Below are 59,063 nucleotides of genomic sequence, written 5' to 3' on the forward strand. Positions count from 1 at the left end.
CACAAATCACCTAAGTGGTGTAGGAGGCGTCTTTAATGCTTTTGTTTCCTCAGCCAGGCCGAGGTTGGGTCCGTATTGGCTAACAACCAAGAAAGTCGTGAACCATTTTTATTTTTGCTAATAAAAGTTTGAGTCTTAAGCATAACTACAATAAGGGTAACAAGTTAAAGGTACTCACCTCCATTTGCAAGGCTCTTCTTATCTAAAGGTTTTAACCTCACCAGACAGCCACGTGATGACTGCATAGTACTTGAGACATATTTTATTGTGACAAGAAAGTTTGCAGTGTTTCATTATCAGAAAATCTTATTGCACTCCTAAGTAATGAGTGTACCGTGCTGTTGCACATTGATTGATGTCTCCCACCCTCCCGGCTGCATTGCTGTACAGGCGTAAGGAGGGCGCGAGTCATTTGGCACCCAAAAATATATTACCTTGCCCGATTCAAATATCGGGGCAAACATTTTTGATCTCTTTCAGTGGAAATATTTTTCTATGTTCGTTAGATTTCAAGTAACCATATAGACTTTATTTACATACAGGTCAATACCACATTTAATACTAAATCCATAAAACTTTGACATCAAAGCCTAAGCCCTGTTAACATTGCCTCATGCTGAACTGAATGACTCTATGGCTTTGGAATTGTTTCATCATCTCATATCAGAAACCACTAATTTCCTTAGCCAATTTAACCAAAGATAAAACATGTCTAGATCAAGTTGAAACTGAACGCACCATAGCTTATCTCATATTTTATGTTAATTGCGTTAAAGGGATTGAAGTTGGTTCAGATGGGTTATCAGAGAGCGATGATTCAAACATATTAGTGTGGGAGCCATTCCGCTATACATTCAGCCCTAATCACCAAACATACCATCTTGTGTTCATCTTATTATACCTTTTTGTTTACATTTTTATATCCCCCTATGTTCTTTTATCCATCTCATCAAAAATGTCATCCCATTGTTCCTTCTTCACAGTTTCTGTGTATGCATAACTAGCTTTACTTCTTGATCTGCTAAAGTAGGCTGTTCAAATAACATTTTACTACTCTTAGCATGACAATTTTTAGTCGTGACATGACAAAACATTTTCAAATGTAATTGTTCTCAAGGTTGTTTCACCTTGTAATAATTCCAGGACTCCCACGATAACTGGTTGGAAATATTCTGAGTTTGGGTTTTTGTTAACCGGGTTGCAATTTTCTTTTAAAAAATGTATGTCTGACCTATTAATAAAGGCATGGTGTTATGTATTTTTTAGATATTATGCCATTTGTGCTACGGAATGGTATTAAGTATGATGCCATTTCGTAGCAAATTGCCATAGCATTTAAGTTATCAAGTCCACCAGACCTCCTGCAGTTTGTGTGCTTATGCTGACATAGTGTATATGGGTATAATGTTGCGGAGAAGGGAAAACCAAGTAATGTGTGTCATAGCTTCAGCAAACTAGCATACTAAGTCAACATAGCAAAATTAAAGAGTGGAACTATAGTGAACTGTAAAAACAAATGTGCTAATAGAAGATGCTAGAAGACAGGAAACAGGAAACAGTACAAGAAGATTTCATATAATCTTCTACATTCTGAACAAATCACTGTCTACAAAAGTCTATATGCAAAAAAAAAAAAAAGAAACATTTTCCATCACTCTAAATTACAGATGTGACCGTTTATGTAGCTCTTAGACAGTGTGTTGGTTTTACAAAAATATCCACTAAAGGTCAAGGTGCCCACAAGCCGTAAAGACAGGCTTAGGAGGAGAAGGTGTTTAAACTCCACTCACGTTGCTCTGTAGCATTCAGGAAAAGGCTGCACACAATATGGTTGTCTCAGAAGATGATTTCCAATTTTCATCAGCCAAGTATTAAATCACTGCGCTGCCAATATTGCGTGCCAAGTTGGAGTGACAGTGAAACACTACAGCTAAATCTTCTGTTTGTAGTACATGAAATGAAACAGTCACCTTCCAGTATATCTTAATCACAGAGATTAATTTGGTAGTCGATACTGGAGAAGAGCGCAGTGTGGGGGAAAACAAGCATCAAAGTAAAAGGTCTTGAAAGAATTTTTATGCATGAGTTTTGCAGATCACGTTTCGTGAAAAGTAATGTAGAGAGTGTTGTGTCGTTTAAACTCAGCAGTGGAAAAGGGAAGTAAACAAAGGCCTTGAGTCCTTTTCGAATATTGTGAATGTAGATGAAAAGGAAGGAACTGTATGTGTATTTAGTCGAGGATTAAGATTTTATAAACAGATGCAGCGAAGTTGGAAAAAAAAAGTAATTAAACAGCTGAAATAACCTGCAGCACGACAGTTTATTATAGCAAGGACAGAAACAGCATGTACTGTACAACATTGTAGATGATAGGAGGGAGACAGAGGCAGGAGGATGGGAAGGGGAAAGGAGAGACTCTGTTAGCAACCTTCTGTTAAGATTTGGCAATGGACAATCCGCTTCATCCACTCCTGTCTCGTTACTGTGACACTCCAGCCCATTAAATAGAATAGATTATTGATTTTGCTCTCTTCGCCCGGTCTGAGATTTTCCGCCAGACTCTCTGTGCTGTAAGAGAAGTGCTGAAGAAAAGCACAAGTCATTATGTGTACTGCCACACAATGATACATCACTTAACCAAATGGGGAGGGCTCCATGAAAAAAAAAAAAAAACCTTGTCACTGCAGCTGCACTGTTCTCTGGAGGCTGTCGGTTGTCATGGTGCTAATGTAGAAATTAAGTTTAAACTTCTCATGAGGCATAATGATTGAAATGAGACTGTGGTCACTGCAAAATGCCCGGGCTGTTTTTGTATCGATCTCGTGTCGGGAAAGACAAGGTGAGCCTGTTTGATAATCAACAAAAGTGGTGCTGAGGAAAAACTCCCTGTTCATCATCAGACTTGGGTATTGACTGATGACATCACATCCCCAGGTGCCCATCACAGGACCATTCACCTGGCTCCGCTCTCCTCAAGAATTGATTTATTCTTCATATTCAGCTTCTTGTTCTTGTCACCTAATATTTTGTTGCAATCTCTCTTGTACCCTGGACCAATAAAGGTTCAACTGCTGCAATACCCGGTGGAATTGCCATTATATTGTGTTAATGTGCTAGATGTGTTATTTTCCAGTTAGGTTAAACTGCATTGACTGCAAGATCTTATTGAAGTATTTTAATCAAGTTACTTCACTCTTAACTACATTACTATGTAACATTTTCACTCAGTGTCCAACAAATTTGTGTACTTACTAAACAAAAGTTCTTTAGAAAGCTATAATGAGTTCACCTATTATACTACAGAGTTGCAAACAGAAAACAGTTGATTTTCTGCCCAGATGACCCTTACCTGTGAACATCTGGCCAGAAAAATCAGGCCCTCTTAACTCTGCTCCTAATATAACTAATTACTGATTGACCTTCACTGTTGCCAAACTCCTCAAGAGGAAAAGTATGTAATGGTTGTCTGAATAGTTACTAAACGTTGCTTAATGACATCATCTGATTAGCATAAATGGCCAGCTAAATTCCCATGCCCATAAATGTAATGAATGCTGTAGGAAAAAAGGAATAATGTTTTGAACCAGACAAAGGGTGAATAAGAAGTCTCTAGTCATAGGTTTGGAACAACGAGGGAACTGCTTTCTGCTCACTTCTTTAGGTTACCGTTCCAACCCTTGATTCAGGTTCGGACTTAGCAAAATGAACCCAGAAAAAATTATTTGTTAAGTCTCTCTAACTTAGTTTAGAAAGTCAGAGAGGAATCAGTGAGTGCTGGAGGTTTCACACACGTGAGGGTCATCTGCAGGTTGGAAGTAAAGGAGTGCGTATGTCCTTTAAGAGTAAGGTAACAGGTTCCTTTGGCCTAAATATGTTAGCTTGATGTTAAACCAGACTTGAGAATGACATCAGTCCCAGTCTTGAAGAACTTTCTAAATGGCATGTCAGTAGAGAATGAACAATTTTTTGACATATTAAGGACTTGTGCGTTATAATACAAAAACCAAATGTAAAAACCAGTGAATCGATACAGTCCTCTCAAGTCATTTTATCACAATTTCCTCTGACTTTTCTTCCATGCATTTGTTTCACGTTACGGCTGAACCTTTTTGACCTGATTTTTGTTCATTAGTTTTTTTTTCCTTTAGAATCCTTCAGCACCGTGTCGATGGACTCCTTTCCCTTCACTGACTTGTCTGATAGGATTTAGTCTCTTCTTTGGCGATGTAATCTTGGTTTCTCAGCAACTGTGATTCTGACTCGTCTCCTGATGATATAGCACATCCTTCTAATCTCAATGGTCATATGCCATCAAGGTGATTCTATTGCCTCTGTACAACGCATGCGCTGAATTAATGGGATTGAGGTGCTCAGTCAACTTTAAAAATTTGTTTTTGCCCTTCACTCTTCAGTGGCAAAAGATTCCCAATTTTGATCAATAAAAATGTGTAAATAATCTTCTGAGCAGCTTTGTTTAGTATCTTTTTTTTCACACTTGGTTTGTGCATGCATTAAGTTGGCAGCAGCAGAAGTAGAAAAAAATGAAGTAAGTGTGGAGAATACGACAGAAAAAGAGAACGTAGAGGGAGAATCATTATGCAAGCCACAATCTTTCTGACCACAAGCAATTTCCTCAGCACTGTATGGCATGCATTGCAAAGTGTAAGGTGATAGATTTTTTATGGCAGGATTTCACTTTTTCTCCTCTGTTCCACTGCCACTTCCTGGGGTTACAAACGAGCCTGACTCATTTTTTACGGTGCAAATCCCCAAAGGAAAGCCTGTGGTCTGCCTCTGGCTTATAGTGAAATGCCACCAGTAGTGAGTGCTACAGCCTCACATTCGGCTTCCAGGCATTACAGCTACAAAGCCCAACAAAGCATCCTGGAGGCTTGGGATTGAGAAAATAATGTTAGCTGCTCCCACACTCCACCACTCCCAGCAAAACCAGCAGGTCACATTTATCGGTACTATGGGAATGGTGTTTGCATATCAGCTCTAAATGTTCCCAAGGCGAAAAGATGCGGAAATAATGTGAGAAAATAAGCATCTTGGCATACTTTAAATAATAATAATTTAAAAAAATTAGCTAAAAATAAATATTGTAGAATCACCTTTTTCCTGATTTATCTTGACATTTCAGGAAAAGTGATCACTGGGTGTATTCATTTAAACAAAACTCATCAGGATGCTGTCTTTAGTTTTTCAGGCATTTACCCCTTTGGAAGCCAAAATGTGAGTTTTTCTTGTTGATTAAATGTCACAGTAGTAATGAAATACTATTATGTTCATTCATATTTGGGTAAAAAGTGAGAGAAACCATAATAAGCAATCCTGGATTCAGTTAAATGGTAATTGTGTTGAGATATACTCTAATTCAGTATTAATGCAATCAGCAACATTCAGAATGCCTGATGGCTTACTTAATGGAAGACCCAGTGCAATCATTCTTTTAATAGTGGATAAATAATTTCAGCATATATTTCATTGTTTTTGTTTTGAATGTGCATTTCAATGAACTATCTGCTTAATGTACTGAGAGTCCAAGAAAGCATGATTAAAGGATTAAACACAACATAAGATATAGTACAGCACCTTCAAAAAGTATTAATCAATCCATCCATTCCTATATTGTATCATTCACAAAAGTGGTGAATCTAAAACTAAAAAGTGTAGTGGTTCTTAACACTTAATCCTAATTGGGTTTAGTTTGCACTTTGAATAGACCAATATAACATATGAATATGCGTTAATCTAAACTAATGCATGATAGCATCAGATGAATGTTTGTGGTCTTAGTTCTGTGTTTATCTCTAATGACCTTCCCATCAACTCTGTGGAGATTCCCTGTCCCTATACTGAACAGAAGCATGATGCTCCCATCACCATATTTTGTGAGCTAGTCATTAAATCCTCTGCTATATATTTTCTGTATTGTTAACAATCCCAAATGGGATTTCTTGCAGTTCTCTTTTGACTAATATGTTGTTGCCCAACATATTCTCCAAACTATACGACATTTAAAAGCAGCTGCATTTATCTGTGTGGGAATAAATTACAGACTGTATTTATCAATTAGTTGACTTTTGAAAGTACTTTGCGACACTTTGCGACACAATTATTGTGGGAGTGTCAGAGAAAATGTACAGCACACTTTTCAGATTTGCATTTGTGAAAGATTTTTAAATTTGCCCTACGACTTTGCAACAACGGACAACTTTATGTTGGTCAATCACATGAAAGCCAAAATAAAGAAAATTAAAGCTGATGGTTTTAGAGAAAAAATATAAAAAATATCCAAAGGGTCTGAACACTTTTGGAAGGCACTGATAAAAACTCCCAACATGTCTGTTTTGACTTATTAATTAGATAGTTGCTCAAGCAGGTTTGTACCTTTTATAATATGCATATTGCAACAGTGTTTGCTGCCTCCTGACAAGTTGACAAATGCTGGGGAGACACACTGATCTAATGAAGTGTTTTCTACCTAATTATTGCTGAGAGTCGAGAATTACTTTAAAGGCTCCTCTTGATCATTTGTCATGCATTTGATGTCCTTTACAAGGCTCCACACATTGTAACAAGGATTTTATTAGTAAATGTCATGCAGGTTTGAGAAATTACTTTTTAAACATTAACTATTCATTCTGCATAAAATCAAGTCTTGATTTCTGCCCTGAAGAGTCGGGGAAGGTCTTCTAACAGCGGCATTGATCATTCATGAAGCTGTATTTTTTGATAAAAGGGCCCCTTTGAATAACCATATGAGAGTGTGTAATGGCCTGAAAGCAAAGTATGCTGTCTTTTTCATTTGCTTGCAGAGTGCCACTTCGGAGAGGTAGAGTGGAAATGAACAAGTGCGCGCTTTGGTCAGGTCAAATAGTTTGAGGTGATGAATGACTGCAACAGTTTAATTAATGAAGAATACAGAAACTGGAAGAGACCAGACGCAGATGTCACTTCTGACTGAAGACTCCCACATCTATGAAAGAAAAACAACAACATTTCAATGGGAAACCAGCTGCAATAATTTGCAAAAAGATTCCCTTTGGAATTAAAAAATCTGTTTATGTAAAAAAATTGCTTCCTTTTAGATAGAGTTTAATATAAAAGGAATACAACTGATGTACAGTGAGTTTATCACTATTGCTCATTTTCAACTCTTGTCTTTGATCACAGTGAAAACTTATGTGGTCATGGCAACAAAACCCACAGTTCAGAATAACTGTAGCTAAATCTATGACGTGACAAAAAAAAAGTGTTTTGCATATGGAAAACAAATCCACATGTGAATAGCATATGTTCACATACTTATATGTCTGGAAAAAAAAAAAAGGAAATCATTTCCACACTTTACCAAGTTATATCATGTTTAGCTAGAATTCTATCCCGACAAACATCTCAGGACAATAAAAGCATTCATATTATATACTTTTGACTGACCTGAAAATCTAATAGTAATTTAAGAAGTCTTAAACTTGTAAAGAAACAAAAATATAGAGAGAATTTCAAATAGCAATACTCCTATGAGTAACCATTCATTCCCATTCTACATACCTAATGTTTCGGCTAAATCCATTCCTGAAGAAAACCCCTCTTCCATGACCATTTTGAGGTCACTGTTGCCCATTTGGTGAATATGTCTGACCTTTGCCAGATGCCCAAATCACTCCAGTGGCATCGGGGAAACAAGTGTTTATTGCTTTCATTTAATAATGGCTCTAAGACAAGGCCCAGCTCATTTGTGGCAGTAAAAAAGGAGCTAATTACCGGCTTTTTGCAATAATAATATGACCGTTTACAGAATAATGACAAGCAAGAACTCAAGAGACAATCCTATGCAATTAAGAGAACCAATTTTACAAATTGGTTCAATTTTACAAATTTGTTCAAATTGGAACAAATCCTTAATGTCTCTTTCATTGTCTCTGCTCCCTGCAAGCCATATATCACCTCACTTAAATAAGAATAATTGGCTCAGGCAACAGGATATTTTTTTTTTCATTTATTTAACCAGGCCAGTAATTAGGAACAGCAATTTTAATAACAATAGTTGCCTGGAAAACAGTTGACTCCTAAATGAGGTAAGAGATTAAATATATACTTTTAAAACCTACAAGCTCAGGTTGAAACCAATTCAGCCCAAGAATTAAGGCATGACAGAAGGGTGTCCAATGTGTCTTTCATTAGGACTAGGTGATCCTCCCCGCTGAAAGGAAACAAAAATAATTGTTCTGTTATAAGGTCTTAAAACGTTCCTGAAATAGCAATACCTATATAGCAAAGTAGCAAAGTATTTTATAACCCTTTTTAAAACAGGGCAGTTGAAGATTTTCTACGACAACCACAACTATCATTCATTATGAACAACTGCCATAGGTTTAAGAGGGTAAACTTGACTTTTGCATTTACACTAGTTAAAGCTACCATGTTTATATTTAATTGCAACGCAACATATACAAACAGCTATCGGGTTTACCCATCTCTGCTGCAATGATTGAGAACTCGTGACTGAATGACATATTTTGTCAAATTCTAATGTATATTATTAAGCAACACTTCTTGCAAAGTAAATATTGTATAATTTAACCATTACTGTGAAAAAGACTAGAGGTTTGCCTGTCTGTGTATTAAAATCTGCTCTACACCATAATTAGCTGGGCCACCTGCTAATCACAAGTGACATCAGCCAATTAAAACCTCAATATTCTGAGACTTTCCATAGTGGCAGCACAGGAATGGAGCACATGGCAACTGACATTAGTTGTGCTTAAGTTGTTTAAGCTACTCAGTGAAGCTTTGTGTGTGCATGCAGCTAACAACAACATCTATCTGGTGTGGACGTAAGCAGAGCTTGAGCTATTAAGAGACAAGTAAAGCTTCTTCTTTAACCAGATGGCTGGAACACTCCAATAATAATAAGCTTTAGTTCAGTTACTCAACATTTGTAAACTCATATGCTTGCTTTTTATTTAAAAAAATACCAATGGGTAATATTATCCTAAAAAAAGTTAATTTTGATGTGGATGTCATTTTAGAATAGATGCTGATTGTAAATTGGACTATGCATTGTGATTGTCTTTGAGTTTGTCCTGTGTTTGACTACAGTCAAGGAAATAGTGACTTTCCTATTTCATTGAATGACAGCTGGGATATTTTCAGCCATTGTGTTTATCAAGTAGAGGAAGAGGCAATAAAAAATAGTAATCAGGCAAAAGCTGTTTGTTTTCTTGAGCTTCGACTAAAATACATTTTAAAGGTGATTTTTTTTTTGTATTTTTACTGTAAATTACTTCAACCTCCTGTGATGGACTGGCGACCTGTCCAGGGTGTACCCTGCATCTCGCCCGTTGACAGCTGGAGATGGGTACCGGCACCCCTCTCGACCCCAATGGGATAAGGGTGATAGAAAATGGATGGAGCAATGGATGGATGGATTATTCTACCTCCCCATATGCCTCAAAAGGTACAATACTACTGACCAGTAATGTTTTTTGTGGATATTTGGAACATAGTACAAAACATTTGGAGTATGTGTAAGGCTGTTCCTGGTTTTGAATATTCTTTTTCAAATTGGTGCTGCTTTGAAAAGCAGTTCCTATAAACAACACACGACAGTGCTAAACCACAAAACATGTCAAAGCATCAGAATCTCTGTCTAAACTTTATCGTGACCTTTATGACATACTGTGATGTTTCACAGTCAAATGTCAAGTGACCAGAAAAGAAGACCTCAAACCCTAAGACCGCAGCTCGGAAAATATCAGACTGCTTCATGTTGGAGGCAAGTTTAAGCCTCTAGCAAAGGACATAAATGTTCCTATAATGGGACCTTATGTTACTGTTTGCCTTTAAAAAGACTGAAACACGCAATGGAACTGACAGTATTTGCAGTTAGGCAAAAAGTCTATTTACTCCTTGATTCGCATGCCAACCATAGTCTCAACATCAACAAAATATTTAAATCGTCATTTCTATACATAGACAAAAAGACAAAAATCAGTCAATAATTTACTTCAGAAACCTGAAGAAGTTTTCTTTTAAACTTCTCGTCTAAGAAAGCAAGAAGTTTAACACTATGGCTGTTCTCTACCAGCAGTTTACATAGAGTCTGAATAGGAAGAGATGAATCAGATCAAAGAAGAGACAATGAATGTGAGTTTAGTAGTGTTGATAACATTTTTGAGGATCCAAAAATTGTGATTTAATGGCAGTGAATACCTAGGCAAAGAGGGCAAGTGCTGACAGACACGTGTTTATATCCAGGTGAGTACGAATAGAGCTTTTGTGAATTCTGCAGATTAATCAGGCATGTCATGCTGTTGTGGAGAAAAGTGAAGAATGCCTTGTAGCGGTTCAGGGTCAACAGCTAGGGATATCCGTTTTGAGATACTTTTACATAGGTGTTGATTGGCTAAGAAAACAATGAAACTGAGAATATTCTCTTGTGAAACTATAGTTGTTTGATCTTTCCTTATAGATAATTGTATCCAATAATTGAGAACATTCTCCCACCCCTCGCCCCGAGTTGTTTAGAATAAATCAGTTTAACTAAAATGGCACATCTGACTGTTGGCCTTTAAACTCGAGACTGCCAGATGGCATCATAAGGAAACGAACGCCAAAAAACATCACAGAAACCCCCTTCAAAACACTCACATTATCTCTGAATCCTTGAAGCACCGAGAACACTGAGTTGATGAACTGATGAGCTGCAGCTGGTAGCAGGCTTTTCTTCGTCTGGTAAGTAAAAAGATAAGGTGAATACATAAACGCCATAGACGGAACCACTCGGGATCAGATAAACAAGTGCTAACAAAGGCTTCTTTCTCGGATTCCTGAGCTCAGAATTAGAGATGTAGAGCTAACTAAAGAGGTGAATATGTCCTATTAGGACACTGTGTAGTTCTTTGGTAAGATGTCTTGACAGGTCTAACTGGTTATAAGCCCCAATGTTGTGCGAGAAGTCATTGGAGGGAGTACACTTCTCAAGGGATTGGTAATGACTTGACCAAAAAAAAAAAAAAAACATGATCCCAAAGAGACAGATGCCTAGAATAACCTATTTTGCCTTTTGCCTCAAAGATTAAATCATGGATAAGTGAAAGAAAATGAGGAACATATAACTAAAGATTGTAAAACTCAAATGTATTTTCACGTACCCATTTTCATCTCGGATGTATTGGGTAGGGTTTGGGCTTCCTGCTGTGTTGAAGCCTTACACATGTTGCACACATGCTGAGAGTTAAAGCCTTCCTGCCCTAACTGTGTTACTGTCCCAAATACTTGCATTTTAGGTTGTGGAGCTGCAGTGATTGATATTAGATCTGTTGTGTTATTCATAAGAATATCTAAACAAACTGTGTAGGTGTATGAAAAACTTCCCTGTCCTCCTCGTTTGTGCATACAGATCAGCACATACTTCTTTGAATGCATTCAGTGTGTTTGTACGATGCTAAACTTGTTTGATGATCTAAAAGATAAAAAGGATTAAATCAGGAAGAGGCAAATACTGGTGCGCCACACACCATTTTTAAAATCATCTAGCCTGACTGTAGAAAACTCTGTATGCTTTCTTGCAGACAACAGTTGTGGTGGAATTTCATAGTAACCCTTGTGAAATGTCTGTCAGGCTGATAAAATGCATTTCTGGATGTCACTGTGCTCTTAAAAGTTTACTTTTTACTTATAAATCCATGAGTTACACTCTTAAATCCACAAATGCCGTCATGTTCAAAATCAACCCGGACTGACAGTTCAACACCTGATTATAGACAGTATAAAGCTAAATATTTAATGCTAGGAGCATTTACTCCGAACATGCACGTCTGGCTTCAACACAACTTCCATAAGTATCAGCCATATTGATGGCAGATGCTCCCTAGAGCAAATGCAGAATGTTGCTCTGGCAGTTGGTTTAAATTCCCTCTCATCACATCTTCCCCCCCTCCTGCCTGCCTCCTCATTGTCAGGCACGTCACATTTGAAACAATCCTCAGGCAATAATTGCCATAAACAAAAAAAAAACAAAAAAAAAACTGTTTATCTGGTTGGAACAGCAGTCCAAATGAATTCACGCTACCATGGGGAGTGAGGGGAATGACGGCAGTGAATGAAACTTTGATATTCATACAAAAGAATGAAATCAATTTGAACGAAAAACATATCTCTCTTTTCTCTGCCTCTGTTTAGCTTCTTTGATGTTTTTCAGGGAGAAAAAAAACAACAACATGGCTCTGACGCTTTTGGGGATACAAGCAGCACACCCTGTTGATAATTATAGATTAGTTTTGCACAGACATTATCAGGATCAGTGTAAGCAGTTTCTTAATTATGTATGGAGAGATAAAAACGGTGAACTGAAACTATGAGGAACGCAAACACAAACACACACAAACATAAATACACATAAACATGCTCATTTACAAAAGCAGGTAGACATTTTAATCCTTTATTTCATTAGGCTGTCATAAATGAAATGCATTTTATTACCAGAAGTATTGGGTCATCCATCCAAATCCATCTTTTTGGGGATAGCTTCGGGAAGGCTCCATCCCGTTCCAACATGACTTTGCGCAAGTGTACAAAGTCTGGAGTCACACAAATGAACAAATTAGTGTGGGGGAGCTTGACTGGCCTGCAAGTTACAAACTCAACCCAAGAGAAGACTTTTAAGATGATTTAGAGCAAAGACTGTGAACCAGGGCTTTTCATCCAACATATCTGACCTTACAAATGTGATCCTGGAAGAATGGTCAAAAATGACCATAACCACACTCCTGAACCTTGTAGAAAGGCTTGGCAGAACAGTTGTAGTCAATGTAACAATTAATTTGGAATGGTATGCCACTCAATTTTACAAGTATATGAAGGCAGATGTGCAAATACTTTTGGCAATATACTTGATATGGGAAGTGCAGGAATAAATTTACAGTTCTTTTTACCCTGAACCTAGAAACACAAATCTATATATCAGATTATATTGTGATCACATTGTATTTTTTCATGTAATTTTGATATTTTAAAATAGTAATTTAGTGGACTTATAATTTCTGTGGTATCTGGGAGGAGGGGGCCTTTCCCCTCCTGTGCAACTACATGCATTTTAATGGGATTTTATGTGACAGACCAACACAAAGTAGAGCATTGGACATCACACTGAACATACCATCTGTAAAGTGAAACACAGCAGTGGCAACATCTTGTGGTAATAAATTTGAATTTGGCACACTACTCATTACACTACTGTAAGGAAGTTTTGCACTACTTTGTGCTGGATTGTCACTTTAAATCCTTATGAAGTACATTCAAGTTTGTAGCTGTAACAACAAAATGGCCAAGTTCAAGTGGCACGGATAAATTGCAGAGCACTGATTATCCAACTAATAAATGCAAAAGAAAAAAAAAATGTATGAACTCCAACAACAATTTTTTTTGTTAACTTTCACCACCTTTTTAAAAAGATATTACATAATATATAATTACTTTTCATTTCAGCTTTATTTATTAAAAGCTAAAGCAGATAATCAAATAAATTTGAACAACGCACAGACGTAAAACTTTACGTGAAAATGTGAGTAATGTGCTAATAAATATCCAGAGTGGGAGCCAGGAGAGTTCTTTAGATTAAAGGAGAAATTGCTTTTTTTTCTGACATTTATTTCCCTCACTGCTGTACCGCAAGTCTCATTTGATGATGCCATGGGGTTTGTTGGTTTCTACAGTAGTGATGTTGGGTCCATTAGAAAAGACTTTCACTTTACTTGTTGAGGGAAAAAAAAACTGGCTTGTCAAATCCACAGTTGTGAATTGCTGGGTGTTTCAGGAGCAAGCCTCTGAGGGTGGCTTTAAAGTGCACTTTATCACCATGGGGAGTCAGAGAAAATCACTTAGGGGGACGAGTGCTTTTCCTCTTTTTGAGGAAGACTTGTGGACAGAAGAAGTGGAGGAGAAACATTAGATTCCATGACACTCCACTCACTTGTCAGGTCACAGAGACACAGTTCCATTTTGTTGTGTATTACACCTTTGTCCCCATGGTGACAAGTATTAGGATGGATAAAGCAACTATGGAAGCTGAGAGCACAAGGTATTATTGTCTCATTGAGTTTGTGCAGCCTTGAAAATCCTGGAATTCTGGGCCACTCAGTTTTTTTATGTCCATAAAATGCATTTACCACACTGACAATTGGAACAGACTTGCGGAGCTGTATGAAAAAAAACAAACAAACAAAAAAAAAAACTGTGCCATATTGGCCAAATTTCCAAAGGCTCCCAGGCGATAGCACCTCATTTGGTGGCATCATTAGACTAAGCCCTCACAGATCCCTTGGAGGCAAAAGACACACGGCTGCTGGACCAGTCCCAGGGTCAAAGCACTGCTGAGGGAGCATCTGACTGCAAGACACTGATGAATGTCAGGAGACTGAAGCCCACCAACCATCTGGCAGGCTAAAGACACTGTTGGCGGAATACTATCAATCTGTGTCAGGGTTAGAGATGTGGCAAATGACAGTAGTCGACTTATGAAATATATATATATATATAGGTCGTGGTCTGTGCAAGTATTACGATAATTGAAAGAGGTCTTTCCTATAAGGTTGAGACCCAGCTAATTGTAGAGGGAAGATATTAAAAGAACAAATAACTACAAAAGGAAGAACACAGATCATCTAAAACCACAATGCATAAATCCATTCATGTAAATGATTTTACTTGCTATTATATTCAGGGCAGGTACAGAATCACCTATTCAGGAACCAGTGAGTAGCAAACTGTTTTTCACTATTGTCAAGTTTAGCTCACTAATAACTGTTTAGCATTTTCAATTAACAGCTGTCTAGGCAAGGATTCACGACTATTTATGACCTACGCTTCACATAAACTGACGAGTTCAAACTTGTATCATGTTCAGAGTTTAACTCTCCCACATTCCCAGGAGGAACTGAGTGGATCCCATATGTGCTTTTTGTTCCGTGCGTGAGTGGACCCCTCTCCTTCATCCGCCGTCCCCGAGGGATCAGATTGACCCCATGTATCCTCCCCCCCGCGCTCTGTCCTAAATGGGTCAGACTAACACCACAAGCGCTTTTTACAGGTTTTTTTGGGAATTGATGGCCTGACGGGTCATCCCGTCTATTACCCATCGTCCGACTGTGACATCTGCCATGATCTTCCCAAGCGTCAACCTAGAACTGGTGAAGGATTAATTTCATATATTTAATAGGGACGATGCACACAAACATGCAACAGAACAAGTCTGTAACAGATGCGCTGCACCAAAAATATATACCTACAGCTAATGATCAGATTAGAGTAAAGCAGAATCAGAAAAAAAATTCCAGATCCTTGCATATTTGATGAATGTTTTTCTACATTTGCCTCCAAATGTAGAAAAAAACTAATAGAAATTTTTGTCACAACCAGTATTTTATAGATTTGATTTATGCTCAAGTTGTAATAAGAGATCAAATATTGCATTTTAATTTTTTTTTTTTTATAGTGATCAGGTTTTATTCATTTTAAGATATTCAGATGCCACCTTAATTACACTTTAATCAACTGAAGTTGTAGGCAGATGCGAGAAGTTTAAAAAATATATAACATTTCTATAAACAGAATTGGAACTATGGCTGAAATTTTCTGAAATGAACATCATTAGTTTAGGGGAAAAAAAAAATATTTTTTATTCAATGAAAATTAAATGTAAGCCTACATTTTGTTGTCTATAGGGGACTGATTAGTTTGTAGTTGCGACATAAATTCTGAGGCATTTCTGTTACCTTTATCTTCAATACGAGACTGTAAAACTCCCCACAAGTATATAATGCCTGGTTTTGTAAAGAAGCATATGCTCCTTTTACACTGATGCTGAAGCTCTGTCATTGTTCTGCTGGATCATTTTGTGCCAAATAGAGAGCCGACTTGGAAAGCAGAGAGGAAGACATTAGCCTCTCAGCATGGATGAGAGGACTGAGGAGGAGAACGAAGGGTGAAAGAAACGGTTTTCTGCCATGTATCTTTGTGTTGTGAAACGTCTTCACAAATCATGATATTGTTTTCAAGAATGTTGCGGATGAATGAGCACACAGTGATGTGTGGCAGTCACATCAGTTATGTCAAACATAGTAAATTCCACCAAGTGGCTTCGCTGCTCCTTTATTATGACGGGAACAGTCTGCTTATCTTGTAAACATTTAATGCGTATATTACGCAATTTAAACAAATGGGGGAGAGGTAGAGAATTTAGTATTGGGTCATGTCTCATTGTTATGAAAAGATTTGTAAAAATAACAACTTGAATTTTCATAACTTATTTGTAAAGGGAAAAAAAAATCACAATATTCAAACTTTCATTACTCAGAAGGTTAATTGTCAAAATCAAGTATAGAATAGTTAGATTCATATAACATTACCAAAGGGTACATACACAATGGTTCTTATTGTAGAATGTCAGTGTTCAGCACGTCGTTATCAATAGTGGATCAAACAGTCTCTAGTTTAGTGTTAACTTTACAAATGAAGTCAAGTCCAGTTTCATTATTGCACACTTCAGTAGCAAGGCAAATCAAAGTGCTTTACATGATAAAAACATAACAATGAAGCAGCAACCAGAAAAAAAAACAACAACATTATGGTGCCTAAATAAAGAGAAGTGAATACAAGTATGGGGAGGACAGCTGACCAGGGTTAATTAGAGTGGATGGATGTTTAAACTTGTAGCAATACAAATACTTTTTCAAGTCACCTTATCCAAGTTTTTAAACCACTTTACTTTGATTGAAAGATAATCTGTATTGAACCTACATAACTTAGTGAAATAAAAACAGCCAATTTATGACCGGTATATAGATACACTTCAAAATCAGAGTTACTGACATTGTGACGCAGAGCAGGGAAACCACACTTGGAAAAAAAAAACAATACAGCTGTCTGCAGGGAGGAAGGCGGATGAAAATGAAGAACAAACTAGCTTCTCAGTGGTTGTTGCAAAAGATCAGAAACAGCAGCACAGAAAATACTGCTAACATTGTCAACATGTGACTGCTCAGACCATGGAATAAGGCTGAAATGGGCTAAGGTTTAATGGATTTTAAAACAGTGGGAGCCGTTGATTTCCAGCTGGTAAGGCAAACCTGCAGCAAAAACAACAGTAGGAGCATCTGTCTGTGGCTAATGTGTTACCGAGTTTAGACTTATTATGGCAGCAAGGTGACAAATGAAAATATAGGCAGGTTTTAAAACGAATCAAGTGTCCCATCCAGTTCTGGTTATTCGCTCCAGTCAGCATGTCTGCAAAGGGTCATAAAATAACCTGTAAACTACACTCAGTGTTTTCAGTTTACTGACACCAATACATTTTTGGCAGTAATGTTGAGATTGTAATGTAGAACTTTTGTTATTTTGATAAAAAAAAAAAAAAAAAGGAAATTAGCAGAAAAAAACATGAACAAATAAAAGGTGATTATCATGATTGCTTTCATTGAGGTATTATAGAATTACAGAATGCTGAAAACATATATGGCTTCTTTCAGATTTTTCTGCTTTTACTTATTTGTCACACTTTAAAGCATTTTTAGTTTCAAATGACTGTATTTACAAAGAGGGTTCAGTACTCTGTTTTTGTCTGTTTCCGTTGTAAAAGCGGCACAACTGGAAAAAAAAAAAAAACCCTCTATACGAGTGCTTTCTCTGTGCATGGTAGCTCTCACTTTGGGATCAGAGATCCCCATTAATGGTTTTGCAACCTTTCTTAGACTTATTAAATTGGATTAATTATAGATTTGTTAGGATTTAACAATAGACGCAATTATTTTTTTATTTTATTTTTTTACATTGAGCCAAGCTGCATAGGATGCTTTTTTGTCAAAATAAATAAAATAATTTTGAAAACTGCTCACAGTATTTTGTAGGTTGTTGTCATTAGACAAAACTCAACATTCTCTTGATGATCTTAAAAAATGTAAGTTTAGCAGAAGCAGAAGAAATCCGTTTGGGGAAATGCTATTTCACAGTATTGTAATTTATGTCTTACACATTTCTTATTAAGTTTACCATTTAGTTACAATATTACAGTTTACCCAGAATGCAAATCAACTTAAACAATGTTATGTGTAATGATAAAAATAATTTATGTACTATGCACAGATTCAAACCTGCTTTTCATCCAGCAGTGTGCATGAATTAAAAGGAACTGAAGAGACAACTTGAACCACGCTGCCGCTTCAGCCCAGAAAGCAGATAAAAGTAGCAGCAAAGCACTTTCCCTTCTCTTAAGAGTCATTACATACAAGGATTAGAGGACAAATTCCAGGAAAAAGCATTAGCAATTAGAAGTCCAGCAGCCGTCAAGGTATGTAATTATAGGCAATGTGTGTGATTAGGGTAAGAGGTTCAATAAATTACATTAACATACTTTTAAAATTACAAGGGAGAGTCTACAAGGACCCTAAAAGAGGCAGAACGCGTGTATCGATTTCCCTTCCTGCAATGGAAATTTATTTGGTGGCGGCTGAGAAATGAGGGCCATTGCTGTGCTCAATTGCCTGACACAAACAGCTGAAACTCCAAAGACCAAGTGGGTGTTCTAAAGAAAATGTGAAATTATTTTTTTTTTTTTTTAAGTTTTGTTTAAAGCTTCTAGTATGTTATTTTTTTCCACTTTCTGCATCAAGATAAAAAATAAATCTTGTAGCTTGATGGGTTTTTTTTTTAATCCATCTTTTCTTTATTTGAAAGTTGTTCTGTCTGCAGCATGCTCTCATTAAGTCTGAAATAGTATGTTGATAAAGGACTAAATATCCTTCACAACTTATTGGTGGGAGAGTGATAAAGTGTAGAAAGTTCTCTTTATATTTGGACATGGTGAATGCGAACAGCCGAACAGTTCCAGACACTTCTTGGTGTCAAAGTTTCAGCTTGTGTGCCTGTGTGCGCATCCATAACACAGTTGCCTGGCACAACCTGAAACACAGCTGTTGGCTTTAATCGACTTTTCGGATAGGGAAGATTTTCCAGTCCAGGGGCACAAGCCTTCAAATCGGCTCAGAAGCTTGCTGGCAGAGAAGGAAGTCCCATCTCCATGGTCAAATGCCACCTTTCAACCTGCCTACTGACAGGCTGGCTGTGAGATGAGGTTCAGGGTCCAGGGAAAGGGCCTGGCAGCACCAGCACGGGAAGTCTTTTGCCGTGAAAAAAAATCTAATTGCACAAGGCATCTCCAAACCCTACGGAGCTGGCAGCTGTCCACACCTTTCCTCTGAGCTCTCTGAGAGCAGTGCATCTTTCATAAGAGATGAAATCATGCCGGGAGCACAAACCAAGGCTTTTCAAAAAGAAATTCCTATTCTATTTTGTGAATGGTGACTTTGAGCCTGTTCCAAATGCAAATTCTTTTATCAAACTAGCAATTAAAACGCTGCAAAAAAAAAAAAAACCCTTCCAGTATATACACACTGCTTATTAAAGAAAACTGATCAAAAATCTGAAAATTACTGGAGTTTATCACATTCTCAGAAGCAGATTTGATAGTCAATATCAAATTAAACCAAATATAATTATATACTTTTAAAGTATGTAATTAGACTATTTGGATGTAATGTGTGCTGGCTGAATGTATTTTGTGACCTGCCCACCTTAGCGGTACTACAAATACAAAGTACCTCTAAGCTTAATTTGGTGTAAGCATTTCTTTTTTGGTGAAGATTAATGTGCTTACACACTGCCTACGCAAAATAAATAATAAAGAAAGAAAAACAACATTCCTGATATGAAATGTGAAAGTCAGTGATATCAGTGGCGTATGGCACGCATGAGAGAAGAGTGGAAAGTGAAAATTGTGTAATATGTAATCAAGATAACGAAGCAAAAGGTGGCAGCATTCCTCATTGCAGAAACCAGAATTTCTTTTTCCAACTCTGTAGGTCAGAACTGACTTTATTTATTGCTTTTTCTAGAATTGAACATTTGATTCACCCTTACCATTATTGTTTATGTGCTCAAACTTTTTTACCTGCAGCTCGACTCTCTTATCTGTCTTCCAGCTGTCTGGTATTTGGGCCAAGCTGCTCCGGTTAGCTGTTTGGAATAGCACTTTAAGTGACGTGTCAGAGCCCGCAGCAAAATGGTTGCCATTCTTCAGGAGGAAAAGCATGTGAAACATGGCATCATTAAGAGGATGGGACCCTCAAGGTAATGAAGGTTGTCTCTATGACACTTTTTAGTGCCATCAATTCTACTTATGGAACCACTTACCTCCCAATGGCCCTGTAATCTATTTTTAATATTTGTCAGATAAGTGCACTCCCAGACATTCTTCAAGCAAAGGTTGGGCTTTTACTATTAATTTCTTAAAAAGAAAAGAAAAAAGAAAAGAAAAAAAACAAAAACAAAAAAATAAAAACATTCCTTTAAAGATAGCATCAGACTTTAAAGATATTGAAGGTCTTTGTGCTTTTCTTCATCAATTTACTAAAGAAAAATACTCGGCCTTTAAATGTATTAAAATAATTAAACAGCTTTTGTTCCCCCCAACCTTTTTAACCTTACAAAGTAAATATGTTTGTATGGCACAATATGCTTTTTTTTATCATTAGACTGGTTTTAAGAATGAGCTGAATGCTTTTGGACAAGTAAAAGCTAAAGTCTTTCCTCTAACATGTGATGGCCTGCCTGCTCTGCAGCTGGCATAAATGCAGTGTTTAACCCCTAAACTAAGAGAAAGTGTTTAGCCAACCTCCCATGTCAGATGTTTAATTGTGGTTGTGTCTATAAAAATCTTTGGTTTAAAAAAACAAACAAACAAATAAACAAACAAAAAAAAACACTCATGGACTTTATTAAGTCTAGCCATAATGTCTAAAAACACTTTTCAGGGTTTCTTGTATCAAAGCATTGAACACTTTCATAGTTTTACATTTATCCCCTGAAATATACGTTTGCTTTTTTATTTGAATTGTTTGAGAGAGTAAGTGAGATATATGGAAAAAAATTATAAAGTATTTATCATAGTATATTTTTACATCAAAGATATTTGACACTGAAACAGGGACGTGAAGACTTGAGAGCCACTGAAAATATTAAGTCTAATTTAGTCAGTTCTACTGTTTCTGCAAAGCACAACACTTTTATTTTATTAGACACTGGCCTATTTGTAGTTTTTATAAGCTGTCCAAGAGGGAGAAGTAAAGATTTCACCATTAGAAGGTTGTTAGTTTCATTCCAGCTTCTCTTGGGTAAAAGCCTGAACCACGAGTGCCCTGGCAATCTGCTTAATGGGATAATGTTGGACCGTTTGTTAGTGGGGGATTTGAAATAAAAAAAACATTCAGTAGAAAAGTGTACAGAAAACACAAGTCTCCCAGTTCCAGTGTACTTTACACGGCTGTTTCGTTAGTTTTACTATTGAAGAAAATGTTCAGGCTGAAAGAAATGTCAGCATGTAAACTTGGGAAAGTACGACACCAAAAAACGGCAAATGAACCAGACAGCATGATGACGTTCCTGAACACCTCGCTGCTCACTTTTATCAGATGCTTTTGCCTCTCTCCTCCCTCTAATCAGAGCTCTTGACTAAGTACAGATGTCATCATTATTAATCTGCTCAGATGAGCCACTGATGATTGATGAGAGGCACATCCTAATCAATGGAAAATGCATGATAAGTGTTTACTGTGCAGATTACGGAAGCTTCATTTCAGGTGGAGTAGCTTTTCTTCTCATTATACCACCAACCCAGCGCCAACAAGTAACACTGATCTTTAATCAGGGATTATGTGGTACTTGACATTATTTTCAAGATGTTATTCTCCAAGTATGTTGGTAGAAGAAAAAGGGAAAAAGATATTTCTCTCTGGCTGTTTTTAGTGGACATATTTTATCATGTAAAAGAGCTTTAGAATCATTTGAAGCACTGTTTTCCAGGCTCACATGTTTATGGATGCAGTTACACAGTTTTGGGTCCAGATTTTAATTGAAACTTTGTATAATTTATGTTTGGACCCTCCTGATGTACCTTCTGTTCCATTTTCATGTCATGGTTGATATCCAACTTCTGCCTGAACATTAAATTAGTCAGTTTCATGGTCATTTATTATGGTGGTAATAAGGCCTCATCACAGCTTAAAGGGGAAAAACAGACACTGAACAAATCTCAGCAAGAGCTTTCAGAGTCTGACTTCCTAGCTAAGGAGCTCAGTATAAAGATCTACAAAACATTAACAAATGCTGGTCCAGGATGCAAATTCCCTTTGTTGGGCACACCAGCACACTGGTTTGTTTGGAACTGCTCAGGAACCGTTTGAGGATGAGAGATAGAAAATGGTGGACTTTTGGGTGCGATTGCCCCAGCAAAGCTCCCATCAATCACTCCCCTGGGAGAATGTTTGGATGAAGAGAGGGGACTGGAAGGCTCTGTGCACATCCTGGCATGAGGAGCTGTTTTTTTGTTTCAGCCAGAAAAGCAATTCCAGCAAGACAAAGTCTTGTCATATCCTTCTGAACCAACTGTTATAATAAGCTCCACACTGGCTACATTGGGGTTTGCCATCACCAGCATAAACTTGTATTGCTGTATGAAAAGGATTAACATTTACAGTTGAACCTTGGGCATTTTTGTGTAGCTGAATGAAAGATGAAAAACATGATTTTGAATGAGTTTAGGGAGAGAAAGTTAGTATCCAAGATAAAGACAGCGTTTCAACATTAAGTTCAGCAAAAAACTACTTTTGAACTTGTTCTTTTATTTTATGGTAAATTCAACATTAGTATTGAATCAGTATTGAAGTCACATTTTATGACAATATAAATTTTAACGTATTTTATTTGATAGACCACCTTAAAATAATGCATAATCAAGCAGTGGAAGAAAAGTTTGAATCTGTTTTTACAAATAGAAATCTGAAAAATGAGATGCACATATGGACTTAAAGTTCTTTGGTTCTTTGGAGTATGTTGCTAACAGTTTTACTCATCTAATCAAATAACTCAAGCTTTGAGGGACTAGATGAAAAGTGTGTGCAAAGAGTAATTTTCAAGCTGTACCAAACATTTCCATTCGGATACAGGTCTGAACATCGGGACATTTAAAAAATGTTTTACTTAGAAGATTTAAATGTGTAGGATTTACAATATAATCATTATTATAATGATTATATTGTAAATCATTATAATGAACCTTCTTTTATAATGAACCATGTTGATATTACATTTTTAAAAAAGAGCGCCCATTCCCACAAATTAAACAAGTGGTTCCCATGAGTTATCAACTTGTGCTCACAGGTTGTCTTTTTTTCCCCCCATCTCACCAAATAGGCTCTGTAACATCCAGAGTTTACCTTTCAGACTTGAACTAACTTAATATACTGCCTAGTAAGTGAAGTCAATCACTTTATATATTTTTTTTAGTTTATGCAGGAATAGTTTGTTTCACTTTTTAAAAAATTGGATTTCTCCTTTTGCTTCACCATGCACTTTACAAATATGCACTTTAGATAAGTGACAATTATGTGTCCTACATAAGCCCAGCTGAAGTGGCACTTTGGGTAAGGCATGCTGACCCAGTCAGACAGAATGCGATAACATTGTAAAGGACAGCATCACCGCTGAAAACAACAAACAACAGTGCAGGCAGTTAAACATAAATATCTTATTTGACTTGACGTACCGTCTGAGTGATTCCACAATGTCTGCTGTGATGGCCTTTGTTGCAGCGCCTAGGTGGAGTCAGACTCTGAATAATTACATCAGAGCACCATAGACAACACACTTGAGAGATGCTTTTCAGTTATGACCTGTGCATGGGGTTGTTCTGTCCCCGTCTTGTTCATCTGGCAAATGGAAATTTAAATCAGGTGCAATTTAAATATAAAAAAATCATTTCAGATATCTGCACAATTTATTGCGTTTTAAATATTATGCATCATTCGTTTACACAGTAATGAGTTAATTGTAATTAAATTGAAATATGCTGGTGTGAATGCTAAAACAGCATCTATTCTGTTGAGTTCTCACTGCTGATCGTTTTTCTCGGTATATTGTTGTACATCCAGCTACTTCTGCAATCTTTGTGCCATTTCGACCATTCAAGTATTCGGCTTTTCACCTCTTCCATAGTATAAAAAAAAGTATGACATGTGAAGCCTAGGACCAAAAAACAAAATGCTGGAAGACTTTTTCCAGCCTCACTAGCATCATCCACTTGCTTTGTCTCCACCACAACCAACTAGCAGCAGGATCTCACTCTGCCACAGCAAATCATCATTCAAGAATCATACAAGGTTCTTCATCCATGGATCCATCCTCCTCCTCCCAGGCTTCTTCAGGCTGCCCTCTTTTCCGGTCTCCACTCCACCACCAGTGTCCGGACTGCGGGGGGCAGAAAACCCTAATCCTCGCCCCTAAACTGCCCATTCAAGCCTGTGGCGATTCTCAGCATACACGTTTTCTTCCAGGGTCCAAGCGCCAAGGCTATCTACCTTCAAGTCAAATGAAAATTTCTAATTGCTGCTTTCTCTCTGTGAGAGTCTCTCCAAATTGAAGTACTGTTTTAAAATGTGTAATTTTTTGAAATACTGAACTGTTTCTAAAGAAATTCATCTCATAGAAATGAATGTGGGAAGTTTTCATATCACATTTTGCTGTGAAGGCTAGCTGATTCCCATTAGTTCCAGTCAGAAATACCTTGCAGACTTTAAATGGAGCACAGGACATTGCACTATTACCATTTTCCTTTATTTTTCTTATTGGACTTATGATTTTAAAGATGTTTTGAGAAAATTGTGGAGTTTTTTAATCTTTCCTGCAGATGACAAAACTTAATGTTTCAGTCATTAAGCTATTTCATCTCCTGTGACATAAATCTTGATTGTTTTTTTAAAATTAAAAACTGGTTGCATAGTCCTGCAGTAGTGACTTCATGTCTAAGTTTGAAAAGTTGTTAAAGAAATTAGAATATTAAACTTGGACTTTTTTTCCCCTTCGTTTTCACAAATATTTTCTAGCAATAAACATTCTGGGATAAAGTTAAACCAAAACCTTACTGTAGTATCCAAGCTGTAGTATCAGTGTATCCAAGCTGGGGTTGTAGAGATAGTTGTAGAGATGGTTTGTGTGGTTTCCACTGAAGAGATGTTGTCAAAATTAATTAGAGCATGGACAAAAGTATGTGTGGGCATGAAGGGCATGACCACTGCCGTTTCACAAGAGGACTTTTGTGTGGACAAGTGCTTATGCTTCTATGGAAGGACAGGGGAAAAATACAGAAACAGGGCAAGCTGCAACTGTGCAAACATCTGGCAAAGAGCTGATGCCTTTTACAGCAGCATGCCTCTCCACCACATTCACTTCCAAAGAAAAATTCTTGAGAACCACCACAGAGGGTTTGAAAGCAAATACAGGTAATTAGAAAATTATATAATATGGAGTCAAAATAGCAAAATAGTTTGAATAGAGCAAGAAGGTAGACAGGGAAATGTGGTAGAACAAACCCAAGACAAAGGTGGGCTAAATTATATTATTTCATAGGAATACTTGTAGAGGAAAATGCTACTTGCTATTTGAGCAGCGTGGTATTGAGTATGAATGTCTCCACACTGGCTTCATGTCAATTTTTAAAGTAAACAGAGGTACTGAATATGTGACAGCAAAGAACAGGGGTGTAATGTTACTTCAGTCTATAAGTAAAGCGTATGTTTGATTTTAATTTATTAACCATGGTTGTACTGTATTCACTGTCGGTGACACCGTTACATGTTCTCTGCTGGTAAAGTCATTTCTTAAGGAATATAGTCAAATTCCATCATCAAAATTATTAAGAATAATCATCAGATGTACTTCGAACATGTTGATCAACGCCGATTTAAAATAACTCTGTTTCAGTTGTTTTGCAGGTTGACAGAAATTTGTTCCAGATTTGTGGGACATAGATACTGAATGCTACTTATTTTTATGTTTAGTACCCAAGTCACCTGCAGGCTTGTAAATGTTGAGGTGAAAGGTTTCCATCGGCAAAAACACATTTAATCAACTTTAAAAATCTGGACCCTGAACGACTGTAAAAGTACCTCGTACAAAACCTCTTGGATATATTATTTAAGTAAGGTCAAGGCCCTTAAAAAGATTAGAACACCAGCAGTTCTCGCATGACAATTTACTGCTCATGGATGTGTAATATTCAGGAGGTGATCTTGGTCATTATCCATAAGGAAGGTGGTTCTGAGCATTTCTAGGTCAACAGCAGGAAAGCATGAGGTCATCAGCCCCATGCCACTCTGCCGGCTGCTCCTCAAGCCTGACCTCATCAAAGTCGAGCGCTGAGCTGCTAATGCCCCTTAACCCAGCATGTGAAGCGCTAGAAGCTTTCACCAAAGCAAAAATGGCCGGATGTAGCCGCTGGCGTTAAGGAGGAAGCTAGCACTCCTAATTGTCTTGGCGTGATTCCCAGCCTTCACCCTAAACTGTTTGGTGCTTAATTACTACCCTAGTCCATCTCTCAATCTCTCTGGTCCCAGAGTGGACTCCATAGTGGGTCAGCTGGCTCACATCCAGTTGCACCAAAATATTGTCAGGACCTCCGTCTGTGCCGCCACCCTCATCTCCAAATTAACCTTTATATTACAGATGGAGTCCTTGTTTCTCCTCTTCTCCCCTGCTTACCTCTCATCTTGTCTTCTAGGTAAATTAATAAAACCTAATTTCCTCATTATCCCTGTCAATTCATGCAGCAATAGGTGCTGCCTGGGGAAAACCACTATAACATGCAAGGATATACCATTAAAAATTTGCTTCATGGGACATTTTTTGGAAGTAACTTTTATTTTACAAGACTTATCAGTTCTAATATGACCTCTATATATACTGCTCAAAAAAATAAAGGGAACATTTCACTTTAATTTTGTGTGTGGCTCCAAATCCAGGCCTCCATTGGTTAATAAATTTGATTTCCATTTATGATTTTTGTGTGATTTTGTTGTCAGCACATTCAACTTTGTACAGAACAAAGTATTCAATGAGAATATTTCATTCATTCAGATCTAGGATGTGTTATTTGAGTGTTCCCTTTATTTTTTTTGAGCAGTGTATTTTATGCATGACTGTGCCTATATGCATGCTGCATGAACATGCCTAATGAACGAAAAATGCACCTTTGACATGCAACCTCATTTTCCTTAAACAGTGAGGCTGAACACGCTCAGCAACAACTAAACTTCTCTGACAAGTCACATGGTGACTCATTGTAACTGCGAATCACATTGTGGAAAAAGCAATATAGGCTGTACCATAAAAGGCTTTTATTGTGGATTTTTTTGCAGGATGCTATGGTAAAGGTCACATTTTTTTTCTTTACTTTCAAGTACAATGACATTAAACTACTAAGATGTTATCGTTTATTTTGAGGTCTTTATGTTTTCGTTATGTAACACATGCTGTAATTCTGCCATCTTTTATGTCCCACAGTGAATAAAGGGACAAGTTTCCAGCAGAGTAAAAGGCTATTTTGAAGAGGTGCTGCAACTTTGTGAGAAATGTATCTTTGACAAGAGAAGTTTATGACACAATTATGACGCCTTGCAAAGTAATTAGAATTGTTCTCATTTTGTCAAATTACTGCGCCATACATTAAAATACTTCCCAGTGCATATTTTACATACATATATTTTTTCATGTGTATGCATGCGACCCCCTTTCATCCGACACTCCAAACTAAATTGCAGTGATAAAAGTCAGTTAAGTGATAACGACCGTCAACCTGTTAATCAAATTTAATCAAAGATAGTTGTTTGTTAGAGATTCTCTTAGAAACACAGCAGACAGGTCAAGGACAAAGTTACTTAGAAGCCTAAAGTAGAGATGGATTATAAAGCAACCTGGCTTTGAATATCTCTCAGGGTACTGCTCAATCTAATTACTGAAAATGAAAATAATATGGCATATCTGTAAGCCTACCATGATATGACAGGCCTGACATGAAGAGCTTTGGAGCACAAATCATTTTAGGACAGATGAAAAGTATTAGTTTACTGACCCTATTTTGTGCTTTTGTTGTTTAATTTTGCATTGTACATGTTTTGGACTGAAGCTGCAACAGGTAACTTTATAATTTTTTCTTCTTTTATTTTTTACATATTTGTCAAAACTGTACGTATGTTGTGGCAGTATAACATGAAACAGATAATCTGTGGACAATCAAGCTCCCTTGCCTCCTCCCTGTGGTCCTATTCCTGCAGAAATACTGAAATACTGATCAGAAACAACCAATCAGAGCCAAGAGGAGGGTCCTGGAACTGTCAGTTATGCTTGTGTATGCGCTGTTCACACCCTCTCCCTTGTTCTCTGCTGTGCTACAGTTCCTGCCCACAGTGAAGTCTACTATGAATATGCAGACTAGAAAGCATGGCCACTGAAGACGTCGGATACACAGTTTTCCTGCAATGTTATGTTGCTTCTCTGCAGTACAGCTGGAGCAAACAGGCAATCTATAGCTTTTCCATGCTGTGCTATGGCATGTGTGAGCAGCACGTTCATGAGCATGATTGGCAGAAAACTTATCTTTCAGCAGAACAGCCTAATAAAAGATAAAATCCAATTATTTAATTTAAAGCTTATTTCTGTGTTAGAATGGCCCAGTCAAAGTGAAGCCTTAAATCCAATTGGCAATCTGTATTAAAAAAAAGCCTTGAACACAAAACATGAGGGAGTTATCATTACAAAACAATTTGAGTACAGACAGTACATTTTAGTTCGTCTGATTTAACCTGTCCAGTCACAGACTTGTATCACTAGTTGTAGCAACACATGATTTGGTTATAAGCTGATAACGGTAATGTGCATAATGTATTCAATGCGACCAGAAACATCTAAAAGCCTGATGTTAAAATTGTGAAACTTAGAAATTTATATTAGGTCACTGATGTGCTGGGCATCAGTCAATCTGATGGTTACAGTCAGAGGCTGATGTCTTTTTACAGCACATTGACAAAAGGAAGACCCAGAGGAACTCTGTCAGACTCATTTGTGAGACATAGATTTGATGTGACAGTTGATGCTTATGATTTCATGTGATTTGGGGATCTGGTTTCAACATGGACATTCAAAGCTGGCACATGTTTCGAAAAAAACTGGGAACTTGGAACGAAGCATCGTTCTGTGGTGGCTTTTGAAGCTGAGTGAAGATGGTACTTTTTGTTGGAGGGAGTTTTCTCACGCACTGTGCAGCAGGACATGGCAGGCCTGCAGCGTCAACACATCTTTTATATTGCAAGATTACAAAATAATTCCATTCAGTTTTCATTTAATGGCGTAACCCTGGCACTTCAACTAAATTTAAACACTAACCTAAACTCAATTAATTCCCTAATCTTAAACCTAACCTCAAACAGCACTGTTCTGCCCAGGCTTTGGGTCCTATAAAGAACAGTGAGTCCTCACAAAGTAGTATTGTCTCCAATACTACTGTATTGGAGATTACTTAAAATGTAATCTCCACACACACACACACACACACACACACAAGCACCCATACAAATAATCCTAGAGGTTGAAGGGCACATAAACAAGGGTTTATATTTTGCTGATACAATTTGTCTACCTTGATGCCAGCTACAACCCTGATTTATTAAAGCAAGTGAGATACTATCTACAGTTATTTTTAGAGCAATTTTGCACTGGCTAAAGTGAACAGCCAACGTTTCAGCATAATATGCCTAAAAAAAATAAATGTAAGAATAACATTAAAATAGAGTTGTTTGAGCACAACAAAAAGGAGGAAGTGAAAGCCAATGACAAATTTGTGTACCGACATTTAAGCAAAACGTGGGGATGAGTCAAAGGTCTTTTGGGGTATTTTTTTTTTTAATTTTAAATAGTCTCATTTGGGTTCTGTGGTAGTGCAGGGGTAAAGCACAACCCACATATGGAGGCCTTAGTCCTTGACGTGGATGTCACAGGTTCGAGTCCTGGCCTGATGATCCTTTCCACATGTCCTCCTCCTCCCTCATCACCTACCTTCCTGTCTGATTACTCAAATAAAGGCCACTAGGCCAATAAAACCTTTAAAAAAATAGTCTCATTTGTTTAGTATTCACTTGAATAAAAGACTGAAACAAGAACAACACACAATATCTTAATGTATTATTTGTCTTGGTGTATGAGGAAAAAATTAGACTTGTTTTCATTATGTCGGATTTAACAATTCATGTCAAAGAAATGGAGCAGGTCCCTCTTCTGTCCCTTCAACATGCCAGAAGGAGCAAACCAGAAACTACAAACACGAGAAAAGTCATTTTATGTTTTCACAACCAGGCGTGTTTGGAAGAGGAAGTGTGAGGCAGGTGAGATTGCAGTTTGTGGCTTCTACTGTTAGATGTCACTATAGCCGATACACTTTACATCAAAGGCCAGCACTTCAATTTGTAGAACAAACCATATGGCCAGTCAGAGCAGGAACTGAGAAAAGATAAGCACATGGGAGGTAACACTGAGCCTCCCCATTCTATCAGGGGCTAAATGTAAAAATGGAGCAAAAATAATGCAGTCAGTCTACAGAGAAGAGTGATTTTTGTTTTACTTTTGGCAGATGTTACACTGGCTTATGGCTGGCTGTTATGTAAAACTGATTGGCTTGAATTACATTGGAATGACAAATATGTATCTTTTGGAAAGAAATGCAACAAAATATTCATGTTCATATACGCAGTCAGTCTGCCAGTGATGGTTATTATTGTCACTGTTTATATTGTTAATTATTTATTTATTAAAATATAAATGCAGATTAAAATCTGGTCCACAACAAGATTTATTCTGTCAATTCATATCTACATGTTATAATCAAGTTGGTTACTGAGCTGCTGTCATTTTATGACCATGGTTCTGGTCACTGGCACTTTCCTCCATCTTACTTTCCATTTGGAACAAATGTCATTTTTCTTTCTAGATAAAACGTAAGTTGTTTCCATCCATCAACAGATGCATCTAAATATGCCATCATTTTTACCAGGATTGTGTTTGATTTACTTTTAGTATTAAAAATATCCATCAATTCTAATGGCTTAGTTAAATGTTTAAATATTTCTTAGCCAAATCAATCAGAGAACACAAAACATTGTGTTTTTCCACACAATGTTTTTACCCTAGTTTTACAACTAAAACAAGGATATTCATTTATTCAAACTGAATCAAAACAAGACGTCTTTTTTCTATGACTCAGTTTTTTGTAATTGTTACAAATCTTTTAACGAGATTTCTACGTTTCTACCCCATTTAAACTAAGCAGGTTTCTTGATTCTAACTAAGACACAATATTTGCCATTATATGATTGCTATAGTTGGACCTAACATTGAATTATGTCTACATGAAGTACATATTTATCCTCCCTGTAGAAGTAAGCCCTATTGCTCATATGGGCACATAATCAATATTCTAAGTGGGGCATGATGTCTCTTGTTATGATCTCGTGAATCTCAGAAAATTTAATATGCCTCAGAAATGTTACTTTTCAGGAGATTTCATTTCCTTATGAATGCCAGTTAACTTGTCCTACTTTATGGACATATGCCACAAATTTGTATGCAGACTTAGCTGCATTTGCTGTGTTCACATTCCTCTTTGCACTTTACACAGAAAGTTCCAAACACAAACTTGTGCTAAAACCCAAAGTTTTTCCTCTTGAAGTCAGTTGTTACCTCTATCTCACCTAATCCTTGTACTCTTCCACCTACCTGAAAAATACAAAATGATATTTTAAGGCAGAGTGCTTTGAAAATGTTTAGCACAGGAACACCTTTTGAGGTACAGCAGTTGAGAGCACATTCTCCCCTCTTTTTCTTCTTCTCCACAGTGTTTCAAAGATGATAAGATGTGACAGTCTATCAAACCTCAGTGAAGGTTTTTTACCATCTACGCTGCAATGCTCAGTTATCTTGGTGGCATTTCGCTGGCAATGTAACAGAGAATCAATTATGAGTACACAGATATGCAAAAGGTTTAGTAGGCAAAAGATGGCTCTTGACAGTTTCACGATATGATGGTGGTAAATAGGCTCCCTACATATATATTTATTTTTTCCTGAGCTTAAAATACTTTACCCTTAAGCAAATGGCTGCATGTTATGATAAGGATTGGAGTTTAGCCTTTATAATAGCACAGTGAGGAATTAAAGACATGAAAGACCACTATAGTCATAATTCTAAAGGTTTTGGTGATGCAAATCTGATTTTTTACTGGTTTTATGTTCCTGTTTCTTCTTCCTATATGTTTATTCGGATAATTATTTTTCAACCAGTCTGAACAAATCAAATTTTTTTTTTAAATAATTATACTTAATCATTTTGAATGCATTTCTTAAAAAGCTAAATGTTCTATGAACAATCTATTAATGACTTTAAATAATAACTAGCTGAAATAGCAAATGCATAAAGCCAATTTCCCTGTTTATGTTGGCCACTTAAAAGTATTTTGCAAGTCAAGGTGGATAAATTTTGATCAGCGCAGACAGAGTGTCTGCACCATGTATCATAAGATTAAGTAATGGTATAATCAGTTAATTTCTCCAACATTTGTGTAGTACATTTTATTGCAGCTGATCATTTATCTGGTGGAGTTGCAACATTTCTCACAAAAGTCCACGGTACACTGGCTTACCAACTAATCAAAATACAATACCAGATTCATAAAGGTGTTGCTGGAACGTGACTTTCATTAAAGTCATGTATTTTATTTTCATGCATATGAATGTGAAAGGAGGTGAAAGGGTACAATTCTTATAATCAATACCTGGAGTAACAAATCAGATCATCCCAACTCCTGGCTAAAGTATGATCACGAAAATAACAGCATTGTTTTGACAATGCAACCGTCTAAAATGTAAATAAAAATGGGTGTGTATAATCTCGTAAGCCCCTTTCACACAATAGTGTATCTGTCTTCTGTTATGTTGTAGGAAAATATCCTGCCATGTTTAACTAAAGCTCCACCATTGCCTTCCAATGTATTTTACATTGCTGTAGCTTTAAGGAACATGCAAGATTTCTCACTATGTGCTCCACTTTGAAATTCCATGCTTATGCTCCACTGATATGGAATTGATGCAAGCACTTCTTAAATATCATTACATAATCTTATGATAGAATATACAAGTGCTTTTTATGTACTGATGAAGATTTACACTGCTCAGCTCAAGCAAACATTCCCTCACCTGTTCTCTGACTGATTTGGCTAAGAAATATTTAAGCATTTAATTAAGCCATTACAATGCACTGGAGACCTGAAGGTTCAAGTTTCTTTACCCTCTCACCCAAGAGAAGCAAAGGGTCGGCCTAAAATTTAAGAGGGAATGACACACACTTTTGGATTCTTAAGAAAAAGCCCTACAGGATTCATAGCTGCTGTTTATTCACCTCCATTGAGCTACAAACACTTCAAACAAGTCCACAAAAGGCATGTAGAAACTCCCAAAAGGCTTTCTAATCAAATGTCACAAGACCTTCATGGAAACAGTCAAGCAGATCAGCCCATGGCAATGCCACTGAAATGGCAAGAGTAAGAAAATCATGAGAGTTTTGTTGGTCTCTGAACCACTCCAGCCTTGTTTTCAGAGGCCAACTATGTCTTACAAAAAGCTTGTGATAGATTGATTGTTTGGCAGAGTTTATGTTGTTATGCATAACTGAACAATATATATATTTTCATCCATAATGGAATAGAAGGCTAAATATTTTAGAAAAATAAATTCACTTTGAATTGAAAAGACTAAGTTTTTTCGAATGTGTATTTTTCTCAAAAGCTACAAATCGTGGGTCACTCTAAAGTACAAATTTAAAATTGATTAAAAATAGGCTTTTTTTAATTAAACAGAACACAGGCTCTGCACATTTATTGACCTGATCGTTTTTGCGTCTTTTCAGCGAAGCACTTGTGAAGCACATTTAGTGTAAATCCAGATTAGCAGGTCCCTGAGGTTGAAACAGCTAAAGGTAGTCTACGTAAGCAACTATATAGGTAGACGTTTTTATTTTTTTTTGCAAACAGGAAGCCAGCGCAGCAATTTAAGAAGTAGTATAATGTAATCCTTTCCCTGGTGTTTCATGGCATTGGCCAGCATTTTTGATGAGCTACAGCTACCTGATTGTTTTTTGTTTGTTTGTTTGTTTGTTTGTTTTTTTGCAGAAATGAGTAAAGACACAATCATTCTACCTACTGGAATTGTGATTCAGCTTTTTTCTGTCCTGTTTATTCTGGACATGTGTTCAAGATAGTTGTAAGTAGATTTAGTAGCTGGCTTGATGTCGTTGTAAAATCAATCACAATAAAATTGCTTTAACTATGCAATTTTATTGCATAGTTAAAGCAATAAAATTGCTTTAACTATCCAATAGTTAAAGCAATCTATTGCTTTAGTCTATTTTCTGATGAATCAGAAAATAGACTCAACTCACCCTGTCAAGTCAGTGACATCAAGTCAGTGACATCAAGTCCTGGCTAAACACTGAAGTCTGAATTGGTCTAAAGCTCTGCCAGACTAGTTGTTGTATTCAGTCTCCAGAACCATCTAATCAGGGTTCATACTAAATGACAACATCAAACGAATTATGTACTCTAGGTAAGATATTAACTGCTAAGAAACTTTCAGCTGAGCCTCACTTCAAAAATCCTGCTCACGTTAGAGAAAAATCCAAAAGATTATCTATTTGTCTTACTTATAGACAAGAATTTCTAATTAAGAATCCACAGATGGCATCCTTTTGCTGTCGGTTCTCAGAGACAATGCTCTTGACTTCATGTGTAGAGGGACACTCTCTAGTCACACTTGCTTCTTCCTCCTGGTTTGTATGTTGTGGTGGGGACAAATGGAATAGGACACACACTATCCCCCTGCGTGGCTCGCACAGCTTCCCACCTTGTAATGGATTCACCTCTGTGCCATCATCACCTTCTATTAGAGCTGGGACAGAATCAATAGATTTCTAAATGCAGCCGAATTGTTCATCATAAAGGGCCTTATGCTGTCCACCTCATCTACCGCCTGCTACCCCATCCAACTTGTTTTGCTGCTTTTGCCAGCACACAGAGAAAATTGAGTGGTCATTTATGCAAACCCCCTAAGAGCAAAGCTTGATCATGCTGCGTGAAGATTCCATCGGTTTCAAAGATTTGAAAATACCTTACAGCCCAAGGTTGAAATCAAATCTGACTCCTACGAGACACTTGGTTGGGGAAGCTGAGGTCTGCATGAATAAGGGGCTTGTGATAAAATAACTCCTATAAAGGATTTGTTTCAAACAGAAGCATAGCAAATTGACTTATTAGTAATAAATGTAAAACATAAAAGCACCCGTTTATGCGTCATAGAACAATTTTTCACATTAGAAGGTTTGAGTTAAATTAGTTTATTTTATAAGGAACCTGAAAGAAATATTTTTGATATTTTGAAATCATGTCAATAAGAAAACCTCAGTATTCTATCACAATATCACATTTACAACAACAAAAAACAACAAACATTTCCAGTCACTTTAACCATAAGTTCATATTTACCCCACTGAGTCAAGTCTTTGCAGTACACTAAAATAATTTCCTTCTGAATGATTAATTTCTGAATGTTTCATGTATGAATGTTTCATACATAATTTCTGAATGTTTCATCTGAATGTTCTTATGTTCATTTTTGGCTTTAAGAATCCTTATGTTTTTCAACTAGAGAGGTGTATGTCAGAGTTTTTGGCTTTTTGTTTTTTTAGTCTGAAACAACACTAAATACAGAAAGACGGTAGCTGAATTGGTAACAGTGGGGTCACTATTGTTAACTGCAAACATGCAGACATGACCTGGTGCGCCAGTCTGTTAGTCAAATTTCTGTCACAGGAGAGCAGAAGAAGACAGTGGTTAATTTTTAGGCCTTTGCTGCAGTAGATAAGAACGGTGGATAAGATCGGATTCACATGTGATGATCACCAACGTCCCAAAATTAAGTATATCGTCACCGATTTATCGGCTGGTCAATTTATTGGTGCACCTCTAATATGCACACATACAAACCATGCATGTATATTTACTGCTTAGACTTGGTTTCTTCACTACCACAAATCAGAAATGTATAGCAGTCAATTCTGAAACATTTTGTATAATGACTTGTCCAATAATTTGTAATATTTTATTGCTGCTGATCTGTAGTACCACTGATTTTGCATCCCTCTATGCATATTTCTACATTGCTTTTATGCTGTGAAACAATATCTCTTACTTGTCTGGTTTGTTTATGCATTTTATTAAGTATGACTTAGTTTTTTTGTTGTTGTTTTTTTTAACTGAACCTCTTACTTGCAACAGAGAAAATTTAAAAACATGTTCAAGCGGCCATCGGTATAACTCAAGAGGCCACTGTATTTCTTGAAGCTGGATCACCTCACTTGGGATACTGTGGCCTGTGCCAGCTGGGCCTGGCCTTTATTCTGGTCGCATTATTCTGGGATGCTGGCTGCTAAGACATGATTAATTGCTGCAATAAAGCTCATTATGGAGATTAAGTAGGAGTTACAGGAGCATTATTGATCACTGTCCTTTAAATAACCTTAAAGTTGCTTGTTTTGTGTTTGTGTGATACTGGTCATGTAGAGGGCAAAGAGGAGGTGGAGATAAAACGTTGCGCTAAGACTTTAATGTGATGACACAAAACCTTGGAAACCACATATGTGCACGACTGTGGTTTCAGCAATATGGAAAAAGTGAGAATTCAGTGAGTAGCTTAAACACATATGGGTAATATAATAAAAATCTAGTTGTGACCAAGCAAATCAAGGGTAAATAATGTCATTTCAATAAGAAATAATGTAAAAATCCATGTAGACCCCAACTCAAAACTTACAGGACTTAACTGATTTGTTAGTAACATTTTGATTCCTGATACCACAACATTCCTTCAGAGTTCTAGTGGAGTTCCCATGTTGATAGAATTGGCCTATTTTATCAGCAAAAGGAGGACAAACACACTATCAGACAGAAAGTTTCACTGTTGCAGCTGATCAGTGTACTATACAAAGGAATAAAAAAAAAAAATCAAAGTTTTTGTAACAAAACCATATGAAAATACAATTGCATTTTGGGATTTTCTACCATCCCTTTAAGTCAACCATTTATCCTCAAATCACTTATGTCATGCAGATTTGGATACACAAATCAGTTCCAAGTCATCTCACTCCTCTGTATCCCACAATCCCTACTATGCCATTCTTATTTATTGTAGGAAGGGGAAGTAATGCAATAAATATTTTATTCTTTCCTCATCCTTTGTTACGTTTATCCTTTTTTATAATCCTCTTACCCCCTACTTGCTTCTGGAAACTCTTTGCATGAACAGTAAATCCTAAATCTTATTATAAAACACAAACGCTTATGCATGTTCTCTATGCTTGTCCGATATTAACTCCCCCATTATGAATAGACTATTGATGATACTATTCAAAGTTTATTATCTTTGCATCCATTTTATCCAAGTGTCACGGTTTGACTACTTTTTATCAGATACGAGTGTTTGCGTTGGACTGTGCAAAATTATACACACTTGTACTCAAGAGGCTTTCAACCCCTGAGCACTTATCAAGGTCAATAGTTGTGCGGTAGCCCACACATTTATTTAGCCAGGAAAAAGGAAAACAAATAAAAAATGAGTCATCTGCTAAAAAGTGTCTGGCAAGTAATAGAGCAATGCATGCCAATAAAACTCTAAGATCCACAGTCAAGCTCCTGAATGCAACAGTAGTTTACCTTTTTTATCATAAAAGTCCTCTTTTATTTGTCAAGAGCTAGCCAAGGACAATTGGAGGTTGTGTTTACTTTTAGTGCAAAGCCCATCCAAAGAGAAGATCTTGGTGAATAAGACAAAAGTAATGCCTCATATAAATTGATGAAATGTTAAAATAAGGGCATGCATGTATGACTCAAGTAATATTGCTGCATGGGAAAAAAAATACCGCGTTTTAAAAGAAAGTTTAACTTTAAAAGACAAGAAAAAATCCTAAATCACTGTATTAGAAAGTTCTCATTATAGTTTTCCAATTTGCACACAATCCTCCTGAGACAACCCATTAGCCTGTCTCTTTAAGCCTGACAAAATCACGCAGGATTTGAATGTGTAAATTGTACTCGGTTGAGATCATAAAATCTTAATGGTAGCAAGGTAACTTGCAAAAATATCACTCCAGGCAGAACCCACTGAGAAATCATATTCACAGTAAATGGACACTAAATTACAGGTGTTAGTACATTTAGAGTCAGACATTGAAGGGGATGGAGAAAAGGGATGAGGGGGGTATGATATGGACATGGGGTCGTGGTAGTTACAATGAAGAATTTTCCCTAAAGTTTTGTTATTGTCATCTTTGATCAATACAGCGCTACATAAGCAGTTGTTTCGCCTGTAAGACAGAATAACCAAAATCCACTCATTTTAACCTGTTCATTTGCAAGAACACAGGACAAGGAAAAAAATACCGCGTTTTAAAAGAAACGCGGTATTACTTTTATAGCTGCCCAATAGTTAGGGCAGCTATTGGTGCTGCCCTAACCTAGTCCCAGGTTAGGGCAGCGCTATTGGCATCACAAAACATAGCTCATTGATTGTGGGACAGAAAACTGTTACTGCTTGAAACAAGCACAAGAGATGCTAGTGGGTCATGTTTGTCTAGTATTGGGGCCTGTTATGCAATGCCGGACCATAAAAGAACATATCGAACCAACCCATCCTACAACGATCAGTGGAGACCAGGTATAACTTTACACACATGGTGCTCTAATATTTGCAATACTAACATTTATGTCACATACATTATGTTTTCTCCCTTACACAATTTGCATAGATTTAAAATGTCTATCAATTTTTTGAAGCAATAAAAAATAAGCATGTATACATTTTTACACTATATGTATAGATAATAGATGTAATAGAGGAGTGAATATATTATCCATTATGTATCGATAATAAGGGTAGTTTTTGTGTTTCTGTTACCATGTTTCTGTTATAATAAAAACAGAAACATGGTTTCTTCAGGTACATATGACAATATATTTGTTAGGATTTGAGTTTTCTGTGTTTATTTTTTGTATTTTTTTCTGTGTTTATTGTGATCCTGAGTCTCTGTGTTGTCCTGTCTGCTCCCTAATTGTTTCCCAGGTGTGTCTAGTCCCCCTGATTACTCCCTGTGTACTTAAGCCCACCTGTTGTCTCTGTTCTTGGTCAGATCCTTGTGTGTTTGTGTTGCGTGTCGCTCACAGTACAACTGACAAGTCCTCTGTCGACTCTGCTCTCGTTTCCAGTCTTGTATTTTTCAGTTGCTACCGGTATTTAGCTGTTGCTAAGTCTTCTGCCGTGCTGCCTGAACCGGACTGTTTTGAGCACTTCCTTATTAAACGTTTCATCATCATCATCATCTCAAGCTGGGTCCCTGCGTTCTTTCTCACCATCACAAAACTGCCAAATCATGACAATATTGTGAAAACATTATTATGCTATCATATTTTTAGCCCATTCTCTAATCTTTGCACTAAAATCTTTGTTAATAAAAAATATATATGCTAACAAATATTTGGTGGATGTCAAGACTCATCCATTCAGGTCAAGATCCAACACTCCACATCAGCGCCATAAGAGACCCTGAGAGACCAGCACCTGCTCCCACCATGAGACAGACAGATAGGTGTTAACCTGACACACACTCCTCAATTTGGCTCGCTGCTCTCCGTTAGCTTCACTTTTCTAGTCAGTTCTGGCTTCACATCACCCCAGCTGTACCTATGATGGGAAAACTGGTTTGGAAAGATGACGACAGCTGCTTACATATTTTTTGTAGCATTTGCTATGTTTGTCACGTCCTTGTATTAAAGAGCCTATTGCTATCACACTAATAACGCTGGGCTGCACATGTCATGCTCGGCACTGGTATGGGGGCGTTCTGAGCATGTCAGTGAGATAAGGGAATAGCAGGGTGCATGTGCACATGCCTTATCAGAGTGTGCCAGAAGAAGGTACTACTTGTTCTTCTTCATGTTTTGTACAACGCTACAACCTTAAAGGTGAAGTTGCAGAATATCCATGTGATGCAGGTGGACGAATGGAGGAAGAAGACGTGATGCACTGATTGCTGTTTTAATTGCTTATTGCTAATTGCTAATTGCTTTAACAAATAAAATACAGATGGCCATGCCTGTGTCCAGATAGTCCCAAAGACAGGTACTACCTAATATGTAAAAGTTGTTGAAGAAAAACTGAGAACCTTCAACAGACAATTGTTGTCATACCGTAAACCAGAAACAATCAAATGATGGCTATCAGGCCACTTTTGATTTTTATTCTGACAATGAATGAAATTATCAATAAATGTAGCACAATGAATCAATTAGTTTACGCAGTGATTAAACCAATTGGAATCCAGCTCAAATCACATAAGGATTTAGCTAACGGAACATGATAGTAAAAGTGGAATCTTCTGCACGACTGTTGTACAAGTCAGTGAGAAAAAGGCAAGTTTAAGAGACCTCAGTTCAGATTTTGACTTTTCTATGTTTGGTTTTCCTTACAAATCTTGTTTTCATATAAGAATGACTGCCTAGTTGGTAGCTGCCACTCAGTCTCAGTGTGTTATGCTGGCATTTGTTTCAAGATTAGAATATCCATTGAGAATGCATGGCTGATACTGGACAGCTTGTAATGGAGTAAAAGTTCAATGGCCAACTGTTGGAGAGGCAGTCAACTGCCAGAGCTGAGTAATTGAGGATGCACTGAATGCAGTGTATTTACAGAAAGAGACGGGCAGCCAACTTGTTAGGTAGACACAGGTTATGAGCCTAGCTGAATAAAACAGCTACACAACTGTGTTCCTGCTCATCTTTACCTGCTGGACAGCAGGCTAGATTGTTTAATGTGCAGGTGCACATTAAGGAGCTACACTGAGTACTTTTGAAATGTTATGTTAATGAATTGCCTTGTTGCTGAAAATGTGCTATATAAATAAAATTACCATATCTTACCTTACTTTAACATAACATTAATAATAGCCATGTTACTGGACACACTAGCAATACTGACAGCTAACATTTGTAAGACATTTGCACTAAAACATGGTGTGGTGCTAGGGTGTCTTTAAGGGTTAAAGTATAAAGCATCATTGGAAGTGATGAGGACTATGGCTACCTCGGTGAAAGCCTGGTGGGGAGATATTGCTGGCCAGAGTGACACTGATTTCTTTGGTAAGTGCCTCTAATCTTTCAACACACACAGCATGTGTTGCTCATATAACTGCTGTGTGATTTCCTAAAACCTATTGACAAAGACTTCTTTAGATTCAAGGGAAACAGACACAATTTGGTATCAGTTTATATTTACACAATACACATAAAAGTTACATATTACTTTTTAATGTTCCAGAATATTTCCTTTTTTAAATTGAAACAATAAACCTAAAATGCATTTGTGGACATGCAGGAAACAACTCCTCCATGTTTTTACCCCTTCAAAAACACAAATAGTAGAGACGGACTTTTAATTCTTTCCTTGCTTTAAAGTGTTGATTTTAAAACATCTGAGCATGTCATTTTTAATAAACTTGATTTTTCAGCTGAGTTTTATTCATAATTCCCTTCATAGTTCCCATTAATACAGTAATTCACAATGTTTTTCAAAATGGGAATATTATTTCAGACCTTTTGACATTAAAACATAGTAAATCTCATTATTCTGAAATTATATATATATATATATACAGGACATGCGCTGATAATATTAACCTAATAATTATTGGGGACTGTAGATGCCAAGCATGTAGTTACTTTGGTTCTAATACAAGAACTCAGAATTAAACTCAGGCTTTACTCAATACTTCTACAGCCCCTCCAGTTCAATATCAGTAATCTACAGGTGAGCAAGCATGAGTGAGTAGAAGAGAGTTTGGCACAGGGAGATAAGCAGAGTCATTGACAAGGGACACTTTGGCATCATTTCATTCCCAGGCCTATTAAACCTTATTGATCTCTGCTCCAGTTACTTTCTAAATCCCACAACACAAATAAAGCAGCTGCTTTGACTCTGAAATTCTCTAAACTCAGGCTCCCCTCACCGCTAGACACTTGCCTCCAGCAACACATCAGTCCAAGCATCCTTTCAAAGTATTTTAGGTTAGTAATTAAACTCCCCCTCGTGCCGTATCCCTATTAACTTGACTTTTGATCACCCAGTGGGTTGATGTATGGAGTGGGTGGTTTCAGCAGGCAGGCAGATGAGAATTTCATCTCGAGCCCATGACTGAAATACTCAAAAAGACCAAGGAGTCTGACTTTCTGGGTTTTCCTTTTATGAGCACACAGATGCACACACAAACAAAATTAAGATATAATTTGACTTTAAATGCGAGATAAAAGACATAAATACTCCCATCAGCTCCTGATCAGAAGAAACCCAAAAGGCTTTCACTTTTGAATTTACTTGTAATATAACCAAAACACGAAACTACATCTTGCATGAAATTAAAACAATGGAGCTTGCACAGCTGAAGAAATGTGAAATGGAGGGGCAAAAAAAGGTAACAGCTGCCTTGAAGGCCCTTTTTTACACCAAGTGAATGAGGGATTTAAGAAATAAGACTACTTACTATATGTGATTGTGGCGAGTAACCCACAAATACAAACAAATACCCCATAATGACAGCCTGGAAAAACATTTTTTGAAGGGGAAAAAAAATCACTTACACAAGTATTCACTGTGTTTGCTCAATACTTTCTTGATCCACCATTTACAGCCTTAAGTCTGAATATGATGACACAAGCTTAGCGAACCCATTAGGCAGTTTTGCCAATTCTTTGCAGAACTTCTCAAGCTCTACCAGGTTGGATGGGAGTCGTGTGTGCAGCCATTTTCAGATCACTCCAGAGATGATGTCCAATCGGTCTCAAGTCTGGACTCTGGCTTGATCATTCCAGGACATTCACCGAGTGGTTTTGAAGTCACTCCTTTGAGATCTTGGCCATGTGCTTTGGGTCGTTGTCCCTCTGACAAATGAGCTGCCACCCCAGTCCGAGGTCAAGAGAGCTCTGGAGCAGGTTCTCATCAGCCTCTGAACTTTGCTGAATTCATCTTTCAATCCTGACTAGTCTGCCAGTTCCTGCTGCTGCTAACATCTCAACCACCATGCTTCAATTTCAAAGGATAGTGTAATTTATTCCAAACATGATTACCTTAATTTTAGAAAAAGTTATGGAACACAACAAAAAAACATCACCTGAAATAATCCATTTCCCATTTCCACATTGTCATAATGGGGTATGTGTGTGTGGAATTTTTAGGAAAGAGATTAATTTAGCACACTTTCCACATGCACTCTACTTATATTTCCAGTATTTACTAGATAATTGTCCATTAGCAAGTTGCAAGGAAGCCTGTCCTCAGCTTTTTACTAGATTGGACAGTGGAATATTAAAATCAACTTTTCACTATTACAAACTTGTTCACAAGGAGGGATTGATGTAGAATCCTGCAGTCAGTTGGGATACATATGACAAAAATATTTTTTAACATTAGCCATAATTAATTGAACTTCACTGCATTGTTTTATTACTAGGATCAAATTGGAATGCGACTGATTTTAAATCTGACTGTATGACTGGATTAAAGTTACTATAAAGTTGAATGAAAAATGGATTTCTAAAATGTTGCTAATTTATTTGTTTATTTTGTGAAAAGTGCCTTGAGAGGACATCTGATTGTAATAAGTGCAAAATAAAGATGCTGAACATAACTGAATTGTAACTTGGATATCACTAGATGTTGTGAAAAGAAAATATTCCCAAACACATCAAAACAAGTTTTAATAAGACAAAGCAAGCCAATATGTTTCTCTAATGGCCTCGTTCTCAAGAGTGTTCTATTATAAACTAGATTTATGCCAGAAAACCAACCGGCTAAAAGAGTTTTGCCAATTTCAATAAGAAAAGTGGTTACATATTCAACCGTAAGCATAACAGGACCTTGCTCATTGTAACAAAAGACATGTGGTTTCAATGCAGCTGTCTAAACCACATTTATCAAAATATCTGTTGGGGTATTATTTGTACATTTGAGGCCATTTTTAATTTCACTATTTAAGGATTAGGGAAAATCATGTACTCTAGAAAAACAAAACTGTTGAAACAAGAAGCTGATGGGTAAACAATGAGTGGTTTTAAAATTTTTATTGCCTCCCCATCAGGTGACTGATTCAAGGACTATATATACTGGGGACTAGATTATATGATGCAGCATAATGAGTAAAAAAGCAGATGCAAAACAAGTTTACAAGAGCATGAAACTGAGGTAAAGTAACACTAGTGATCAGGAACAGAAATAAAATTAAACAATATGAAACAATATCTTTAAAATAATCAAACTAAATTCTAAATCCAACAGATTGAGACTCTACAGGAATGCCTTGAAGAGATAAATTCAGACAAGACAAGCTATTGCCTTTGGTTATACTGTTATGTCTGATTTGGGGTATTTATTTGATTTGTGAGTTTATAGTTTTTACCACCCTTGGGAAAAATTGCTATTGGTGTAGTTGAACATTAAATGTGGGAAACCTGGTACATTTAGACAAAGTGACTAGATTTAAAATAGCACTCTAACACAGCTAAATCTGGCCAAACCTTTCCATATCTAAACCAGCTTTTATTCGGATTTACCCAGGCATTTTGCCAAATATCATAATAGTGTTGGGTTCTGCGGGGGAGTGTTTTCTCTACATTTTCAGGGTGGCAGGCTGACGGGATCCAGCTGGTGCTCGTCATCTCCAATCAACAATGGCCTTAAATAGGAGAGGCTTCCCAGAAGAAGATGCCAGATGGTTCCGCTTCTACAGTGGTACACTCTAGCTCTCAGTGCTGTCTCAAGTGTCTAACTTGTTCCTGACGCCTCTCCCATCTTTCTTCCTCCTAGAACCAGCCCTGACCTCTCTCTGAGAATCAGATCACCTGGACTACTTGGCCCTCGCTGTTCGGCTTGGCCGAGCCCCTGGATTCCTCCACCACCACCACCCTGCTGCTGCCTGTCCACCCTCAGTTACCTGCTGGAACTCCCCCACCTGGAGACCCCTCGCTGCCCCAACTGCTGTACCCTCCTCTGCTCACCTGAACCCCCAATCCTTCCTCCTCTGGCCCGGTTCCTCCCTGCTGCCGCTGATCTTCACCTCTCCATTGTTTTCCCCATTACACCTTCCTGTTCAATAAATCTGTAAACTGAGTTTGGGTGTCCGTAGTTGTTGCTTGCCTTCGAGTCCTGGTACCTCTCATTATGACAAATAGTGTGTACTTTAGGAACAGAGCACTCAAATGAATTATCATCCTAAAAGAAATTACGTTGTTTTTTTGTAGCATTGAACTAATGGCTGCTTTACGTCATGTCTGATAAATTAAGAAGATGGCACAGATCGAGGAGGGCTTTCTAACTGATGATGAACCATAATCACATTTAGGCCACTGTTATCCGTTCTGACGTGTTCCACTCACTCAAGCTGTTATCAGTCAAAGGCCTGACAGCGGCTCTCTGTTTTCCAGCCTTGTACGTGTCTTTGTCGGTCTACATCTCAGGATTCGGACAAGCCGCTATCAGAAAACGGGTACATCCCGGCCATTATTTTCACTCGTGTGACAACACTCACCGTTATCTCCTCTTGTGATGTGAGCCTATGGCTGAGCAGCTGATTAATAGACACGGGGTCGCATCACCCCTCTCCTGTCTTTCTGTTTTTCTGTCCGTCTCCGACTGTGTCATTCACCCTGTTTGACGAAGGGTGAATTAGGCTGAAACAGACAGAAACAGAAGGGGAAAAAAATATCAAAAGAGCAAGGTCACTCAGAGGTGAGAAACATTAAGTATGAATAAATGTTTTTAAAACTACTCTCTCCTGGGATCACATGCACACGCACATGCAGTCTTTTCTTCTGATTTTAATTAAAAGCTTGAGTGACAACATGGCCTATTTCTCCCATGGCTGTTTCAAATTGAGCGAGAGATAAGACTTATATTTAGGAGACCTTATCAAACTCATCTATTTACTGTCAGTAATTTTTCTTGTCTCGCCTTACACGAAAGTGCAGACAGAAAAAAAAAATAAAAAATCCCCTTCAATCCTCTGGGTTTCAAATCCCCAAAGCGAAACTATGTCTTTCTCCCCCTCTAAATCTCCTGTCTGCCCCTGGAACACGATGTATAACAGTGAAAAATGGAGACAATGGATTTTCCTTGTGTCCTAATGCACTTTCCATCTAAGCTGTTACATTGACTCAATATCCTAGCTGCCTGATGACTGATTACCAGGGCTGTTTTTGCAGTGTGTACTTTTGCTCTGGTGTTTACTCAGCAGTAGGGCAAGGTGCGATGTCTAAACATCGTCATCTCTGAGACCAAATCCACGTGGGATGCCTGATGACAGAACAACATGAAAGCGCTGACAACAACAAAAAAATGTGTTTCTCCTTGGTCTATTTTTTGCATCCTGGTAAGGAGTCACTTGATCCTACCTCCTTCTCTGACAGTTCAGCAACTGGATATCATATTTTGTCTGCCTGCAAGATTAGCATTAAAGGAAAAGGGAAATCATTTTACTCTAAGAACCAACGGGGAATATGACAAGCTCTGAAACATTCATGCACAGCTTTGATTTGTTTGGCCTGGTTTGTGTTTGTTAGGTCGTAAATGCAAAACTTAATCAAAGAGAGGCACCCAAATGTTTCCAAAATATGTAATGCAGAGCCCAATATAAAGTGTGGAACATGTTTGAGAAGTGTTTATGGGCAAGGAAGTTTTACCGACTGCTGGTTAACCTTGTCAAGGGAAACGTTGTCAGAAGGCAGAGTTCACTGTGGGAACATGTGTCATTTTGGATGTTAGTACAGACATTATAATATAAAGTTATTAAGTTTTTATACAGAATAAAAAATAAATTAAGGACTAAAGATTTACACATTTGTGTTCCACACAAGACTTAATGTGAACCCTGAGAAATCACATTTTTCAATGTTTTCACATTCCAATAAGTTGGCATTTAGATACTTTGCCCTTCTTTTGGCATTTTCCTTAGTACAAGGCACATTGCACACTATAGTTTAGATCAGGCCTAAAAAAAAAAGAGGTAAAAATAAAAAAATAAAAAACGGCATTGACATTGTGTCTGAGTCCGATTCAACTCGACTTGAATTATAGGCCTGAGCCAGAAGTAAGCCCAACATATGATTTCAATTAAAAAGCAGTGTAACTTGTCCTGTTCTTAGCTTTTGTTTAACATCTTCCAGCTCAATATTGTCGCTTGTTGTAACTGTAGGGTGAGACAAATGCAAATCTTCAGAGATATGTGATTGATGGAAGTGGAAAAGGGTAGGGCTGTATGCGCAATATGCTGTATGCTGCACTTATTACAATCTAATCAACTGCTGCACTCTAATTTCTCTTTCCTCAACAAGGTGATCTACCTAGACTACAAGAAGTAGTTTAACACAACATTATATTGTGCATTCTGACTTAGTTTGCTCTTTGTATGTATTGAAAGCTTAATAAATGCGCTGCAGAAGCCTGAGCCCAACCCAGCCAGAATTTTGGGTCGGGCTCTGGCTATAAATCTAAACTCTGTTGTACACTGCTAAAGGTTCCAAGGTCAAGATAAAGAATGCATTAACATCAAACTTGTGTTAGGCAGCATGTTGCCAGTGCTTTGCATGTATTTTTTTTCTCTTCTATTGTCCTTGCTATTATAAACTTTATTTTTGCTGAACAGGGGAACAGGTTATTTCAGGCAGCTGAAATATTTGGTCCCCCCCTCCTTAACTTTGGAACAGAGCAAATGTTACCAAATTTACAGGATTTGTTGTTGATGATGAGAGGAATAAACACAGTTAAAGACTTCCAGGTAAATTAATGTGGTCATGTTATGGAGGGGGAGCAGATTATTTCAGACTGCTGAAATATTTGGTTTCCCCCTTTGGCAAATAAAGATCTAATGTTTAGAAATTCTCAATGGTTCTTATGTGTGAGTCATCTGTAATATTTTACATTAGAGTAGGATTTTCCAGAAAGCCTGCACTCTCATCTTTTGCCCTGCTATCAGCTAGCTTCCATCCTCTTATATTGACAATGAAAAATTATAAATATAAATGTGTTGGGAGAACCATGTTTGGTGACTGACTTTTGTGTCAGGCTTAAGTGACAAACGTTGGAAAAATACCGATTCTAGGCGATTAAGGAAACAACATAAAACTATGTAGGAAGACCTCTACACATATTTATTTTACAAATTTGTTGTTTTTACCAAGGAATCGAACAAATGGGCCGTGAAAATTGTGGGATCCGCCTCTCTGGCTGCAGTTCGCGCTCCCGACACAGGGGAAACAGATTTTCAGACAGGATCAGAATTTCGCACAAGAGCGGTTGTAAGAGCCAAAACGTTCGCGACCGACGCATCACTACAAGATTCCCTTTAAACACAATGAAAAACAGTAATCTTACCAGTCTGAAGGTAACTTCTCCTGTCCAAGGTTAAACAGCAGCTGTGTGCATGAAGAATCTCTCTTCCTCGCCCTCCTGAACGCAGGTGAGTGAGTGCTGATCCACAGGCGTCAACAGCCTAGCTGAGCTCAGCTTAATAATCAGCTCAAACGCAGTAGCGTTAGCTTCGGCGCTAGCTTAGCTTAGCATACTGAGCTCGGTCCTGGAAACGCAGTTCAGCTGGCTCTCTTGTGATACCACGCATTTTTAAACTCATCTATAGTCCAGAAAACAAAGAGCAGCCATCCAACCATAATGTGACTAGGATATACTTTTACAGCTTTCAAGCCAGAAGTATGTTCCCTCCATACAACCGCATGAAAAAATCCCGTCTATCTGGCAGTTTTTCTTCTTCTGGCTTCCGGTCTCCCAGTAGCGCACTCTAAACGGCAAAATAATTTCTATTAGAAAAATGAAATAGAGCTGGGGTTTACTTTTTTCTAACATGTAAAAAACAAATCAATCCAGGAAATAATAATATAATTATACTTTTTATGACCGACATATTTAGAAAAACAATATTTTTTTTATTACCTCTGGTTTGGAAAATAAATAACACCCTGTAAACAAAAGTAATAGATTTTCTGAATAACTATGCTTCTACAAATATACAGAATACATTTCTCTAATAAAAATGTATATCACCTAATTTTGCCTGGGTTGCTAGGTGAGGAGCTGTACTTGCTCATTGTGACCTTACAATTGGAAGGTTCATGAAATGTCTCATTTTCTAGACACCAATAAACATTGACTTATTACCAGAAAATGACTAGANAAACGGACAGATATTACGTCTGCCACGCTCCTTCTGAGCATCGCTCACCTTCTGGGCGTGGGAGGGTAACATCTATCAGCTCCATTTGTTAAAACTGTAGGGCGAGTTAAGTTTAATTCTTCGCAGCAGCGGAGCCGCGACCGCATTGGTTGTGCAGTGGACTGCGCATGGATCTAATTAACTTTTGCAACGTTATTTATTTCCTCAAAATAAACTGCTGGCTCCTCTGTTAGACTTTAAATGGATTAAAACAATGTTGCATTCTCTTTAGTTTTTTTTTCTTTTTTTCCCCCCTCTGTTCTGTACTGGAGACTGGAGTTAAAGGCGCCATTTCAACTAAAGGTTTGCAATGAGCTTCCTAACCAGACGTTCCAAAGCGTCCTGTCCATAAGTCTTCAACACGCTGTCACCTTCCGGTCAGAAAGACGCATTCAGTTCAAAGTCCATGAGATGATATTCAGAAAGGATTTTTTTATTGATTGATTGATTTTAGTTGTTTCTGCGGTGAGCTCTTTGTGTAAAGTCTATAGTCTGCCCATGTGCACCAGTCAAGGGTGTTAATTATAACCTGTCAAATGACGGAGGGGCTTAAAATTTTCCAGTCGTTTAAAAAAATAACCAAATATTCCGTTAATGAGACCTATGTGTGCATATATTGATCTATCGACTAGATAGATCTATATATAGATGTATACACGCACATCATTTTAATTTAAATGAAATTTAAATAAAAAACAATTTTTTTTTTTTTTTTGTTTCGCACCGTGAGTCAGAACCTGATGTGTGAAGTTGATAGTCATCAGTCCGAGAACTCAACACTACCCACCCAGGTTGAGAATTAGCCTCAGCCCAGCACATAAAGTCTGCAGGTGTGTGCTTCTGGCTCTTGCCAGGAACAGATCCAGCCTGGATGAGCTTGTGGGCTTGCACAGACCTGACGCTGGGTCCAAACTGACAGGCACATGTTGGGCACGCCCCTTTTAAGTTTCTTCAGGAATTTAATGTCTAGTTTTAACTTATCATACAAAGCAGAATTTTATTGTTAGCGGGAGCTGGCCTTTACTGTTTTATTGTCAATCGGTGATGTCTCGTCTTTGCTCTGCAGTGATTGAGTCTTTTGACATTATCAGTAATGCTCCACTGAGAAAAAATATAAATTTCAGAAAACTGGTGGATGATAATTCATACATTGTTTATGTAATATATTCAGGTATTGTGCTTTAATGTAAAGTATTATAAAAGCATAATACTTTACATGAAAGAGCGATCCGGACACCGATGTTGACACTTAGGTTATACTGAATAGGAAACCAGAAAAAAGAACCAAACATCACAACCTTACATGTGCACATGCGCTGGTGGGTATTAGTATAACCCCACCAACTAGAACCAGCATCAATACATCATAAATATTAATATATTACAGTTTATATTTCATAGAATTTAAAAAGAAATTCAACATTCTAAAGTGGGAGGTGGCACTGTTATTTTGAAGTGTAGCAGGTTGATCTATCTTATTTATGAAAGCTATGTTTAAACAGCAAGCATTGATGATGTCATCTTTACTGGATTATCTCGGTCTCAAAACTGGATTAAAACCAGTATGTATATGAATTTGAGAATCATTACTTCAGATTTCTTGAAAGATCAACTTCTACATACACTTTTGTGAATTAATCAGGAAAATTTTTCTCTTGCATAGTGTCATCATAGTGTGCTGTGTGAGTGACCCAGTGAAGTTGCTTCTTCAAGTTGAAGCTCCCAGCCGCTTACTATGGAGTGAAAATAGTCTCAAAATATCTGTGCATGTCTAAAAAGACTTGTGCGTGGATCTGTGTGTGTGTAAAAATATCTGTGCGTGTGTACTACTGGATTTGTAAACCTTAAAAATAAAAGAAACCTTCTCCTACGCCTATAAATATTAAAAAAAAAGTACACACAAATAACCTGGTACACACACACAAAACTGCATTTACACATAGATCCGGTTACGAGTGCACAAGTATTTTTGAGACTCATTTGACGCTTTGGGGAGCTCCCAGATTTGTGTATAGATGCTGCGTTTACATGCTAGTAAAAGCTGGGTGATCTGAGTTTTGCTCCAAGTCTAGTGTTTTTATCCTCTGACATTTCTCACTGTGCTTGTGCCGAAGTGGTAAATAGGTTAATTCGGTGGAAACCGGTATATCTCAGCACTTCCTTATAATATCCTAAAATTATTTACAGATATATTGTGCATTTTTGAGCGGTACAGGAGACTAAGTAGTCTGAAAAAGGACTACTGGGTGGCGGAATGGTTCGCTGGCTAGAAAAATAGGCAGGCAAACCTACAAGCAAGACAGAGTGTTCCAGTGGTCTGTCCTCAGAAGTAAGTAGAAGCTAAACCTGCAGGCTTTGCTCTCCGATTATAATGACACATGGAGTAATTATAAATGGCCTCTCCTTGGGCTGCCACCTTATTGTGGTGGAGGGGTTTGAGTGTCCCAGTGATCCTAGGAGCTATGCTGCCTGGGGCTTTATGCCCCTGGTAGGGTCACCCAAGGCAGACAGGTCATAGGTGAGGAACCAGACAAAGTGCAGCCTGAAGACCCCTTATGATGGAAAACAACTTTGGATCTGGCGGTCCCTCGCCCGGACACGGGTCACCGGGATCCCCTCTGGAGCCAGGCCTGGAGGTGGGGCATGATAGCGAGCGCCTGGGTGATTCTCACGAACCCAACCTATTGAGTGTCTTTGAAGATTTTAGGGGCATATTCATGAAAAACTCAAAATAATCCACTTTTATTTGAACAATCATTATTTCTAATATTTGGCACAGATCATTGTTTGTTGACAAAATAAGTTTTTTTATGTTTTTTAACTGTTTTTAGAGTCAAAAATTCATTACCGTAATGCGTCCTAAGGTAAAAAAAAATGCTTTCGCCTCAATTTATCATTATAAATAATCAAGCAGTTTTATAAAAAATATCATAAATTTGTTTAAATATACATCAATTAATAAAATCTGATAGTATATAATAATTTCCTATGAAGTACTTCAGAATATTTTAATAAAAGTGAGTGTCCAGAGGTGCAAAACTCATTACCATTGCACCATGTTCAAAGTCATGTAATATTCACAGAATTTTTTAAAATAAAGTTATTCTTACCCATGATGCACCACAAAGAAGAGAAGAGAAAAGATGGCTACAAGGTAAGAATGTTTGACATCTTTTGATCATGATAACTGTCAAGTTTTTCCTCCCATCTGACTATTTTTTCACTATAAGTGATCATTACCGTAATGTATAATATCTCATGTTCTTAAAAAGTTATTAATAAGATACTTTCTTGTAAAGAAGAATTTAGGGAGTTCATACTGTTTGTGAGAAATGTTTAGCTGAGTCACCATGACATGCTAGAATTTTAAGCTAGTTCATGTGGTTGTCATTCATTACCGTAATGCATAACTTTCATTACCGCGTAATCTGAGGCCTATTGCGGTAATGAGAAATAAGATTACGGTGATGAACAGTGTCATTTTGCAATAATAAATAGATGTATAGGTTATTTAAACTATCATGTTGTTTATTACACCTTCAAACATTTTTAGGCTAAATTTTTATTCTAATTTATGCTAATTGATGTCACCTAATATGAAGGGCAAAAGGAAGTGAACAGAAGAGGGCGGCATCAAGAGCTAGAGTGGAAAACCATAGGCAGAAAATTTATAACAATCCAGACCTTCTAGAGGAGTATAGAAGAAAGGAAAGGGAAAGGTAGTGTCTCTCTTTCTCCCTCTCTTCCACTCTCCCTCTCTTTTTCCGTCTGTCTCATCTCTCCTTTTATTGTTCTTTGTCACACTCACACTGTCCAAATACATTATGGAGTATGATGAAGACTTTGCTGTCTCACAAATGTTTGTATTGATATCTTATTTTAACAGGTACCGGAAGCGCAAGGAAAAAGGGTTGTTAAAGGCAGCTGCAGATCTGACACCCAGGCAGCTGCAGAAACAGCAAAAAAAATGGAGGGAAAATTCTAACCGATATAATAAAAAGAAAAAAACAGTTCAACACATACTAAATGAAACCCCTCCCTCAGATGACAGTGTGAATGAAATCAATCCTCAGCCTCAACCACAACCTTGTAAAAGGATCATCCAACCAAAGAACATAAACTCTAATCAGCCATCTTCAACATCAACACCAAAGCGGAAAAAAAACATACAAATTAACACAAAAACTACGGCTGGCACAACAAATTCTCAGTGACAAAAAAAAGGAACTAGATTGTCTGAAGAAAAAACTAAAACGAATGGAGGAACACAGGTCCGCAGTTCTACTTACAAGTCGAGCCAAAAAGAGGAGAGAAAACTACAAGAAGCAGTGTGAGAGAACTAAAAGAAAAAAGATGAGTGACAATGTCAGACTGTTCCTAAACAGAGATGATGTATCCACATTAATAAATGGTAAAGCTGGGGAAGTCAGGAAAGGTGGACAAATTTACAGAAAGAGGTTCCTCTCAGACACCATGGGAAATCTCCACAAGAGATTTCTTAAAGAGAACCCAGGCCTCGATGTGTCCNATTATTTACCCCAGAAGAGGTAAATAATGAAAACACAGTTCCAGAGGCTGTAGATGAGGAGCAAGTTGGAGAGGCTGAGAAGGAAACGCCGGGAGAGGAGCTCAGCAAGGCTGCAGAAATATGTGTACAGTTGGAAGTGGCTGTTTTCTCTCATTCAATAATTTAATGTGGTAAACATTCAGGAAACATTTGATTTAAGCACTTCAAGTTGCATGTAAACAGGTGAAGAAATTAATTGCATTTAAAGTAAAAAATTGATATTACTAAAGGAAGAATATATATAATCTTCCTTTAGTAATACTAGTTAGGTTTTTTTCTTTGCTTAGATCAGTGTTTCTCAACCCTGGTCCTCACTGCCCCACTGCTCTGCATGTTTTAGATGTGCCTCTATTCCAGAACAACTGATTCAAATTATTGCATGACCATCAAGTACTGCAGAAGCCTGTTAATCACCCAGAGATACAATTCAGGTGTGTGGCAGAAGGGAAGCACCTAAAACATGCAGGACAGGGGGGGCGGTGAGGACCAGGGTTGAGAAACACTGGTTTAGATCTTCACGTGTACCTTTGTTATCCCGTGTCTCCTGTTTCATTGTTTTGGATTTCCTTGTTTTCCCTGGATTTTGGATTTAGTTAGTTTAGTTCATTAAAAATAACATCCACATAAAGTAAATAACATCCACATAAAGTATGTCCACTGCCTGCTGCATTTGTGTCCATCGCCACACCACATCATGACACAAACCAGATGAAAAAGCCCATCTTTAAACATTTAATATGTAATTAAACAACAAAAGTGACAAGTAAATTTTATGAAACAGATCACACTTTAATAAATATTTGTTGTATTTAACATATTTCAGGTAAGTAAGCATGTAATGAAATAGATCCAGTCCTAGAATTTTATGTAATTGAATATTACAGGTTACAAATGTTCTTATCATCTGAGGTAATATATTTTATGAACTTTTTAAAAATATATTTTTTAAATATAAATTTGGTTAAAAAATAAAAAAGGGGTCAAAATGGAATAAAATATGCCTCATCTATATAGTTTAGTAGAATAATTTCACAGATTTTGAGTTAATAGGTAACATGACCTAGAAGCTATTGAAAAATACTAAAGAAATAGCTGAAAAAAATATTAAAAAGTGTTCAAATGTAATAAAGATGAGTGTGCCTCATTTATACAGTCTAGTAGAATAATTTCTCACAGATTTTAAGTTAATGGGCCACACGATTTGGAAGCTATTTAAGAAAACATTTAATATTATTTAAAATATTGAATATGACTTAAACATTTTATAGAGGATATTGTGCCTCGTTTAATAGCATGAATTACCACTTTTTTGTATTAGTTGGTCACAAGACAAAGCATTTTACAGGAGTGTTCGGAAATTGACGGCCCCTATGTGAACCTCCGATGCGCTTCAGCAGGCATCGGTAGAGAACAGCTAGCCGAAATTAGCGTCCATAAATCGGATCAACCTTGAGCTGAAGGTCCCTTACTCCGCGCAGGGCGAATATCCAGTATCCAATTTGCAAAACAACTTCGCTTCAGTCGGTAATACAATGAAAACACCGGTGTTCTGACTAGGTTGTTTTGGTCTGTGGGCTGCAAACATGGCGCCGAGCGACGTAAACGTCATACGCTGACGTCAGCTCCAAAGCTCTATAAAAGATGGAGAGTATTTCTCTCAAACTTTTTGTAGGATTGGCAGACATCGTTTCCCGTGCTTTCATAAACCTAACTTTTATTAAGTCTTTAGTGGGCAGTGTAAAACAATGTGCTTGCTGTGTGTAGTATACAAAAAAGAAGAAACTGTTGCATAATTAAAGACAAATTACACTTTGTTTTTTTTTTTTAGAATTCTTTAGAATTCTTATTTTTAAAATTCTGATTAGATAACATCAAATTAAATATCTTGCTCATTTTTGACAACTCTTCTTGATGATAAAGTTGAATCCCATGGCTTAGTTTAGTGTTTCTACATCCCGGTGTTGTGTCCTTGATGTTCTGTCCATTTCTCTTCCCTCACTGCTTTTCTCCCTGCTCTTTCACCTGTTCCTCACAGCGTGAAGATTTTCTAATATCCATTACTTCCACCAGGGTCACTACAATCCCACTGGGTCCGCCAAAGACTTGGCAGGTGCCGATAAGGGCCCTGCTCCAGACACTGTAATAGCTTAACAAATCCCTCCATGACCCAGAATCCCCTTCACCAGCATGGCATCTCACTATTTTCCATAAAACTATTAAAATCTACCTGGTGTCATACTGGGTGAGGGGACTCTGGGGATGTGGAGCACTCTGTCTTGTATGTACCAATGTCTCTCTGCAAAAGCAGTAAAGAAACAGAAAGAGAAATCAAAATTGCAGTTCAACTCTTGCAGGGAGCATACTGTGCTTGTGAGCAGGATCATGGACTTTTAATCTGATATTGGTGTATTTCTTATTCACCCAAGCATGGTGGGCACCAAGCTTAAACTATGCTCAATCTTTCGTGCTTTAATTTTGTCTCATCTATTCTTTCCCCCTTCTCTGCCTTATACTCAAACACTGAGGGTCATTTTGGCTCAACGTCCTGGAGCTTTCATCCGATAATGATACCCGCTTCAGTGGATATCAAACCACAGCTCCACCCATTTCCTTTCACCCCTTCTAACACCCAGCTTTCAGCCTGCCAATCATGCTTTAGCCCCATTCAAGTGGCAATAGTGTTAATGATTCATTTCCCTTGTAATCCCTGCTCAGCCTGATAAGCTTGTAATGGCTGCCGTTATTTGCGACTGTTTTCCATTGTTTGTAGTGTTAAATTAAGCCTCAGTGATCCATCCTGGTAGCCCTTCTGAGCAGAAGAAATACCCTTAGGAATGAACCACTTGCCACAAAGATGGTAAAATATGTGTCTGTAAATAAATTATTATGTAGAGCAAACAAATGTATAGGATTAAAAAACGTCAGATATGCATGAAATGATATGCTGTATGCACCTTTGTGGCTTTCTTACTCACTTCATATTCAAGTTAATTGTACAATCAGCTAAAAAAAACAACAAAAAAACAACAACAACACAAATAAATATACATGTGTAAATTCTAGAGGGCATTCTAGAAGACGCTTTTTATTATGGGAAATGTTGGATAACTTGGTACCAGTATTGCATTAGTAGGTAAACCTTTTTTAATTTAGCTTTTGACATTTTTGCACTTTTAAGAAACCCGTAGCATCTAAACTGAGTTACTGTAATCAGAAAATACAAGTTAAAAAAAAAGCTAATAAAAAAAAAAACGTATCAGCATAATTTGCTACAAGGCAAAAACAAACATAAAAAAGATCACAAAACACCCTACAATCTTTTCAGCTATAGCTCATGGGTGCTCTAAACTGCTGCTTTTCTATCATTCACTTGCAACACACTTTGCTCCGTTGCCAATGCAGTGACAATGCAATGGCAATGGAGCACTGACACTGTGTGGAAATTATAATTTTTCAGTCCTCTTTTAGTGGCAAGGTGTTTCACCCTGCAACATTTAATGGATATGATGTTACATGTGTTTAAGGCATGAATGTGAGTTCTGTCTTATGTCCAATTAGATGGTTGCAAAATTTTAAAAACAGCAAATTAAAAACATCCTATCATGAGATATGACTAGAATAATTGTTGATTTGTTTTAAGTCTGAGTATAAAGAAAGTATTTTTTTAAATGTAGGATCTTTAATTAGTCAGATAACATTTTGAATGTTCATTTATAGACATAATTTCTTCCTTTTAACCTGTGCTGAAAGTGTAAGATATATATAGTATGTAGTTTTTGATTTATAATTAATAATCAGTGAGTATATCTAATTTTGACAAACATTGGATTTATTTCTTGATTTTATAAGCTGCTGACTGAATTTTCGTAAAGAATTATGGTTCATCATAGTTCACCAAAAGGGCTGCAGCCAAAGGAGCCCCCTACTTCACATGCTGACCTTAGAATTATGTTGCTCCTTTGTTGAAACGTTTTAGACATACCAAGTGTTTTAAACCAAGACAAAAAAAAAGCTAAAATAAAACACACTGCTAGTAAAGGGGGGGAAACCTGCTTGAGGGATTATGTTTTCATGTAGGATATTACTTCAAGCAAATGCGTTTTAAATGCCAAGGCAGGCATCTGGTTTTCTGACCCGAAAAATGAGTTAAATGAAGTCTATAATATTCTAATCACCACACAGTGTCTGTCAGGGCAAGGTGAACACCGGCCTGCTCATAAAGACATCACGCTAAACATCAGTGGAGCACACCGTGGGTAATAACAAGTTTCATGAAGCCATAAATCTGCCTAATCTAATGATTTGGCTCACCTGCTGCACCACTTTGGTGTGTCATGGTGCCCACTTGTCATTTCAAGGGAATGTGTCTGTGAGGTGTTAACGGTTTCCCTCAGTTGGACAGATTTATTCTGCTTCTGACTGGATGTCTGACAATATCTAATGTACAGTCGTTTTAATAAAACTTTTTTTTGTTTTTAACCTAGTGTCGAGGACACATCTTTCCATTGGATCTTTATACCCTGAGAGTCTCTTCAAAAAGCAGCTTTGCTCCATTATAAAAGCTTCCAATTACAGAAGGTTGCCAAGCGTTATGAAAGTCACCTTAGTTTTTTGCTATTTGTGAGATGTGAGATTATGGAGGGGGGGAAAAAAGTCTTATCATACCTTTCATACGCAAAATAAACAATCACTGATGTGTGCACCCGTGGGTTTGCAATAACAATCACCACTGCAGTCTTCCATTAGCAGGTTCATGGCACAATACTAGTGTGTAGATAATTGCTGCATCGGATTTCAGAGAGCTTTGCCTTAATAGAAAAGCTTTTAAAGTTACATCAAAACGTTTGAATATTATCTCAAAGCTGTGCCATTTTAAGCCACTCTTTTCATGATTTTCTTCGTATTTGGTTCCTTGATAAGTTATTTAAATCTTTCTTGATAAAAAAGGGAAATGTCAGTGTTCTCTAAACTTCACAATCAACACAATGGAGCTCAGAAAATGATTTCATAGACTGAATAGATCTTAACTTACCCCTTAAGAACAGTAAAGAAACATTTTTTTTTTTTTTTTTGGTATGATGTTCTATGTTGGTTTTTAAAGTCCTGCTATGTGATGTTTTGAAGGTCTTATCAAATG

General features: G+C 37.3%; 2 long non-coding RNA genes across 3 annotated transcripts; one reads left to right on the plus strand and one right to left on the minus strand.

Moving 5' to 3' along the window:
- Window positions 1-6,575: 6,575 nt before the first annotated feature.
- LOC103141551 (uncharacterized) lies at window positions 6,576-48,888 on the minus strand. 2 transcript variants are annotated; one of them, XR_476592.2, is made up of 5 exons: window positions 48,507-48,888; window positions 45,667-45,808; window positions 12,493-12,590; window positions 10,660-10,740; window positions 6,576-6,982 (listed from the first exon to the last, which is right to left on the minus strand). It is a non-coding gene; the product is annotated as an uncharacterized LOC103141551 (long non-coding RNA). The 2 variants fall into 2 exon arrangements; XR_001662753.1 differs by lacking the exon at window positions 6,576-6,982 and adding an exon at window positions 10,025-10,319.
- Window positions 44,727-45,298, plus strand: LOC103141549 (uncharacterized). Its single transcript, XR_476591.2, has 2 exons — window positions 44,727-44,870; window positions 44,946-45,298. It is a non-coding gene; the product is annotated as an uncharacterized LOC103141549 (long non-coding RNA).
- Window positions 48,889-59,063: the final 10,175 nt, after the last annotated feature.

This window comes from Poecilia formosa, unplaced genomic scaffold (genome assembly GCF_000485575.1).
Source record: "Poecilia formosa unplaced genomic scaffold, Poecilia_formosa-5.1.2 Scaffold86, whole genome shotgun sequence".
Taxonomy (NCBI): domain Eukaryota; kingdom Metazoa; phylum Chordata; class Actinopteri; order Cyprinodontiformes; family Poeciliidae; genus Poecilia; species Poecilia formosa.